This window comes from Ovis canadensis, chromosome 1, assembly GCF_042477335.2.
Source record: "Ovis canadensis isolate MfBH-ARS-UI-01 breed Bighorn chromosome 1, ARS-UI_OviCan_v2, whole genome shotgun sequence".
Classification (NCBI taxonomy): domain Eukaryota; kingdom Metazoa; phylum Chordata; class Mammalia; order Artiodactyla; family Bovidae; genus Ovis; species Ovis canadensis.
Genome location: NC_091245.1, coordinates 11405600 through 11466547, shown reverse-complemented (window position 1 = coordinate 11466547; position 60948 = coordinate 11405600). Strand labels below are relative to the sequence as shown.

The following is a 60948-nucleotide window of genomic DNA, read 5'->3' as shown; positions in this document are numbered from 1 at the left end:
TTTCAGTTGGTTCTGAACTGTTGTAGGGGAAGGGGAATGATTTATTAACCGCCTAAAACCTCAACATCTACTCCATCTGACTGGTGAAATCTACTTGTATGTAAAAACTCAGCTCAAGGCTTCCTGTGTTCGTGACAACTTCCTGATGTTCCCTCCCACGTGTCCCTGCTTGCACTTCCGGTGGTGCATGTGGTAACACTTAGCTGCTCTCCTTTATTGATATAACCTTCTTCCTCCTCCTCCCTTTAAATGTGTAAAAGTCTCAAAAGCATGAAGAAAAACCATACTTTACTGATCTTTGTAGCCTCAGTGCTTAGCACAATGCCAAGCTGGCAATAGGTATTCAATAAATGGTTGCCTAACCCACAAAATGACATGACTTCAGTCTTGAAAAAGGGTAACTGTTCATTATGTAATAGTTAATGAAATAACATAATGCAGAATCCTGTATGTATATGAGTGCTCATTGAAAGGTGATATATAAAATAAATTGCCGTTGTGTTTGGTATCTTTTTTTACAAAAACTGTTTTTGGCTATGCTGGGACTGCAAGGAGATCAAACCAGTCCATTCAGAAGGAGATCAGCCCTGGGATTTCTTTGGAGGGAATGATGCTAAAGCTGAAATTCCAGTACTTTGGCCACCTCATGCGAAGAGTTGACTCATTGGAAAAGACTCTGATGCTGGGAGGGGTTGGGAGCAGGAGGAGAAGGGGAAGACAGAGGATGAGATGGCTGGATGGCATCACTAACTTGATAGACGTGAGTCTGAGTGAACTCCGGGAGTTGGTGATGGACAGGGAGGCCTGGTATGCTGCGATTCATGGGGTCGCAAAGAGTCGGACACGACTGAGCGACTGAACTGAACCGAACTGATGCTGGGTCTTCATTGCGGTGTGTGGGATTTCTCTAGCTGTGGCAAGTGGAGGCTACTCTTCTTTGCGGTGAGCTGGCTTCTGTTCTTGAAGAGCACAGGCTCTGGGCATTTAGGCTCAGTAATTGTGGTGCATGGGCTCAGTTGCTCTGTGACATACAGAATCTTCCTAGACCAGGGATGGAAACTGTCCCTTGCATTGGCAGGTGGACTCTCTACCACTGGACCACCTGGGAAGTCCCTGTGTTTGGTATCCTTTTAACAATAATTTTTTCAACTTTTCACTACTGCTAAAGTCTGAATTGCCTACCCTCCAACACCTCTCCCCCCATGCATATGGGTTGTGGGAGAGTAGTTAATGTCACATGGGACACTGAGACTCTAAGGGCAGCCAAGTGAAGGAAGCTGGAAAAAACAGGATTAAAACCAAGACAAACCAAGTCCAAATGCCAATCAAGTTCAGGGGCCAGGAGCAGGGGCAAGGAAAGAGATCACAGAGATTGGAGTGCAGAATTAGAAGAGAGGATCACTAGTGAGCAAAGGTTAGAATGGAGGGGAGTTCAAGCATGACTTTCTTAAATATTTGCGGGAGGCTATGGATTTCATTTGTTTCATGAATGAATTTACAATTTTTGCTATTTTATTATTTTCCCTCAAGTTGTTCCTACTGTTACAGTCTCTTCTTGTTGAATGAATATGGTATCTTCTTTTATCTTTCTGAGAATATAAAATACAATTTGGATTGGGGGGAGCTTTCTTGTGCTCCCTTTGCATGCTCTATTTTCTTTGAGTTGCCTTTACTTTTTGTCTTCTGACTTTTGTGTTGAGGAATTTCCTCAAATAATAATTAGCTAACATTTGTTGAGCATTTACTATATGCCAGACACTGCATGCTGGTTTCGCAAAGGTGAATAAGACAAAGCTCTAAGCAGGATAAGTACAAAGATGCCTAGGCCTATTAAAGTCAATGTGTAGAAAATCAAAAATAAAGAAAAGATACTAACAGTGTTACCAAAAGGCTTGGGGTCTGGCTGCTTGCCACTCAAAATCCAATAAACAGGCCAGATTGGTGAAAAGGAAAGCGTTAGTTGCTCAGTCATGTCTAACTCTTTGTGACCCCATGGACTGTAGCCCATCAGGCTCCTCTGTCCATGGAATTCTCCAACCAAGAATACTGGAGTGGACTATCATTCCCTTCTCCAGGGGATCTTCCTGACCCAGGGATTGAACCCTCATCTCCTGCATTGGCAAGAAGATTATTTACCATCTGAGCCACACAGGTTTTAGGGGGGAAAAGGAAAGTTTCCTTTATTTTGGATGCTGGCAACTGGGGCAGGGAGGGATGTTGGCCATCTATCCAGAGGCTGTCTCCCACCACCGCTCGCACTGGCAAACAATGGGGCAAGAGTTTTTATAGACAGAAAGAGGGGCCTACATGCAGAGACAGCACAGTAAGCTCTGACAGTCATCTTCAGATTGGACATCAGTGGTCTGACCAGTGTCATCTTGATTGTTTGAGGTACAGTTAATCTTCAGTTCCAGGGTTGGCGTGTTTCCATTTCTTTGAGGACAATTCTGGGAATTGTGGCAGCTCATGTCGTGGGTACAGTCTGGCCATCATGCAGTTAACTTCTCCACCTGGTGAGGGTTTCGGTATCTTTAAGACAGCTCACAGGGTATGGCTCAGAATATTATCTATAGCCACTAAAGGCTTTTGGCTACGCTTAATGAGTACATTGTTATTATTTGGTCTCCTCTGACTGTTTTCCTTTGTTTCTGTATGTTCTCATTTCTCTGATTAAACTTATTCTTTGACTAAAGTTTTCCACAGGCAAAAGGCAGGCAGGGGACATAGGTGGCGCAAGAGGAGGGGTGGTGCAAGGAACATAGGATCCTGCAGGTTCAAGAGCAGCCTATCCGAATCAGTGTTCCCTAGAGAAACAGAACCAGTAGAGTACGGATGTGCATAGAGATAGATAAGGCATTCCAGGTGGTTCAGTAGTAAAGGATTCTCTTGCCGAAGGAGACGCAGGAGACTCAGGTTCAATCCCTGGGTCAGAAAGATTCCCTGCAGGAAGAAATAGCAACCCACTCTGGTATTTTTGCCGAAATAATTCCATGGACACAGGAGCCTGGTGGGCTATAGTCCATAGGGTTGCAGAGTCAAAGATGACTGAGCAACTGAGCATGCACGCACACACACATAGATATATAGATAGATATACTCATGTCTGTCTCCTTCTCACAAATTTACTTCTGTGCTTACTCTCTCAGTGGCCCTATTATCTACCCAGCTACCCAAGCCAGAAAACTGGGAGCCTTTCTGACGAGTCTACTTCCTCCTCCATACTCTCCAAATCCGCTTTCCCAAAGTTCTGCTGCTTCTACTTCCTTTCTTTTCTGGCCGTCCTGGGTCTTAGTTGCAGCAAAGGGACTTCTCCTCTAGTTGAGGCTCCCAGGCTTAATTGCTCCAGGGCATGACGGACCTTAGTTCCCCAGCCAGGGACTGAACCTGCAACCCCTGCACTGGAAGTCAGATTCTTAACCACTGGACCACCAGGGAAGCCCCCTGCTTCTTGTACCTTCTGAATAACTCTTGTGTTCAGTCCTTCTCTCCAACTGCACCATCACTGTTCAAGTTCATGCCTTATCATCTTTAGCTGAGTTACCACAATAAAACTCTAACTTCCCTTCAACAGAACTTCAGCTTCAAACTACCCACTACACTACCGACAGCATAAGTAACGCAAATCAGACTGTTCTATTCCCTTGTACCTGTGGACAAACTCTAAACTCCTTAGAATGCCATTCAAGTCCTGTCCTGCCAGGAACTGGTGCCTCTGTGATCCAGTTCTAACACATCACTTCTCCCTACACACCCCTTACAATCTAAGAGTATTGAAATTACTTGTAATTCATCCAAACAAGTAATGATCTTTGTTTTCGCCTCTGTGTCTTTGCCCATGACAAGAATTCCTACTTCCACCTTGTAAAACTCATTTATTCTTCATAAGACTCAGTGGTAAAGAATCCAGCTGCAACACAGGAGACCCAAGAGACGCAGGTTCGATCCCTCAGTCAGGAAGATCCCCCAGAGGAGGAAATGGCAGCTCACTTCAGTATTCAAGCCTGGAAAATCCCACAGACAGGGGAGTTTGGCAAGCTACAGTCCACAAGGTTGCAAAGAATCAGATATGACTGAGCATGCACGCATTATTTGTAAGACAGCTCAGTCATGTCATCTAAGAAGCCTTCCTTAATCTCGCCAAACTGGGTTAGCGACTGAAGGGGTCCCATGGTTCCACGTAAATATTTCTCATAGTACTTAACCCTCAAAGCTACCTCGTGACATATACGGCTCCCAAGTGAACTTTTCAATGACCAGAACTTTGTCTTTCATCCTTGTATTCCCCGGCACAAAATAGGAGCTTTAGAAATGTTTGTTAAACTAAAATAATTTCTCTCCTTCTCCAGTCAACTTGTAATATAGTTGCTGGTTTCCCCACCTGATTTTTTTCTTCTCCTTAAAGACATGCCAATAGCTTCTGGAGAATAAAGACAACGGCTTTGAGCCAAGAGACCGAAGAGGCACATGCCTTGTAACGATGTTGTGACTCCCCTGCTTGCTGGCCACACCGCACCCCCGCCCCCAACAGTGGGCACACGATCCATTGTAGCTATTGTAACACATCCCGCATGGATGTACGTGACTGTAACACAAATGGTAGGGGATGAAGCAGGAGGAAGGCCATTTGGACTCACTTGAAACACACAAAATAATGGGGTTCCCATAGGAAAGAGGGATTCTATTACCTAAAGAAGTAATAAGTGAAAGAATTGGGGTAGATAAAAATTATAGCTACTATAACCTACTGTAAGGAACTTGAATGTCTAGAATCCCCTGGTTCCCTTCTTATTCACCTGGCAAAGTCTCATGCTTCATGAACTAACCCAAAATTCATGACTCTGTAGAGTCTTTCCTGACGTCCCATGACAAAAAGTTGTTGCCCTTTTCAAGTTCCTATAGCTTCATGCTCAGTAGCAGGTATAATGAAGTTAGAGAGGCCTGGATTCAGATTCTAGCTTTGACTCCTCATCTTTAAAATGAGGCTACCACTATCGACCTCAAAGGATTGTTTTGGGGATGTCAATATAAAGTGACTGCATACACTGGGCACTCAGATAATGTTAATCTTGCTGCCTCCTCCTCCCCACATTATGCTGTATTAAAATGAATTCTTTGAAGAATTAAGTTTTTACTTTTCTGTGTTGCAACCTAGGCAGAGCTTGGCATATTCTGGGCTCATGATAAATGATTGATAACAAATATGGAGAAGAGGATACTGTACTGATGGGAAAAAATAACTACCTGTAGTAAAGTTGGCTATTAGCAGGACTTGGTCCTTTGGTAAACTATAAATTACCTGAGTATAAGTGCCACATTGTATAAATCTCTGCATTATCCTTGCCATAACTTAACAAAAGAGCTTTGCTGTTAAAAATTAAAAGACAGGAGATTGGATGGCCCCAGGATGGGTGAATTCGGGCAGCTCCTCCTCTCAAGAAGTCAGTCTTATAAAGTATGTGGCCATACTGCCCTCTGGAGCCTGCAGATTTTTCTCAGAAAATCACTGAAATAGATCTTCCTGTTAAGAGCTATACCCAGAACCCGGATGAAGCTTGTCCGTTTTCACACGTGAAATGTTCCGAGAAACTCTTCTAAATTTCCCAAATGCCAATTTCTAAAAATAGGGAGACCCAGGAGTCACAAACATGAAGTTTCCCATTGTTCTTCCTTCTCAAACTTCTTTTTAAAAAGTAACCATGTGTATTGCCATGATAGTATAATCTATATTTTTTAGGCAGTTGACAAAAACAAAACAAAACAATATTTGGCAAAACAATGCCAATTTATTCATTTTTGGACACATGAACACAAAATATCCCTGCAGGCCAAAAAAAAAATTTGCAAATTTAAACAACCATCATCTTATCTCAACATGGGGATATCACCCCTCCCTTAATAGTTTAAAAAGTACCTCGTATTGCTAGAGACATACATCCAGTCCAAATTTAATAAAAATACATTTTAAAACATTACAAGTCTAACAATATCGAAACAAAAATGACACCATTAGTCAAATGAACAAATGCAAACATTTTTTTCAGTCACTAGACATAGAAAGAGCATGAATATGTCAATAGCAAGGGATAAGAGAATGGTTAATCAATAACAAGATCTTCCCTTTAATTTTGCAAGGAAAAAGTCCTTGGAGTTGAAGCAGTATTGATACAATGCCCTCAGCCTCCACTTTCTTAAAATGAAAGCAGAGCTACCACCTTGCTATTGAGCAAGAAAATCTTACAGCACATCCACAAAGGGTCGCTAGGGCAGGGTGGAGAGGGTGGGCCCGGTTAAACAGTGGATTACCTTTTCATACAGGTAGCTGAACCAGTTAGGTAAGCTCTGATATAGACTGGGCACCCGATCCTAAAACACAGACTGTATAGAATATGTCTGCTTGTAAATCGTCACCTTTGGAAGCAGCAAATAGAAATTATAGTACGCGTGAATATGTTCTGCCTGCCAGAGTGCTGGCTGTGTTCAGCCAGTGAGTTCACTTGGCAGCTAACCACCACAACAAAACATCATGGGTTCAACATTTGGATCTTCACCACTCTTTGAAGGTCCCTGTGCCTTCTCCCCAAATTGTTACTCTTTAGCATTGCTACATTTAAATCTTTCACACCACATGACAGTGCCTAAACAGGCGGCATTAAAAAAAAAAACAACCCAACAGTCTAAACCTACTCCTAGAGAATGCACACTTCCCATTGATTGACACATGCATAATGATTCAGTCAGTCCCGGGGTGCACTGTGTTCCAACTGTCACGCCAAATTAAAACTATGTTTTCAGACCTGCATGCAAGAGTATTGCTGCGGCTCTGATTCTGCAGTGATTACCTCTTAAAGACTCACCCCTCAGCAAGTTTTTCTCCCCAACAGTCTCAATTCTCTGTCCTTCCTTTTGTCTAAAACCATAGCATTGCACCCTTCAAGGTACTGTTTTCCTATAAAAATAGGCCTCCCGGCTTTTCCTCCACCACTACACTGATTTGCCCCAGTGTACTAGGACTGACTGAGGTCTTACGAACTATAGTTCAAGGTCGAGCATATAGCCCAACAGCAGGCAGGCGAGTCAGGGTTTCCTGGCACTCTGCCTCGCTCCCTGCTTCATACATGCCAGGAGGTGGTGAGAAGGGACGCTTCTTCTGTGCGTTATTAACAAGCAAGTCCGAGGCACTCAAGTCCAAATGTGGTGCCCATCAGCCAGCCAGCTACCAAGAGTTTTTCACATCCTGGACACCAGCAAGTCCTCCATCTCCTAAGAAAACTTTTGTTTTTCCTCCTCTTGGGTCAAGGGTAGCCAAGCTGAAGGATATTTTCTGTGCTCTCCCTGAACAAGTGTGAATAAAAAGCAGCAGCCAGCGAGCGCCTCACCAACGTGTGCTGATTTGTAGTGCCCAAGTGAGGTATTTGCAAAAAAGGAAAATCTTAAGAAACTAACATCTGCCATCTTCTTCACTCCTGCCCATGTTGTGCCTCAATTACAGAGCTTGCTTTCATCCCCCTCTATGCAGAGAACAAGGATGTCTGCACTCGTATCTTAATGAGCTTTTAGGATTCGATATACATTATAAAACTCTCGGAGACCAGTCTCAGCAAACACTGGTGGCATTGCTGATCAACAGCACATGGAAATGTAAACTTTAATGTATTTACAAGCTTGTTTAAAAGACTGAAGGAAAACAGTGCTTTATATTGCTGGGGTTTTGAGAAGGCTAGTTTAAGAGATTTGGATCAGCTAATGAGTTCAAGCAACATCCTTCACTGTTAGATCCAGTGTTTCCCCCACCAGCAGTTTCTAGACAGAGGTGGCAAAATTGTTTTACCACATTGTATGTGTCTCCTCCCCCGGCACCTTCCTCAACCATATGGAGGGGCTCTGGGCCTTTTATCCCTCCTTCCAGCTCTCACTCCCAAGGTTCCAGGACAGAGAATTACAAGTCAGTAAAAGGTGGGCTGGGAAACACTGCCTGGAACTATCAAGACTCTATGTAACTGTTGTCCATTCACAAAGTATTATCTACACTAAATACAAAATACATTTTCCCCCACATTGTAACTGATGCTTGCTTTAGATCAACTCCCTTTGTTTGAACAAGAAAGGAATCCTGTCTCCCTGTGAACAGAATCCAGAATCTATTAAGAAAAATCGACCTTTACTATGCAGCTTTAGTTTAATAAAAGGAAGGAAACCCCACCAAGTGTATTTCAGGTTGAAAGAGAAGCAAAACATTTGCGCTACAAGTAATTGTGAGTGACCTTGATTCCCAGGGAAAAAAAGTTTTAAATGCTGGTACATTTTTGCAAGATGCAGCATCGCTCAAGGTACCCTAAGGACTGGCAAAGCCTATCCAATAAGGAAGCATCCTGGTTCTAGCTTATTTTAAAACAAAGTGATAGGACACCAACTGTGACTATAAAACAGATTAAAAATAATTCTTTAAAAAGGCATGGAAATATATGTCTTTTCTGATCAGCTTCAGAAATTGCCAGATTATGATCTATAAGAAACAGCTGATAAAAATCATACCGAAATCTCATCTAAAAAAGTACATTGTCAGGGGGAGGAAGAGGAGGGACCTTAAAAAAATGCTTATTGCCAAAGATAACTTTCTATGAGAAAAGTTTAAAAATCATTTAGATCTAACAAATCACACAGCAGCATAAAATGGGCACTTTTGAGAACTCTGAAAAATACTAAAAGCTAATATTTTTTTTTTCCAAAGAGGGGGAAACATGAGTATTTTTGCCATGGCAGTGTTATCTGTCATCACGGCATGCATCACGTTTGTCTGTGTTACACATTCACAAAAGTCAACCAAATAAGAGAACTGCCTGTCTGAATCTGCAGCCGAATATAGTGCAATTGCCTGGCAGCCTGTACTTGCACCAGCACCAGTCTGTAGAGATCAACAGAGAAAAGTAGTAAAAACTCATAAAATTCTGTAAAACTTACAAAAAAATTAATGCTCGTTCAAGGCATTTACAGTGGCGAAGTCAGAAATCTCCATTAAAAAGCCTATGGACCCACACAATTAAATAGTTACACTGAACTAAAGTAGATTGTTTGGTTTTTCTCTCCCATTTATGCACACGCCCCACTCAATGAATACAGAAAAAAGGAAAAAAATCGTCTCTGGGAAGACTAGAGGGATGCGGTGAACACCACAGCTAGCAAAATAGTCCATAGAAACCTTTCTCATAAAGTCCTTTAGAAAGTTCAGGCTGATCAGCCTTTGCATGATGAGGTAAAAATTCAGTCCAGTGCATCAGAAAAGATAATCTATGAGTATCTATTACTTTTTAAAAATGGCTCAATTTTGTTGATGCATCAGACAGTGCTGTGAAGTATAGATTCAGTGCAACTATTCCGAGTTGCTGGTAGAAGACCACCTGAAGTCAACTTGGCTCTCTCTAGAAGCAGTAGGCATTTGAAACATTTTGAGGCTGCGTGGGATAACACACTGGTTGAGTTCTTTTTCTGAGACTCTCAGGCAAAATACATGGTGTGCTGGGTATCATGGTGGATTTGCACAGCTTTAGCCAAGGCCTGAGGATCTCGGCCATTGCTCTGTCCTGACACATGACTGCCTTCCGCACTGTAAAGAAAAGAAAGCAAAAAAAAAAAAAAAAAGGAAAGAAAAAAACAGTGTAACAAAAGACCACTTCAAACTTCAGGTTTCAAATAGCATGAATAGTACTGGATTTGAGATCCTGAGCTCAAACAGTGACTCCTTAGATAATCTGTAATGTCTCTCTAAACATCAGTTTGCTCAATTGAAAAATACAACTTATTTAGACTGTTGCAATAATTAAATAGAATAGTGTCTGCAAAGACCCAGATCTTTATCAGTGCCTAAGCAAGGACTTCCCTGTCTTTTATGTCTGGTTAATGCCCACGTGTTCCTTAGTTTTCAGTTAAATGTCATTTCCCCCAAAGAAATCTTCCCTGATTCTGAAGTTCAGGTCAGAGCCACATGAACTATACTTTCATGAAATCCTCTACTTTTATTTCACTTGAAAGATCATTATTTGGATAATTATTTATTCCTCCACCAGGATAGAATCTCCAAGAAACTAGTAAATTTGTCTGTCTTACCACTAAATCCTTAGTGCCTGGTATATAACAGTGTCTCAGTAACCATTTGATGAATCAGTGAATGTGCTGAGCACAGTGCTGGAACATAATAGATACTCAGCAATTGTTACTATGCCACCAGCCTCTCTTGTCTTCCCCTTACTAGCTATAGGACCCTGGACAAGTAACAACCCCTCTGAACTTGATCTTTTAGAATAACAATAACTTCTGAACATACCTCTTAAGGGCACCATGTGATACAAAGGGCTTAGTAAATGGGAAATTATCATCTCTCCTGAGTTCTCTACTTAAATTATTATTACCCCCTATCATCTAGGCTCAAAATCTTGGTCATCTTTTACTTCATCCTCTTCTCTGTCATGCACATCCAACTGACTGTTGAATAATATCTATTTTATCCTTTATGATTATACAGTGGAAGTGAGAAATAGATTTAAGGGCCTAGATCTGATAGATAGAGTGCCTGATGAACTATGGAATGAGGTTCGTGACATTGTACAGAAGACAGGGATCAAGACCACCCCCATGGAAAAGAAATGCAAAAAAGCAAAATGGCTGTCTGGGGAGGCCTTACAAATACCTATGAAAAGAAGAGAGGCGAAAAGCAAAGGAGAAAAGGAAGGATATAAGCATCTGAATGCAGAGTTCCAAAGAATAGCAAGAAGAGATAAGAAAGACTTCTTCAGCGATCAGTGCAAAGAAATAGAGGAAAACAACAGAATGGGAAAGACTAGAGATCTCTTCAAGAAAATTAGAGATATCAAGGGAACATTTCATGCAAAGATGGGCTCGATAAAGGTCAGAATGGTATGGACCTAACAGAAGCAGAAGATATTAAGGAGACGTGGCAAGAATACACGGAAGAACTGTACAAAAAAGATCTTCACGACCCAGATAATCATGATGATGTGATCACTAATCTAGAGCCAGACATCTTGGAATGTGAAGTCGAGTGGGCCTTAGAAAGCATCACTACGAAGAAAGCTAGTGGAGGTGATGGAATTCCAGTGGAGCTGTTTCAAATTCTGAAAGATGATGCTGTGAAAGTGCTGCACTCAATATGCCAGCAAAAACCCAGCAGTGGCCACTGGACTGGAAAAGGTCAGTTTTCATTCCAATTCCAAAGAAAGGCAATGCAAAAGAATGCTCAAACTACCGCACAACTGCACTCATCTCACATGCTAGTAAAGTAATGCTCAAAATTCTCCAACACAGGCTTCAGCAATACGTGAACCGTGAACTCCCTGATGTTCAAGCTGGTTTTAGAAAAGGCAGAGGAACCAGAGATCAAATTGCCAACATCCGCTGGATCATGGAAAAAGCAAGAGAGTTCCAGAAAAACATCTACTTCTGCTTTATGGACTATGCCAAAGCCTTTGACTGTGTGGATCACAATCAACTGTGGAAAATTCTGAAAGAGATGGGAATACCAGACCACCTAACCTGCCTCTTGAGAAATCTGTATGCAGGTCAGGAAGCAGCAGTTAGAACTGGACATGGAACAACAGATTGGTTCCAAATAGGAAAAGGAGTATGTCAAGGCTGTATATTGTCACCCTACTTATTTAACTTCTATGCAGAGGACATCATGAGAAATGCTGGGCTGGAAGAAACACTAGCTGGAATCAAGATTGCCGGGAGAAATATCAATAACCTCAGATATGCAGATGACACCACTCTTATGGCAGAAAGTGAAGAGGAGCTAAAAAGCCTCTTGATGAAAGTGAAAGAGGAGAGTGAAAAAGTTGGCTTAAAGCTCAACATTCAGAAAACGAAGATCATGGCATCTGGTCCCATCACTTCACGGGAAATAGATGGGGTAACAGTGGAAACAGTGTCAGACTTTATTTTTTGGGGCTCCAGAATCACTGTAGATGGTGACTGCAACCATGAAATTAAAAGACGCTTACTCCTTGGAAGAAAAGTTATGACCAACCTAGATAGTATATTCAAAAGCAGAGACATTACTTTGCCGACTAAGGTCCGTCTAGTCAAGGCTATGATTTTTCCTGTGGTCATGTATGGATGTGAGAGTTGGACTGTGAAGAAGGCTGAGCGCCGAAGAATTGATGCTTTTGAACTGTGGTGTTGGAGAAGACTCTCGAGGGTCCCTTGGACTGCAAGGAGATCCAACCAGTCCATTCTGAAGGAGATCAACCTTGGGATTTCTTTGGAAGGAATGATGCTAAAGCTGAAGCTCCAGTACTTTGGCCACCTCATGCGAAGAGTTGACTCATTGGAAAAGACTCTGATGCTGGGAGGGATTGAGGGCAGGAGAAGAAGGGGACGACCGAGGATGAGATGGCTGGACAGCATCACGGACTCGATGGACGTGAGTCTGAGTGGACTCTGGGAGATGGTGATGGACAGGGAGGCCTGGCGTGCTGTGATTCATGGGGTCGCAAAGAGTCGGACATGACTGAGCGACTGAACTGAACTGAACTATCCCATGAGTAGCCTTTTACTTTTAACAAAGATAATCTTGCTCTAACATACTTTTCCAGCTTCATGCCTGCTATTCTCTATTCAAATGCTCCAGTCAAAGAAAACTTGCTACTGTCCAAACACGTCACTTGTCTTCTTTGTGTCCGTTATTCCCTCTGCCTGGAAAATTCTTTTCTCTTCTTTATAGAGCCAAATCTTACCTATCCAGCTATGAAATCTCTAACAGACTTTCCTCTGATGTTCAACTGCACTTTCATCTCTACTGCTTTGAGCTAATCGTCCGTTTTATGTTTGCCTGTATTGTCTACCATACTGAAACATAAAATCCCAGGAGACATGTCTTCCTCAACTTACTGTTTATAGTACCTAGCACAGTCCTGGGTACACAGTGAATACCTAATAAATATGTTGAATGAATACGTATATTACAGAATGAAAGGTACAAAGCCACAGCTGGGCATTTTCCATAATAGTGTACTTTCAACCCGTACAGAAATAGACTCGCAGTGGAATGTCTACTATTTACCAGCTGAATTCAGACTTGGGGAAGAGCCCAGAAACTGCTACACTTCACAGATGGTCATTTGAAAAGAAAAATTAATGGAGAGAACTTGTTTAGCTACTCAATAGAAGCTCAGTAACAGGTCAATATGTCTGATTCTTTGAGATCTTTATTTAGGGGCTGAGAATGGTCTGGTACCCCACCTCTTCTCAACACAAACCCAGGTTCCTTCTGATGCATTCTCCAAGACTGTACTAAAAGTAAAGTGACCTGGTCAGGACCTCCCCCTTGCATGAACCGAATCCACAGGCCTGTAATTGCTCTGACTGGAGCCAGGGCACTGGGCTGGACGTCTTGTGAGGCTGCTTAGTACTTGAGCAGAACTGAAATGCATTTGGCTCTAAGGGAAAACCACAGGCAGTTCCAAATGGGATTCCTTTTTAAGGGGGACAGACATACCATACAAGTGTGAACAAGCCTGGGCACTTTTTTTGGACCAAAAGTCACAATATCAGCTTTTTGGACCAAAAGTCGGAACATGTAACTTTATTTGCTCCATGAAATGTAAACCCTAGAAGGAAGTTTAGTTCTTCCTAAAAGTTTTCAATGGTAGCTCATTTTTAAAAAGAAACATGCTGCCAACACAAACAGAAAGATTTTATTTGCCTGAGAAACTTGCCTGTCATGATCCTTATCCACCAGATGATACCTTGCCCTGAAGGCTACGAGCCGGGCATAATAGGCAGGGGCTGGAATGGAGACTGAGCGTGTGCACCGCACATAGGTGTGGCATAGCTGGTAAGTCAACAACTGGAGCTCATCTGCCGTGAAGCAGTTGTCATCCCACAAGACCTGGTAATGTGAAGGGCGGCTGGTTCCCTGGAGAAAGAATCGTATGATCAAGGTCTGACATGGGTTTACTACCTGAGAGGAGAATGGAAACCTACCTAAATTCAGAAATAGTCCTGCCTAGCACACCTACGAGGAGACACTTAGACCAAAAGATCACAGTTTTAGGACACAAATATTAACAAAGTGATGTACAGTGTTTAATAACAAGTCTACTTAAGCTAGTTTCTGAATTTTCAAACACCTCCCAGCTTCCAAATTACCTGAATTCCCGCATGACTACAGAGGTAAAAGTCAAACTCGGATGGATGTGTGATGGTGCTATCCACAGTAGTGCCTGCTGGTACATTGCCACTTTTCCCTACCTACCAAAAAAAGAGGGTATAATTAGTCATCAAAGAGCTAAACTGGGTTCAGGCCATTAGTAACAAGTAAGTAAACTGCTCTTAAGTGAACTCTCGAAAATCGGTTTAATTCAAGATGTTGAATTTTCTGTAAATTTCCCTTGGCCCAACTATTTCATCCTTAAATATTTTCACACACAAATATACTCCACGGTTTCACTAAGGGAATGCAGACAATGAATTATTCTACCTGTGGCTTTGGGCTGCATTATTGTCATCAGTTTTATAGATGACACGCTGGTATGTTCACAGAGGGGAAAAAAAGACATTTAAGATGGACAAGTTTCCTGAGGGGAAAAAATCAGTTTTATTCTTTATTTGGAGTTTAAAAAAAAAAAACTCAACTTCCAGTAAAAGTTAAGATGAAGGAATCTTCGAACTGGTTCACCAGGTTCAACAAAACTAATACTTGTACAGGATCAATAAAAAAATTCACTGGTGCATGCATTATCAGGAGGAGTGTACTAAAACGAGAATCAGGAAAACCAAAGTTTCAGTTCTAGGCCCTTCCTTGCAACTACATACATTGAACAAAGCATAGTATCTTTGGGCCTCAATCTAACCATCCACAAAATTAGGAGATGATTGCTTACATTTTTAAAATTCTCAAGTTCTTCTATAATCAAACTCTAAAATCAAACTTCCAGAAAAGCAGAAATATAGAACAATCTTGCTATTTGGTCAATTTCCATCCACTTCAGCTGCACAGAAAGATTCCATATAGGAAGTATATTTAGCATAGTGGCACAAATTTGATGGGAATTTATTTGACTCCGTTTTAACTATTGTTAACTTCAGTTGAATATCATATGCTATTCATATAAAAAAATACATGAGTATAGAAAAGTCTCATTCCATCAAATTCATATGTGACCTTGGGTACCTATCTAGACAAGAGAAAATGTAACTGAGTTGTAATCATTCTAGTATCCTTCCCCAAACTGTATGCTTTAGGAATGTTAGTTCTGCAGGATGTGTTTAGGTGTTTTATGGTCAAAGAAATCTGAGGGACATTGGTTTAAACCAAAGTTAAAAGGCCTTTCTATTGCATGACTTCTCAGAATCTTTATCTAGTAATGCATAACCCTTAAGAGGGAGGAGTAAACAGCACTTCCTGAACTTATTTGACCATAGAATCCTCTTTTTAAAAATCTCTTGGAATCAACAGATGAGAACCTAAAGAGGTGCTGCTCTGGGGGAAAAGGGTCCAGTCATGTTCATTTCAATAATTATTGCTTGAGCACCATGTGCAAGGCTCTGCAGCAGGTGCTGGGGATGGAGACAGAGGCACAGAGAGAACTAATAACCCTGCCCTCCTCCTCTTCGTCAAAGTCATATGCAGTGGACAGCAACACAATGTAGTAAGGGCCTTATGGAAGGCAGGGGGAAAAGTTGGTAGGAGGAAACCGTTGAGCCATGCTTTATGGCAGTGGTCCCCAGCCTTTTTGGAGCCCAGGGAGTAGTTTCGAGGAAGACAATTTTTCCACAGACTGGGGGGAGGAGGAAGCTGGTTCATGCAGTTATGTGAGCAATGGGGAGTGATGGGGAGTGGCCGATGGAGCTTCACTTGCTTGCCCACTGCTCATCTGCTATACAGCCCAGTTTCTAACAGGCCTCGGACTGGTACTGGTCTGTGGTCCATGGGTTGGGGACCCCTGCCTTATAGGATACATAGAGATTGAATGGAGGGGGGATGAAATGGAAATGAAGACATTCCAATATCTTTAAAGTCAGGAATCGGTAAACAAACTGTGGTTCATCTGTATCGCAAAATACTACCCACCAACAAAAAAGGAACAAGCTATTAATACACGTAAAAACTTGGTTGAATCTCAAATGCACTATGCTAAGTAAAAGAAGCCAGACCAACGGCTATGACTTCTTTTCATATGACATCCTGACAAAGACAAAACTCTAGGGACAGAATATATATCAGCGGTTGTCAGCAGCTATAGGTGAGGAAAAAGGTTAACTACAAATGGGCACAAGACAAGCGCGTGTGATGGAATCATTTTACATATTAAGGTGTAGATACACAACTATATGGATTTGTCAAAATTTGTACAACAGTACAATAAAAATGGTGAATTTTACCGTGTCTACATTATATCTTATTATAAAAATGAGGGGGGAAACAGGTGGGATGGATGTGGTCATTCCAGGGATAAAAATATACAATGTGCATAGGAAATGGAAATAGTCACATCAGTAATAGAAGGTGTATGAGTACATGTTGAAAAAGCAAACTGAAATATTATGCTTTGGCTACCTCGGGAAGACACTGAACACCATAAGAAAGCACTTTGCACCCTCAAGCATAGGCAATGGGGAAAACGTGAGGACTTTTGAGCAGTGGAGTGGCAGGATAAGATCTGTATTTTAAAAACCTAGCCCTGACAGCAGGTGGAGGATGCATCTGTGAAAGAGGAATGGAGACAAGGAGACCTCTACGAGCCTTCTGCAACCCTAAAGAGTTCTGCCTCGGGCAGATGGAGCACACAAGAGGAAGAGTTGAGACGAGAGATTTCAGGACAGAACACAGGCCAGGCGACAGTTTGACCAACTGAACACAGGAAGGGGGGAGGGAAACAGAGGAGAAGAATTTAAAGACAACGCTTAAGAATTGTCTAGCTTGGCTAACTAACACAGTGATACCAAGCAACAGAAGAACAGAGAATCAGGGGACGAAGAGCTTTCGGATGAGGAGAATCCTATTGTTTTGGATTATCCTAAAACAATCAGGAAAAGGTTTACATGTGTTTTGCTTGAAACGCCTGTGGTAGATTGGATCACTGGGGCCAAATACTCTAGAGACCCTCTGGCGGGGGGAGGGGGGCCGGGGGGTGGGGGTAGATTATACATCCCTACCCAATTAACTCACAAGTGGCCATGTAACTTCCTTTGACTGATAAAATGTGGCCCGAAGTGCGCCACTTCTAGGCAGAAGCTTTAAGAGCCAGCATATGGCTTGTCGTATATCTTTTTTCTCCTCTGCTACAATGACTGGCCAAGTTCCAGACAGATGCTTCTCCATCATCCTAGGTTTCAAAGGGAGCACAGCAAGGTCACAGCTGCAGGAGGGCTGCAGTGAATGTGTAATGTGAGCAAGATATACATCTTTGTAAGCCACTGAGACTTTGGCGTCTTCTGTCACCAAGCACAGCCTAGCCTCTTTTGACTGACACAATGCCTAGAGAGCATCTAAGTAAACTGATAGACAATGAGAAGCACAGATCAGGAGCTGCACAGAAAATCTGGGGCTGAAAATACTGATTTATCAGGGAAGCCAGAAAAGTAGGTGAGACTAAAAGAGAGTTGAAATTCAGAAGAGAGATATGAAATGCCAGGAAGCATTAGAGTTTAATGGAGAGAGGAAGAAGAAGAGTCAAAGAAAGCCTAATTATAGAGGCGGGTAGTGAACCTGAAAAATCATATTTCTAAGTCCAAAGAAGGCAACCATCCCTAAGTGCTGCAGAGAGGTCAGCGTGGGAATTTGACAAGCTGTCATTGGATTCAAAATGAGCAAGTCATTGAGAGAACAACCTGGCTGGAGTCAAAGAAGTCAAAGTCAGGCAACAGAGAACTGAAACGTTATGTGAGAAGGCACAGAAAGAAAGTCAAGTCTTTTTTTCCCTGTAAGTTTGGTCATTAAAGGGAGGAAAGAAAAAAAAAGGCAGATAGACTGAGAGAGAAAGGAAGTTTTAGCGAAGCCCGAGGAAAAGTTAAGAAACTTTAGAGGATGAGGAGAAGGAGGCAATGGAATGGAGAAAACTGAAATTTTGAAAAATAATGGATAATTAATGAAGTGAGGCTCTGGAGAAGGCAGAAAGGATTCAAACCAAAAGCACAGGCTGGAGTGGGGAAGCATAAGTGGGAGAGGTTAGCGTTCAAGATTCGAGGAACAGGGTAAGAAAACACAAGATTTAGCTAAATTTGAAAGCAGAGGAGAGGAAGCTGAGAAAATTCATGTCTTCACAATTTTGTTTTCTGGAGGAAACAGAAGGTTGCTCTATTGCTGGCAATGTAAGTTGTTGGCAATGAAGGTGTCATGGTTAGGGTTGGGGACTTGAGAAGAGTATAAAGGATTGGAACAGATGCTACGGAGAATAGGAAAAATGGAAAAAAAAAAAAATTGCAGCATCAAAGGCCTGGCTGAGACTTGCTATCAAGAACTTGTAAAAAAAAAAAAAAGAAAAGAACTTGTAACATGGTTCATTATTGAATAAATGACTTTTTTCCTCAGCAACTTCAACCAGTCTAAGAGTAGAAGCAAAGGAAACAGGCAAGCGCATTAATTCAGAGCTGGGGACTGGCAAGAGGCATATTTAGAGGACTGAAGATGTTGGTAAGTGTTGTTAGGGGTGCAAAGTAGACCAAGGATTGGGACTGTCAGTCTTCAAAGGCCAGGAGTAACACTGGACGGTCAAAAATAAAGCTATGAGATAGACTGGGATTTTAGAAAAATGATCTAGGTCTTAAGTTACAGAAATAGCAAGTTGACAGAGGGATGGAGAGTGACAATGAAGGAGGGAATAGCAGGATACTTTGTGCCTAGAGCTCAGGCAAGAGTTCAGGGAAGGTGAATTAGCAGAATCTAAGAAGTACTACCAAGTCAGAGTCTGGGCAATTTGGAAGACAATATTTTGAATCTGTGCTGATTGATGAACCTATGGCCCAAGAATAAAACCTTAGTTCTCTAATGATTCAGAAAATGAGAAGAAACGGCTCAGTTTTGGATTAGAGACAAAAAGTAAGCAAGCACTAGAAAACAGTGAGAATCACCCACAAGACCACAAGATTAGGCAATGGAAAGAACTGGCCTCTCTGGGAGTCAGTCAGAGGGGACCTGAAAAAGATAAAGTAATGTCACAGGAAAGACCACAGGAGTAAAGTCACTCAGTACTATGTGCCTATAATTTACCAGTTTGTACATTAATATCAGATTATAAATAGGCTACACAAAATGTTTTTTTTTTATCGAATGTTGGAAATTGTACCCAAAATTAACATTCATTTACTAAATTAACCCTTAATAACCATGGAAGCTAGGTATTATATTTACCACACTTTATAGTTAGAACCATTATAGCTTAGAGAACTTAACTTGCCCATGATTAGTAAGTGTGACATCATAAGTATTCAAAGGGCATACCCTAAAAATCCTCTGCACTGAGGTAAAATTATTTGGAAAAGAAATGCTTCTTTATACCCTAGACCCACGCCTTAGACATTGATAACAAAAAGTAGCAAATGGCAATAAAGTCCAAATAAATAACCCCTCTCTTTGGAGCTTGTCTATATCACCATAGTGTACCTGGCATGCTTTTTATTCCCCTTCTAAAAACTCTAGAAACCAGTATTACTGTCACATAAGAGAAATATTCAGTCTTGAAACTTGTGTCATTCAGAATTGCTCATCTAAGCTCAATCGGATTTAGTATGTTTACTAAATTATTACTAAGCACTTCTGCTTCTAGAAAAAAATTGTATGTATGCCTACTCAAAAACACATTCACTTGCATCAGGTAATAAAGCTTATCCTATGTGTTCTTACCCTTTCTGTTTTATCTGCACAGAAGAGTCGTGTGTGATGTCTTTTCTGCACCACAATATAGGTTATTCCTGGCCGGTAATCTTCTTCCAAGCTAATACATGCCTTTCGAATTGCTATTAGTTCTGGCCAAGCTACCTAGGAGTTAGAAATGGAATGATGTTTAATTGCGAACTTGCCTGTCTCTTAGGTATCTCTCAGATCTGATTTACCCAGAGTGGTAGATTGGAGGAAGTTCCATCAGACACTGAGAAGCCCCAGAGGGAATTTTCCTGGTGGCCCACTGGTTCAGACTCCATGCTTCTAATGCAGGGGGCATAGGTTTCATCCCTGGTCAGGGAACTAAGATCCCAGACGCCACATGGTGTGACCAAAAAAGAAAAAAAATGTAGATGCCCCAGAGGGAAGCTAGAGGATAAAGAGATTACCTGTTTCATCTGTCCCTCGGACACCCCTCCACGGTAATAGATGATCCGGGTAGGTTTGAAGCGTGTGGATTTGTAGAACTGGATCAGCAGCTCTCGAACCATGTTGGTAAGATCCTGGATTACCTCCTGACTATAGAGGAGCTCCTGGGAGATCTCCTGGCGAGAGGTCTGCACGCGAACCGTGGCACAGTACCGGCTGGGGTGGCCATCCATACTGCCAACCACAGCCGCGATGGATGGCTTCTTCCCATCGCCTGCTGGGGGGTGCGTGACATCTGCTCCCAGGAAGATGACAGGCTGCTGGAACACTGAGGGCCTGCTCAGATTTAAGGAGACGTTGCCACTCAGACATATGGATGAAAATGCTTTCATTTAGCAAGCTCACCAGATACAATCACAGACACAATCTTACGAGAGAGAATAAAGGTGTGCCCACTGGGAGAGACTTATAAGGCCCACCAAGTGCCTGCCACCCAGTATCATGAATCTGAATTGACTAAAGCAGCCAACATGGTTCTCCTGCAATAATAGCAGGAAGGAAAGAGTCAGGTGAAAGTGAAAGTTGCTCAGTCGTGTTCAACTCTTTGCAACCCCATGGATAGTCCATGGAATTCTCCAGGTCAGAATATTGGAGTGGGTAGCCATTCCCTTCTCCAGGGGATCTTCCCAACCCAGGGATAGAACCCAGGTCTCCTGCATTGCAGGTGGATTCTTTACCAGCTGAGCCACCAGGGAAGCCCAACATGGTTCTTCTGCAATAGCAGGAAGGAAAGAGTCAAGAAAAGAACCTAACCCAAATTTAACAAAATCTCTGTGTGTAAAAGGGAAACTTGGGCTTCCCTCATAGCTCAGCCAGTAAAGAATTTGCCTGCAATGCAGGACATCCAGGTTTGATTCCTGGTTGGGAAGATCCCCCGGAGAAGGAAATGGCAACCCACTCCAGCATTCTTGCCTGGAGAATCCCCTGGGCAGAGGAGCCTGGCAGGCTACAGTCCACGGGGTTGCAAGAGTCAGACACAACTTAGCGACTAAACCACCACCAAAGGAAGAACTTGCGCAGAACAGTCTCTCTTAGGATCCTGGGGTTTCTACAATGGAGACTGAATTGCAGAATGCACATGAAACGAGGACCAAAACCCCAAGATGTGAGACTTAAGGGAGAGAATAAAGCTCGTCTCCTTCCCTATTCTGTTTTTCTCCATAGTATTTATCACTTTGACCACGTAATTTACATTTATTTTACTTGTTGTGTATACATACACACACGTGGTGGGCCAGGCCCGCCAGGCTCCTGTGAGCCATCAATCAGGGAAGTCTAGCGGTACCTTCAGGGGTTATCTACTGAGAGGGGCCACAAGGAAGCCTGGTGAAGAGCCAGACATGTTCTATATTTAACCTGGATGAGGGTTACAGGAGTGCATATGTGTATCAGATCTGTTTTATTGTAAATTATGTAAGTTAGATTTTAAAAAACAAATGGAAAACACAGAGTTCAGGATCTTACCTTTGATGAGGTACAAGCACGTTGTTAATTCCTCCAAGCTTTGCGTTTATCTTCAGGCAAAGGTTGGAAAGGGTTTGAGGTGAGGTCTTCACTACATTTTTTACCTGGACACATTGTGTAGCCATTCCTAGAAGCGTATCTCCAACACGCTTCACCTCCGCTACAAAAATAAGTTTATTAATTCACTGTAAATGTTGATATATTCGCCAAAATACTAGAAGTAAAGGGGGAAAACTCCTACATGTTAACTTTCACAGAGTGCCTACCATATATTGTACATTGTGCTACCAGCTATTCATATGTGGTCCTTTTATCTGCTAAACCCTGAGGGCAATTTTTTTTTTTTTTTTTTGAAAGGTCCTCTCCCTTCCCTTCTCTCCTGCAGGCCTGGAAGCCAGCCCACTTCCTCTGTTCCACCATGCTGCCTGCCACCACTCACTCAAAAGTCTCGAGGTTCCTTTTCTCACAGGACTGGTCTGGGCAAAGAAATTAAGCTCCCCAGCTTCCCTTCCTTAGTACACACACCAGCCCTTTGAATTGTAAGGGATTCTTTTCCTTCCTCCAACTCCCTTCCTGCTCTAAACACGATAGAAAAAGAGAAACTAACAAAAGATACAAATATACAGAGAACTGAAGACATTTTATAAAGTTCAAATCGTTGGTCTATGTAGTCTCCAAAGCCTTTGCTTAGATGATAACCAAAAGAAATTTGTATCATTCCTCTTATAAGAGATACACACTAAGCAGTTCCTGTTCTGGAAGTGGTAGGCTCCCCCTTCCTGATACTCCTAAGTACTTCTCACCAGACATTCTAGTTCTCCCTACTTTGGGGGCTATGGTAGAATTGCACTGCCCTCATTTCCACTGCATCTCCTGCCCCCTATCCCAGGTTGGGTGGGCCATATAGTTGTCTGTGGCCAAGAAATTGCAGAAGCTAAGAACCCTCCAGAGACTTCTCTGTTGGTTGAATGGTTGACTCCACCCTTCCAATGCAGGGAGCGTGGGTCTGAACCCTGGTCGAACACAGACCACAAATGCCTCGGGGTGTGGCCAAAACAACTCCCCCACAAAAAAACACAAAATAAATAAAAACCTCCCCAGGCTTTCTGTGTTAAAAAAAAAAAAAGCAACTCTCCAGAGTTGTTTTCTCTCTGCCTTGGGGCCAGCAACGTTCCAAACAGTGACTGGGTTCCGGAGTGAAAATGATATGATGACATGGCACAGAGGCTGCAATTTACCTTCAATGGGCACATAGCAAGAGCAAAAAAAACACCTTTGTTGTTTTGAGCCACTGAGAGTTCTGGGTTGTTTTTGACTGCAGCATAAGCTAGTTTATCCTGAATGCTACACCAATTACTTGAAATCATCCCTCATTCAACATGAAAGGGGTCCATACCATATACTGGCGTCTTCCCAGGCAAGATAACCACTATAAGCTGCAGGCCCACGTATGTCATTTTCAGGTGTTTAAACATGGGCTCCACGCTGTCAGCACCTTGTGCGTATTTGCAGAAACATGGCTGACCCTGGATGGGCATTCCTGCATCCTTAGAGATTTTACGGAGCTGGTCCGTGAAACTCCTGTTAAAATAGAATCGGTGGCACAGTGCTCTCATTTCAGGGCACATTCTTGGCATTTAGCTCCCTCTAAGATATTTCTTTCAGTTTTGTACATTTTTAGCCAAAATTATTAACAAACAAACAAAAAAAGCCCATCTTTAACTGGTTGCCAAAAACAGCCTAGAAGTTCTATCACTGCAATTATAATGCAGAAGATTCTGTATTACTAAACTATCAGATTATAATTTGGAATTAAAAAAAAAAAGTTATGCCTCAGCTGGGCCTCAGGGCCTAGAATAGCATTCCTGTTCAAAGAATTTCTTTAAACATTCAAGTCAGTGATTCAGGACTGAAGATAAAAGCAAGGTCAAAATTTCAGGTAACGTGTATTTTGGCAAGCCAGGTACAAGAATAGGTGGGTAACACTCTGTCACAAAATCACCATATTTGGGATTATATTCAAACTCGTAACAGATTTGATTCCATAACAATGCCAAAGAAACCATCATTTTAAGAAAAAGCAAAATTCACAGTCAAGGTTTAAATTTTGGATTTGAGAAGTTACTCCAGTCTATGTATAAAGTTTTCAGGATAACTTCTTTGGTGCATTTGCCAATATTTTGTAGGATTCCTTTCTTTCACCCTAGTTCCCTTTTCCTGTGTTAATTTTTCCACCCTGCTCACTAACCTCATTTATATAGATAACCGCATCTGTAAGATGTGAACCGAAGATCTGAATCAGTGACCTTGCAGTCAGACAAGCTCCCTAGTTAATTACAATAATTAAAAATGAACTAGTTTTTATCTTATCTGGAAAGGTACAATTAACCCCAAAGGAAGCATCTCTAAGAACTCAAGAAATTGCCAATCAGCACCACTTCAACCTTGTTAGTCACAGATTTCTGCTCTAAAATGTTGGCATCTGAGTCAGATTCTTAAGCTAATTCCCAGGTTTGCAATTCATTATAAGAACAGGGTCTTTTTCCTATAGCCAGATGGTGTCACTATAGGAGTCAGGGATTCAGTGCCAGTGTACACAGCACATTCACATAAAGATGGTATTTTCATATCTGCAAGGGATATTACTAAGTCGAAAATATGAAGATACTCACTTTAGTAAATCTTCCCTACATTGTTTCTGAGGCGCAAAACAAGCAACTGCCCAAACTTTAATTTCAATGCCAGCATAAAACTGCTTTCCTCGCATGTCCCAGACACCCTGGTTGGGTGTGGCTACCGTTTTATTCTTTAAAACAAACAAACAAAAGAAACAGAGAAAAGACATTACAATCTAAGTCCATTTTAAAGTTGATGAGAGGATACATAAAACTCTATTTGATATTAGTCAAAAGACAAAAAGCAACAATGAGCAAAGCAATGGGTAAATTTAGTGTGGTATTGTTGGAAGAAACTTGTTGAATAAAATAAAAGGCTTACCCGGCCCCCGTACTGCAGCATTGGTGCTGGAAGAACCCTGCCTGTGAGCTCTGTCATTTCATTGTGGACAACAATACCAAATTCTTTAAGGTATGGGTCAGGTCCACCCACCATGCTGTTACTCTTCACCTAAAGAACAGGAAAGCCTGCATATATAAAAACCAAAGAGTAACTGTGTCCCATCCGGCATTTTCTATTGTCTCTTTTTTTAATCTGAAAGCTAGCTTATCTTAAAGACCATGCCTTACTGACCAGTCTACTGATTTCTTCTTGTCGGTCAGGAGCAGATCTTGCTGTGGCCTTGATCATCGTGGAAGTCTGATTGTCTGTGAGCTTCTTTATACATCGCTGTCCTGCCACTATATTACAAACCTATCAAGAGGCAAAGAGGAATTAGTTTGTGTCTTGGGCTTCTGTATCTTAAGATTTGCTGAAGTGCAGCTTACATCTTCCATTTCCAAACAAATGAAAATTCTGCTATAAGGTGAAGTTACCCATCCAAAATATTTCAGAGATTAATATTAAATTCTATCACTAGTTTAGAACATGAATTTAAAACACACAAACACACATTCAAGAGACTGGCAGACTGGAAAAGAAAATTTAGTTTAGCTTACCTCAAGTGGCAAGTATGTATGCTTTTGTTCTTGTCCCACTTGGAGACAGGGAAGATGGGGGTATTTCAGCTGCAGATTGTACTTTTGCTTAAAATATTGAGCTACTGTACATTCCATAGCTTGACCATTTTCTAACTGTAAGGGAAACCTATAAGAGAGAATATCTTTTTAGAAATTTCTTCAAGCTCTTTTTTTTTTTAAGCAAGCAAACAAAAGCCTACTAACATTGTCTACTTTGACCAATCACTTAAAAAACAAAGGTCAATCTTTATTTAGCCATTTTCGCTTAAGCCATCTTAGTCTTTAATCAAGACAGCGACTGTCTTGGAATTTTCCATGTTTGTTTGTTGAAGCTAGGATGAGAAAAAAATTTAATTAAAAGGGAAAAAGAACTTAAATTGAGAAGCTGCAGAACCAGAAAATACACAGATTCACTAAAGATCAGTTAACATTTATCAATATAAATACAATCTCTTGCTGGCTTTTTTTTTTTTTTTTGGCTGCACGGGTCTTAGTTGCAGCATGCAGTTCCCTGACCAGGCATCAAACCTGGGCCCCCTGTATTGGGAGCATGGAGTCTTAACCACTGGACCACCAGCAAGTCCCTCTTGCTGACTTCTTAGAGATGAGTTAATGCAAATACAGTCCTGGACCATCCACTTATGAGTTTTAATTGCTTAAGAGAACTGGTAAAATGAGTGCAGCATAGTTACTGGGGCCACATTTTCAGATCCCCAAACCAGGACAAATATATGTCGATTCGGAGTCCACAAAACCAAATACATGAACTTGAGACCATGTCAAGATACTTGATACAAACTGGAGAATGTGATTTAAAAGACTTTTTATTTGGCTCTTCCACGAGACAAATTATCTCAAACAACTTGGCACAGTTATAACTTAAATCTTGTTTTTTAACTGTTAATGCCCCACAAAGTAATAATGCAGTGAGGATCATCTATGTGATATTTAAATCTATGTGCTTTCAGTTTTTAAGCAAACATTATATAGTTCTATAAGTTTAATTATTCTTAGAGGGTGTGCTGTGCTGTGCTTAGTCACTCAGTTGTGTCTGACTCTTTGCGATCACATGGACTGCAGCCCAGCAGGCTGCTCTGTCCATGAAATTCTCCAGGCAAGAATACTGGAGTGGGTGGAAAACCCTCCTCCAGGGGATCTTCCCAACCCAGGGATCAAACCCAGGTCTCCTGTATTGCAACCAGATTCTTTACCGCTGAGCCACCAGGGAAGCCCATCCTTATAGGGTAACATGCAGTAAATAAATAATGAAAAAAGACAGGATTTTTTAAAAAATGCTATAAATCTTTCACTATAACAAATGCTATAGTGACTTTTATTTTCCCTAGAGAATGCATTCAATGGTATAACACAAAGAATAAATAGAATATCACTTTATAACAAGAAATTCATGTGACATGTACATGAGTTCATACTGAAGAACATGTTCAAATCAGACTGAATTGATATACTACATTTATCCAGAGGCCACTCTAAAATTTCAGTTATCTAGAGCAAAGTCATGTAGGTGATTTTGATTACACTTGTTTGAAAAAGTCTTCTTAGTAAGTATGTAAAATAATGTAAAGTTAACATAGTTAAGTTCATGCTCTTAGAAAAGCCAATATTTATATTTATGCCAGACATGAGTTTAATGATCTTGATTACAAGAATAAAACTTACATATATGGTAATTTAAAAAGCACTTTCATATATATTTTCTCGTTAGGCACAGTTCACAGTGGATTAGAAGTTAGGTGATTAGAAAAATGAAATTGAGGAAGTATAAATGAATCTGCTGCTGGAGGCATGCCATACACACTGACAGCCGGAAGAAATGACAGTTAGCTACAAAAGAGGGGAGAAAAATCCACATAAAACTCAAAGCAATATATATCTTCCCATGACAGCTTTTATGACATATAGCTCTTTAGATCCTTTTGGGCCATGCACTGAGAATTACAACCCTAGAATAAATGATGTTTATAACGATGACCCTGCACCATTATATGAAAGTTGATCTATGTTCAGCATATTTTAAAGGCAAGAAATACATTTTATTAGTATTTCTATCAAAAACATTTAAAAGCTTTTTAAAAGCTTTGGTGTTTAAAATGAAGATCTGGGTGAGTTTTTTTAATTATAATGTGTGCGTGCCTGCTAAGTCACTTCAGCTGTGTCCGACTCTTTGTGACACTTTGGATTGTAGCCCTCCAGGCTCCTCTGTCCATGGAATTCTTCTGGAGTGGGCTGCCATGCCCTCCTTCAGGGGATCTTCCTGGCCCAGGGATTGAACCCATGTCTCTTGTGTCTCCTGCATTGGCAGGTGGGTTCTTTACCACTAGTGCTAAAATGGGACACCAATTTCTCAAATTATTATAGTAGCTTCCTTCGATACAAAAAATGTAATGGTACAATTTTAGATGTGGTTAACATACGTTTGATGACTGGCTGGCCGTCTGGTCACATTACACACTCGATATTTTCGTTTCATCTGTCCACAATGGGTCACCTCAACTTTCAGACCTGAAGTTAAAAAAAAAAAATCAAAACATCAGTATTAATTAAAATCATAGTGACCACACACAAAAAAAGATTTGAAGGTTTTCTTTAGAAAGGCATGACATTGTACAAGACAAAGTTTGCAAACATGGGAACAATTTCATCATGCATGTGCAAAAAAGCCTCAGCCAAGCAGAAAGAATTAGAACCCAGATGAGTGAAGACTAGCAACCTACTTTAGTGTATTACTTCATTCAATAAATATATATCATGCATCAATCATGGTTTAGTGCTGACTTAAGTCTTAGACCTAGAGGTAGCCCTAATGAAGCTTATGGCATAATGAGAAGAGATAGCTAACAAGTAAAGCTAAGAAATTCTGAGAATAAACAAACTTGTATTATTGTATTAATCTGAGAAATCTTAGAAATCTGAGACTCTCTCATCCTGATCCTTCTCTCGGCTTCTCCAGGAAGCCAGGAGGAGGGCCACCCTGAACCCCAGAGGGCAGAGGAAGACACAGGGGAATGCAAGGAGATGAGGGATGGGGGAAGGGGAGCAAGAACAGCATGTGAAGTTAGACACCTAGGGAAACACACACACTCCCACACACACACATACAGGCGAACACCAGGGGTATCCATCTCTGCCCCAGTCAGAGAACACTGGGGGAACATCACAGAAGGAGTGGGCACCCATGAGACATTTCAGTCCTTCCATTTTATTAAAATGGAGGTTTTCAAGTGAATAAAAGTAACAGTTACTAAGTGCCTGATGGGTGCTAGAAGTTTATACACCCAGTTGCATTTAATTCTCACAGCAACCTTACAAGATTCATATCATTATTTTTACCTTAGACATGAATACACTAAGGCTTACAGTGGTTAAGTAACTTGCCCAAAGCCCCAGTGATAGAACTGGAAGGAATGGGATGGAAGCCCTAGGGTGTCTGACTATGAGACAATGCTCCTTGGACCACACTGAGCTGCCTAACCAAGATCACAATGATGCAAATACCTACCTCTGATTTCTTTGGTAAACTTGACACGCTGGGAGTCTGTTAGAGGTTTGGTTTGTTCATTGATGTTCTGAATGTCTAAAACTTCACACATGAACTCAATGATAGGCTGAGCCCGGTAGAAAGCAGTTGCAGATACTAAAACAGAGAAGGATACTTAGCTTCAGGGAAAGGGAAAAGACCAAAAACCAGCCCAAAGAGTAAACGGTAACGGAGTTCCATCCTACCATCAATATTGAGCATCATATTCCACATGGCAGGTCTCACAGACTGATGAAAGCCAAACCAAACCTCCCTGCCCCCTCCCAGAGGGTGGTAGTAACCTTCAGGAGGTGAGAAAAAGGAGCGACCCACCGGAGTGTACCTGAAGAAACAAGAATTTGCATGTTTCACAATAAAAACTTGAAAGGATCTTTCATTTCACTCTTAACTTTGCAAACTAGGTTCAAGTTTGAGCTGTGATTTATGCATGGGCATAAAGTCATGGGCACCGATGCAACCTACCAACAAAAGTCTGACATTTGTGGCAGAGAATTCAGACTGACCTCATGGAGGGAAGGTGTCTTGTGATAACATCAAGTGCTTGAACTGAGTCATCTGGGACTTCATTCAAGTGTCCGGCCAAAGCTTCTAAAAGTAACTGAAGGCTCACAACTGACACCCACTGAACAGACACTTTAAAGGTTTGGTCTTTACCCTCACCTGGAAGGGTCACTTCCATATCAACCTAAGGAAAAATACATACACAGACACATTTACAAAGGCTGAGAGACTCCAGGAATAGTCAATATAGTATACCTATAAGCAGATCTAACACTTCCTGTAATTGCTAAACATTGGAAACAACCTATGCTCCATCAGTAGGGGGATAATTTAATATTGAATATTATGTAATAGTTAAAAATAAAGTAGATGCTATAACATAGATGAACCTTAAAAACATTATGCTATGTGAAATAGCCAGACGTAAAATGACAAACATTGTATGATTCCTCTTACATGAGGTACCTAGAAAAAATTCATAAAGACTGGAAGTAGAACAGTGGTTACCAGAGTGGATAATGGTCATGGTTGCATAACAATATGAATATATTTAATGCCACTGAATTGTACACTTAAAATGGTAAATTTTATGTTATATATTATTTAACCACAATAAAAAAAATTTTTTAAGTATGATAGATAGGTGTAAATGTACAGAGATGGAAAGATCGCCCAGATATATTGTTAAGTGAAAAATGAAAAAATAAATCACAGAACAATACGCAAACAAATAATAATATATATAAACATGCAGAAATGGGCTTCCCTGGTGGCTCGGTGGTAAAGAATCCACCTGCAATGCAGGAAACACAGGTCTGATCCCTGGCCGGGACTATCCCCTGGAGAAGGAAATGGCAACCTACTCCAGTATTCTTGCCTGGGAAATCCCACGGACAGAGGAGCCTGGCGGGCTACAGCCCTTGCGGTAGCAAAAGAGTGAGACACCTCTTAGCGACTAAACAACAACAACAAACATGTATAAATAGCTAACGCACATAAAAATACCCGAAAGGACACATACTGGACTATGACAGTAGTTTCCTTTGAAAATGAAAATGGGATTGAGGATGCGAGCAGGTGGGGAAGCAGGAAACCATAACATTTCCAGATTGTCTGAATAAGTTTATAACGAGTATATAATTATGTATTGCTTTTAAATTTTAAGAGCAAATGTCTTAAAAGTTTATGTGGTATTATAAATATTTTCATAAGTGAGTGTTACACAATATTTTACAAGTAATAAAAATTCTACTGTTCAGATTCAGGTGGCACTTTCACACTGTGAGAAAGTTGGAACATGTGTAAAGATGAAATTAGTTCAGTTCAGTCACTCAGTCGTGTCTGACTCTTTGCGACCCCACGGACTGCAGCACACCAGGCTTTCCTGTCCATTAGCAGTTCCAGGAGCTTATTCAAACTCATGTCCATCAAGTCGGTGATGCCATCCAACCATCTCCTTCTGTCGTCCCCTTCTCCTCCCACCTTCAATCTTTCCCAGCATCAGGGTCTTTTCAAATGAGTCGGTTCTTCGCATCAGGTGGCCAAAGTATTGGAGTTTCACCTTCAACATCAGTCTTTCCAATGAATACCCAGGACTGATTTCCTTTAGGATGGACTGGTTGGATCTCCTTGCAGTCCAAGGGACTCTCAAGAGTCTTCTCCAAGACCACAGTTCAAAACCATCAATTCTTCGGCACTCAGATTTCTTTATAGTCCAACTCTCACATCCATACATGACTACTGGAAAATCCATAGCTTTGACTAGATGGACCTTTGTCGGCAAAGTTATGTCTCTGCTTTTTAATACGCTGTCTAGGTTGGTCATAATGTTTCTTCCAAGGAGTAAGCATCTTTTAATTTCATGGCTGCAGTCACCATCTGCAGTGATTTTGGAGCCCCCCCTACCCGCCCCCCCTCAACGCCGCCCAAAAAAACACAAAGTCTGTCATTGTTTCCATTGTTTCCCCATCTATTTGCCATAGAGTGATGGGACCGGATGCCATGATCTTCATTTTCTGAATGTTGAACTTTAAGCCAACTTTTTCACTCTCCTCTTTCACTTTCATCAAGAGGCTCTTTAGTTCTTCTTCGCTTTCTGCCATAAGGGTGGTGTCATCTGCAAATCTGAGGTTATTGATATTTCTCCCAGCAATCTTGATTCCAGCTTGTGCTTCTTCCAGCCCAGCGTTTCTCATGATGTACTCTGCATATAAGTTAAATAAGTAGGGTGACAATATACAGCCTTGACATACTCCTTTCCCGATTTGGAACCAGTCTGTTATTCTATGTCTAGGTTCTAACTGTTGCTTCTTGACCTGTATACAGATTTTTCAGGAGGCAGGTCAGGTGGTCTGGTATTCCCATCTCTTGAAGAATTTTCCACAGTTTATGGAAATAATCAACCTAAATTCTAACAGTCAATTATTGATTAATTTAAAAACAAGAGAATATGTACAGAATAACAAATCTATCATCACCATGAGAAATAGCTTTAAGAATTGAATTATCATTAGAAAGGGAAACATCTTTGCCCTATGTAATTACTACTAAATGACCTAAGTTTAATAAATGTTTCTTGCTGTTAACACTTACCCTATCCCGTCCAATTGGCAGTGGATGTGCTGTGTACATGTTTCTTTTGCCATCATAGCCAGGCTGCCGATCACCAAATATTTGCATCTTGAAGTGCCGCACCATTGTATCTACTACCTCCCTTAACAGTAATGGAGACAGTGGAGGTTAGCTCTGAGAAATGGTGGTGAACAGGAAACTGTCACTATAACTTAATTATCTAAATTCAGGTCAAAACTTCTTGGAGGACCTCCCTGGTAGTCCAACAGTTAAGACTTCCTGGAGAAGTCTTGAGACTTGGGTTCCTGGAGAACCCAACCCAGAGGGTATGGGTTCGATTCCTAGTTGGGGAGCTAAGATGCCAGCAATACTGTAACAAAGTCAATAAAGAGTTTAAAAATGGCTCAGAGCAAAAAAAGAAAAAGATGACCCAGGCCAGTTCTGCCTGGAATATGAGGATCAAAATTCTTTGGAAAAAGCAAGAGTTAAAGTTACAGATTCAAGTAATTCAAAGAAAACAAAACAAAACAGCAAGTGAACAAAAGCAATCACAGGATGACAACAAAAAAGGAGGGAATAAAAGGAAAGAGAAGAAAATTTGCAGCACCTTCTCAAATTCTTGCTTTCGAAAATCCTCTCTTATGATAAGTAGAACTTTATAAGAGTAGCCTATCTTAGGTATCTAAATTTGGCATGTTCATAACTGAACGATTATAAGTTTGTTATCAAATATGCATCCTTATGCAAGTACACTGGTTTTGGAAAAGAGAGTGGGCAGACATCTGAGGATCAATAAATCTAAGATGCATCATAGTCAACAGACTAAGGCAACTCCTTTGACTAATGCTAGTAATTTATTATTCTGCCCCGTTGTTCAGTCACTCAGTCATGTCCGACTCTTTGCGAACCCATGACTGCAGCACACTAGGCTTCCCTGTCCTTTTCTATCTCCTGCAGCTTGCTCAAACTCATGTCCATTGAGTCGGTGATGCCATCCAACCATCTCATCCTCTGTCGTCCCCTTCTCCTCCTGCCCTCAATCATTCCCAGCATCAGGGTCTTTTCCAATGAGCTGGCTCTTTGCATCAGGTGGCCAAAGTAGTGGAGCTTCAGCTTGAGTCCTTCTAATGTCATATTATATGCCAAACTGCTTCCAAGTAGTATAAAGAAGGAGCATCATAAAATCTCCTCCTCGCATAAAATATCCCCATTCCATTACTAGTGTAGTTCCTTTCTTTTTAGAATGAAAGCCTTTCTCTCAACCAAACATGAACAGTGTTTTGTCATATACACCAGATCACACTGTCTGCAGGATCTAAGATGAATGCAGATGTGGGGAAACTAGAATCTACTGTTTAAGATGGATAGAATTGAATCTGTGAGACTCTGGAATGCTAAAGTCAATGAAAAATCAGGTGCTATGTCTCACCAACATTAGTGAGCCCATGTGTGTGAACTGTATCTTAAAAGTCAAAATAAATCACAATAGCTAAGGCACTGGGGCTTCCCTAGTGGCTTAGCAGTAAAGAACCCACCTGCCAATGCAAGAGACACAGGTTAGATCACTGGGATGGAGAAGATGCCCTGCAGAAGGAAATGGCAACCCTCTCCAGTATTCTCGCCTGGGACATCCCACGGACAGAGGAGCCTGGTAGGCTACAGTCTGTGTGGTCACTAAGAATCTGACACAACTTAGCAACTAAACAACAACACACAAAAAGCTAAGGCATTAACACTATCACAAATGAAATCCGTGGGAAAGTCACATGTTTTCAAACTAAGTCATGCAATTGCAAAAAACTGATGGAGAAATAGAGTTTCATACATTCCCAGTTATAAAAAGTTGACTTAAGAATAGTATATTTTCAGACTAAGAAGGCAATTTCTTATCTTACATTCTTAAAATATAACCATAAAATTTTACAGTAAGAAAACATACTTTCACCTCTATTCTCACTTAATCTTCACAACAACCTGTGAGACAAGCAGCGCAATAATTTTTCTCAAAGAGAAAAAAATAAAAATTCATAATGGCAAGTAAGTTGCCCCTGGTCACACAAGGATTAAATGGCAGAGTTGTGCGACCTTGGACAAGTTACTTACTCTCTCATATCTATTTCTTCATTTGTAGGGTTTTACAATCATAAAACCCACCACAAAAACCATCATATTAAGTGAATAAGTACACACAGACTATTTAGAACAGTGCTTGTCATGCAATAAGCCTACTCCTTGCAGGACATTTGGTCCTGTCCAAAACATCCATGAAACATTTGGTCCACACCAAGAGGGCCTTGATATTTAGCTCTGTCCGAAACAAAAATCTGGCATGGGCTGAATATGTTCACAGACGTTTTGAACAGGACCAAATTTCAGGGACCTTTTGACATGGACCAAATATCTGATGGATGTTTTGGACGAGACTATATGGCTGCGGGACTTCCCTGGTGGTCCAGTGGCTAAGACTTAGCGTTCCCAAAGCAGGGGGCCTGGGTTCAATCCGTGGTCAGGGAACTAGATTCCACGTTCACAATTAAGAGTTTGCACAACTAAGAGTGAGCCTGCTGCAATGAAGATCTCACATGCCACAATTACGACCCGGTGCAGCCAAATAAATAAATAAAAATAAGTGTTTTTTTAAAGGGGGGCTTCCCTGGTGGCTCAGTTGGTAAAGAATCTGCCTGCAATGTGGGAGACCTGGGTTTGATCCCTGGGCCAGGGAAGATCCCCTGGAGAAGGAAATGGCAACCCTCTCCAGTACCCTTGCCTGGAGAATTCTATGGACAGAGGAGCCTGACAGGCTACAGTCCATGGGGTCACAAAAGAGTTGGACACAACAAGTTGGTGATGGACAGGCGTGCTGCAATTCATGGGGTCGCAAAGAGTCGGACACGACTGAGCGCCTGAACTGAGCAACTAACACAAACATTTTTTTTTAAAAAGGATTTTCTTTAAAAAAAAAAAAGACTAAATGGCTGCTAACCAGCCTATTTACTCTGGTATGCTCAAGGATATAACTCCAGGAATCTTCATTTCTCTTGAATCATCAAAATTTTCCACTCTACTGAATTATTCTCTTAAGCATAAAAATACCTATAATTTCTCTCATCTTAAAAACACTGAAATTTGACCCTTCCTCCTCATCTGAGCAGTCCATTTCTCTGCTTACCACTGCGTCAATCTCTTAACAAAGTTGTCTCTAACTGCTCCTCTCCATTCTCTCTTCAATCTTCTCTCATGAGGCTTTTTCTCCTTCAAAAGTACTCTTATCAAGGTCCCCAGTGAGCCCCACATTGCAAAATTCAATGCTCCTTGAACATTAGATGATCAATTCTTTCAGCTTAAAATAGGTTCTTCCCTTGCCTCCTCACTCTGCCCTGGTGTTCTTTCATCCCAGTGGCCTCTCTCCATGCCACCAGTCTCCTTGCTGATTCTTCCTCATCTCCCCAGTTTGCAGGCACTGTTACCTCAAGACTCAATCTGGGAGTCTCACTTTCTTTAACCACACTCACTTCCTACATGATCTCACCCAGTCTCATGGTTTTACAATCAATATACTGATGACTCTCAAATGTCTGTCTCCAGCCTATAACCTGGCCCCTGAGCCCAACCTCATGTATTCAACTTCCTGCCTGAGGTCTCCACTGGGATGTCTAGCAGACATCTCAATCATAGCATTTCAAAAACTACAGCTCTCCTGACCTGCCACCCCTGTTGCCTCTCCCACAGTTTTCTCCATTTCGATACATGGTAACTCCATCTTTCCCTCTGCTCAGGACAAAAACCCTGGAATCAGCCATGATTCATTTCTTTCATACCTCACCTTTAATCCATCAACAGATCTTGCTGACACCACCTTTAAAATATTTGTAGACTCTGACCGCTTCTTATCAGTAGCTCTTTTACAACCCAGGTTCAAGTCACCATCCCTTTTCACTTGAATCATTACAAGAGCTTCCTAATTGATTTCTCGGCTTTTCAGCCTTAACTGCCAGGCTTCATCTTCAACACAGCAGCCAGAACGATCCATTCAAAATCTAAGTTAGTCATATCAAATGTCTACTCAAAACCCATCTAATCCGAGTAAGCACTAAAGTCCTAGGACGACCTACAAGACTGCTTGATAAGGCCCTTAGGAGTTTCTCCATCACTCTCCCCCTCACTTACTCCAACAATACAGGCTTTATCTGCTATTCCTTGAATACACCATGCAAGCTGCTACCTCTGCCTGGGGTTCTCTTCAAGGAGCTATCCTTCACCTCTTCCAGGTTTCTCCTCAAATGTCACTTTCCAGTGAGACTTTCCTTAACTACACTATTATAACACACACACACACATACACGTATTATGTGTATATTACATGTATATATAATATGCACACACATATATACACACATGCACGCATGCACACATCTTACATAATATATGTGCAACACATATACATGCTTACTCGCTCAGTCATGTCCAACTCTTTGAGACCCCATGGACTGTACCCTGCCAGGCTACTCTGTCCATGGGGATTCTCCAGGCAAGAATACTGGAGTAGGTTGCCATGCCTGCCTCCAGGGGATCTTCCTCACCCAGGTATTGAACCCAGGTCTCCCGCATTGCAGGTAGATTCTTTACCGTCTTAAGAGATACATATTTACAATATACATATATACCATATGCATGTATCTATACATACACACACACACATAAAATCAATGGTCCATCCTCAATCTGTATCTTCCATCCTTGTTTTATTTTTCTTCATAGAAGTTATCATCAACTAGCAAATAATATGTTTTGTTTATTCATTTATTTTTGGACTCTTCCCCCATTATAGCATAAGTTCCTCAAGGGTAGGAACTTTTGCCTGTTTTTTCATGTTATATTCCCAGAACACAGAACAATGCCTGACACACAATGAGCACTATATGTTGAATGCATCAATATTAGCCATTACCATCACTTCTATTACCATGGGTTTCATTATACAACAGTCAAACAATTAAAGGCTTACATGAGACTGAACTATACCAGAAAGCCAAAAAATTGATCTACAATGAGAAAAAAATCGAGCCACAAAAAAAATTTCACTTGACAGTAAAAGTATTCTTGAAAAGGCAAGAACTATAATATTAATGACTGAATATCAGTGAAGAAACAGAGACAAGGAAAGTGAGTGATCTCAGCACACTAGAAGAAGATCTGTTATAGGGCTATATCTTCACCCTTGGTAAATTCCAGTCGTGCCCGACTCTTAGCGACCCCATGGACTGCAGCCTACCAGGCTCCTCCATCCATGGGATTTTCCAGGCAAGAATACTGGAGTGGGGTGCCATTGCCTTCTCCGTTATACAGACCACAATACTTAAATCATCCTATGTAGACCCCTCTTGGATAATGCTAGAATTAAACAGAGCTTCTCTCTGAGTTTAATTTCTTCAATACCCCAAGATGATTCTTCTGTCTTTACACTGACATTTTTCTCATGTCCGATACCAACAATTAATAATAAAATTTGAATTTCCAGATAGTTCTATTTTCCATAGATTTCAAGGGTTTCATCTATTTCTTTTAAATTTCTGCTACCTTTGGACAGTGAAAGAGGGACCATTCTTCATTCATTATTTACTGACTGAAGGATGATGTAGCCAGTACTCTGCTAGCATCTCTGAAGGAGAACCAAGTATGAGATAGCATATCTGCTATCAAGAAACTCACCATCTTAGAGAAAAACAAAGCCTACAATGTTAAAAGAGTTTAGAGAACAAGATGATTCATAATAAATAAACCATGTGTATTTAAATACATATAGAAGTCTATTCCTTTCCTTACCTGTTGACTCTACGAGGCCGTTTTTCTGGTTTAATATCCACATCATAGTGATATACATCTATTTTGGGAATCTGAACCTGAAAATGGTTGGCTAACAGTCGAATTGGTTTTCCGACAGTTCCAAGGCCAGGACGACGAGGGGGCTGAAACAGGCTGGCTGGAGGTCCTGGAGAGATTGAAAGATTATTTGATGTGCTATTGTTTGTGAAGGATAATATTCCCTTCATGATGATAATGATGATAGCTACAGTTGGGAATTCCCTGGCAGTCCAGTGGTTAGGACTCTGCACTGTCAATGCCAAAGGACCCAGGTTCAGTCCCTGGTCAGGGAACTAAATTCCCACAAGCTGTGCAGCCTAGCCAAAACAAAACAAATACAGCTACAGTTATTGCGATCTTATCATTCGCTGAACATACTCCGATATAAAAAGTTATGTCAAAAGCTTTTTGGCCTAATATTCTCTAGATTTCTAATATTTTTTCCATGCTGCTGTTATTTTGAATATGGGGAATGTTAACAGCAGATACAATATCATGAACTCTCAGATGCACTCTACTGTCTAAAACCTTTTATCAGTATCCGTAGATCTACAGCCAGGCTTACAAAATTGTATGCATTTTAAAATAAAATCATCTCTAAACTCTGGAGGCCATCATCAGTTCAGGCTGGAGATGATCCATTAATCCTCCACAAATTAGCTTGATTATTACAGTTTTGTACAGCTGTCAAAGATTAAATAGCAGCTATCTTTATCAATTTAATTGCTAATTTAGAAAGTGAAACAATACCAATGAGGCTAGACTTTCTTCCTTAGAACCTGATATTTTAAAAATCTGGACAATCTGATATTTCCTGACCATAAGATTTAGTTTATTTCTTCAATAAACATTTATTCACTTATCCCATGTCTAAGCTGTACTTTAGATTCAAGAAAAAGATAGAACCCCTGCCTTCAAGGAACTGACAGTCTAGACCAGCAGTTCTCAACCTGGGGGAGCTTTTGTCCCCCAGTAAACATTTGCCAAATTATATGGAGACCTTCTTGGTTGTCACAAATTGGGGGGTGATATTGACAGTGCACACAACAGCCCCCCACAATATATAAGTATTCAGTCCAAAGTATCGAATAGTACTGAGGCTGAGAAACCCTGGTCTAGATAGAGCAGTGATTCCAAATTATCCTATTGATGGTTTACAAGATATTCTATAAAACAGAAAGGTTTCCATAAGCTAAAAAAAACCCTGCATATTCTCTTCCCTTCTTAAAACTCCAATATATATATTATCACATTAAATTTTCTAACAAGTCATGTAATAAATAAGCTTGTTTAACTCATCATTTACCTGACTTATTTTTCCTCAGAACACACACACATGCACACACACACTAACTTTTTCTCTGTTTTTGAAATCAAACATCTATCAATAGTGAGTAAATTAGGGTTTAAGGAAACAGTCTGGGAAATATCTGTCTACAGAAAACCACCTTATTCCTTTCTGATGATATTGTCAAATAGACACTGGTCCAAAAAATAAACATTTTTTCTACTATGAATAGGTGTTGAGTAAAGTGAGCTGTATTTACAAAGGAAAGTCACAACAGGTTCTCTTGTTGCAATGGTATTTCACCAAGAACAAAGACAATTCACCAAGGAGAGAACACTTTGAAGTAAGAAGCTGTTCTGGTCCAATATCACTTAGGAAAATCAGAGCAAACACTTCAATGAAATTTGTGTTGACAGATCACCACACACTAATTCCTAAAATATTGAAAATCTTTTCGCGTATTAAATTCATTGTTCATTCTTCCCCTGAATTATACTTGTCCTTCAAAACTCTGATCAAGTGCAACCTCCTTGAAAAGCTTTTCCAGACTCTCCTAGGCTAGAGTATGCATCTTCTGTGTCCCCAAGATCTTTTGCATAGGGAACACGTAGGACAAGTATCTAGAAACAACTTGTTAAATTACTGTTTCCTTCACTAGACTGTAAACTCTTAGAAGAAATAGACTTCCAGTTCAAAGTTATCTTAAAACCTAATTCAATGATGAGCACATTGTAGGAATTCAATAAATGCTGAACTGAACAGTACTAATAATCTCTGTAGCAGTTTCAGATAGAAACTAAACAGAAATCTAGTCATTTCTAAAATTAAAGAATTGATCATTTTTCATTAAAACAAAAGCACATAATTTATACTAAAAAATATTTCTTGGAGTTGAGTTCCATTTCTGGTGAACAAGGGGATCTATTCTGGGTGTGATAAGGCATTTATAAACAATGTAAGAAGTAGATAATAAATAACATCACAGGTGACAGGTATACTGAATTCACCCAACTAAATCATACAGATAAGTCAGCCTTGCATATTCCAAGATACACTTGAGCAATCACTGTATCACAAATCCAGCTTTATGATAGACATTTGCAAACAAAAATCTGGATCAAATGAGTTGCCCAAGGACATATGACTTCGATTTTAAATCACGACTAGAATCTAGGTCTCCTAACTCTCAGTTCAGGGCTTTTTCTGCTTCAGTATATTTCACAATCCCATGGCATCTATACCTATCAGAAGTACTTGATGCTCTTTAAAGAGACAAAGGCAGAGTAAACGAAGGAAAGGGATTAAGAAGCTGAGAAAAGCAAATAGTGGGTTTCTTTTCCATGGCAAGAGAGAAAAGTTAGAAAGTGAGTGATCATTCCTTTCAATAAGTTTAGAAGATTTATTTAGAAAAATATATTCTAAACTTTTCCATCCCCAAAGCTGGTTTCTTTGAATTTATCAAGCAACTTCAGAAGAAATAAAAGTCTGGAACTAAACTGCCTGGGTTTCAACCCTGGTTTTACCACTCCCTAACTGCATGACCCAGGGCCAGTTTCTTAGCCAATTAGTTTCCTTATCTATAAAATGGAAGAGTTTTGATAATAATAGCACCTATCTCTTACGGCTATTGTGAGGCTCTCATGAGGTGATATATATGAAAGGCTTGATGTGCCATGCTGCATGGACTGTCGCCTGCCAGGTTCCTCTGTCCATGGGATTCTCCAGGCAAGAATACTGGAGGGGGCTGCCACGCCCTCCTCTGGGGATCTTCAACCCAGCATCGAAGAACCCACATCTCTTTAGGCTCCTGCATTGGCAGATGGGTTCTTTACCCCGAGCACCACATGGGAAGCCCAAAAGGCTTAACGCGGTGCCTTATAATGGTAAGCACTCGATACGTGTTAGCTATTATGATCACACTTGTATATAAACATTACAGTTATTTCGCAAAGGTCCTCCTGTTGGGAGCATCTCGGGAACTCAGTGACAAAGTCTGAGAATTACATCTTCCAAAAAGGTAACAACTATGACTCAATGCAGACTGGATGAAGTCAGCTTAACAGAAGAGGAGGGCATTAGACTAGGAGTCAGGTGATTCAGACTCATCCTCATCATTTAGCCCTGAGCCCTCGATATAGTCACTTATGCTCTCTGAACCTCATCTGTAAAATGGGGATAATACCTTCCTTACCTACCTCACAGAGGATCAAATGAACTAACAGCTAAGAAAGCACTTTCCAAACTGTAGAGCACTGTAAAAAATAAATGTTAGCACATTGGTAAAGAATCCACCTGCCAATGCAGGAGACGTGAGAAATGTGGTTCAACTGCACACTGGGTTCAATCCCTGGGTGGGGAAGATCCCCCGAAGTAGGAAATGGCAACCCATTTCGGTATCTTTGTCGCAAGAATTCCATGGACAGTCCATGGTGTTGCAGAGTCGGATCAAGTGAGCACGCATGCACTATTAATATGACAATGTTAGTTACTCATCATGTCCGACTCTTTTGTGACCCCATGGACTGTAGCCCGCCAGGCTCCTCTGTCCACGGGATTCTCCAGGAAAGAATACTGGAGTGGGTTGCCATTTCATCCTCCAGGGGATCTTCCCAACCCAGGGATCAAACATGGGTCTCCTGCATTGCAGGCAGATTCTTTACCACCGAGGCACCAGGGAAGCCCTACTATTAATATAAACAAAATAAATGGTAATCTAATCTAAAACTTCCTAGTTGTTGTTAGAAATTGAAACTGAGTGAGACAGAGCAGAGCAAGACTAAACATGCCTCAGTGATTGTTCAAGTGAGGAGGGAACAGCGCAATAGATCTATGCGCTTCAACAAAGAAGCAAGAAAGCTTCTCCAGGTTCTTGGCCTGAATGAAATATCCCACAAGACTAGCAACTCCCTTTGCTCTGATTCTATGCTCAACAAGCAGCTTCTTGTTATTTATTGGGTTTCCAAGGTACTGTGACACCAAAAATGGAGTTTGCTAGACAGCAGGCAAGAAAACATTCCAACCAACAGAAAAGATCTGTGTTGGCTCTGTCAGTAGTATCATGTAAATGTGGTTAGTGAGACTTAATTTTCCATAATTCTGGGTGAATTGATAAGCCCTCAAACCCGCAAAAGCTAAAAAAAAAAAAAAAAAAAAAGTCCCTGGGATGTTCCTAACACCACCAGATTGATCTTTTCTGTGAAATTTAGTTTGTATACAGTTACAAAGCCTCTTTCAATATCAGCTCATAAAGCCAACAGTTGATTCAATTATGACCTACTAACAGGGAGGGAAGAAACATTTGTTGAGTATTTTCAATGCATTACTATCTACAACAAGACTTCTCACATACTTTACCTTATTTCACTCTCACAGCAATCTTGCAGGACATAATTATTACTACCCTCATTTTATAGATGAGGAAATGAAAGTTTAAAGGAATTAAATAATTTGCCCAAGGTTATACAACTATTAAATTACTAGATTGGATTTGAACAGAAGTCTGTTACATTCCTAAAGACCAGATCCTGCTTTTAGCTGGGGGATGTAGCTGAAGTAACCCAGTATAATACTCACACTGAGATTTATCAAATAATATTAATGTGACAAAACCAATTTATTTTTAAGAGGCATATGAAATTTTACTATGAAGTCCTTTAAAAAATACTCTAAGTAGCAAATAAAGGTGGAGTTGGATCATTCAGCCATGTAAACAAGTTTTAGGTAAACACACCTTCAAAGTTTCCAAACCCAAATGGTAGACTGAGTTTTCTATGCACTAAAAAAATGAAATGCTCTACAACTAAGTCAACTATGTAGATAAGGCATAATATTAAAGTTAATTCTAACACAGACCCCCTAAACCCTGACCTACATTAGAAACGGGATTCCAAGTGGGAGCGCCAGATTTCAACCTGCAGGGCATTTGTTACAACCTGGAATGGTTCTAGTTTGGGCAAAGTTGGGGAGATAACCAGAGGCCATTCATAACGATGAGGAATTACAGTTTCCAAAGCACTTTCTCCTTCATTTGATCCTCACAACTACTTCTAACCCAATTAGAAGATACTCAGGGCATTAAAGCTTGAGCTGGAGTCGCCGGTGGGTAACTCGCCTGTCACGGAGGCGCTAGGACAGACCACTGCGGGTCTGCAGCGGAGAATGACAGGTAGACACAGGCATAGGAACATATTCCTCGAGACTTCAGGGCCTTTGAGAAAGGGTGGGCACTTTGCCCCTTGCCTTCAGGGCAAAGGAGAAGTGTTTAGGGGAAGTTCTTCTTCCTTATCTGACGGCTCTGGACTGTCTGCCAGCGCAAAGAAAAATAGGGGTGCGGCCCCAAGCCAAAATATCCCTGGTGGTGGAGTCCTTCCCGGTCCGGTCCGGGCCAGGCCCCCGCTGCGTACCTGGCACAGTCGTTCTTCTGTGACCCAGTCTAGCCTCGCCTCCACCCTGGAGCACAAACCACCTCCCTGAGGTTGGGTCAGCTCTCCCCTCTACCTAGGGACGTGGGTCACCTTCCCGGGCCTCCCCCTCCTTAGACCTAGAGAACTGGCTCATCTTTCCAGGCTGGGGCGCGGAACCCGTCCCCCCGCCGCCCGCCTCCCGAGGCCGGGGTCAGCTCCCTCCGCCTCGTGCAGTGAGGCACGGCCCCGTTCCCCCAGGCCTGACGGCCCAACCCAGGTACGCACGAGCCGATCCAGGCCACCGGGAGCCGCCAGCCCTCCCGCCCACCCGGGCTTCCCGGGGTCCGGTCCGGGTCCCGGCTCGAGCGCGCTCCTCACCCGGTCCCAGCGCTTCCATGGCGGCGGCGGGGGCCGCCTCGCCCCGGTCCCCGGCGCCTCCCGCTCCGGGCCCCGCCGCCGCCGCCGCCGCCGCGTAACGCTTGATCTCCGGAATATTGGCGCTCGGGGTGCGCCGCGAAGACGCGGGCACTGGGCAAGGGGCGGCGGCGGCGCCCGGGCCGGGGACAGGGACCCGGCTCCCGAGGCTCTTCCGGCCTCAGCGACAACAAAAACAATCCCCGCCGCAGCCGCGGCTGCCAGCGGGAGCGGGAGCGGGAGCCAGCGCGCGCGCCCGCCGGGCGGGGAGGGGGCACGGGGCGCGGGGCGCGCGCCGCCCGGGGTCCCGGCTCGCGGAGGGGGCGTGCGCGGCCCGGGAAGCCGGGTCCACCCAGCCCGGCGTGGGGCAGGGGCGGGGTGGGGAGGGCGCGGGCGCGCGCCCGAGGAGGGCAGAGCCCCGAGGACTTGTCGGGGGCGCGCGCGCCCGCCCGCACAGCCTTGTGGCCCCGGGCGGCCTTCTCCCGCGGGGTTCCGGGGGTGCCTACGCACTATCCACCCAGACTCTCCCAACACCCGGTGGCCGGAGAAAGGTCGCCATTCCAGACTCCGCTGATCAGGACACAGCTCTGCACTTCCGTCGGTGGAAAGTGCCTTGAGATTCACGTCGGACACCTCTCCTCCTTCCTCCCACCTCGGACCACTTCTGTCTCCTCTTTCTCCTCTGTCCTGGGACTGAGAACACCGGGGTCACACGGACGCAGCATTTCCCTTCCATATCTTCGTCCAAGAGTGTACTTCTAGGTGCCCTTCCCGACCCTTGTAGCCGAAAGTACCACCGGAATGGACTATGATAATGATGCATTCTCTCGTTGACTATGCCCTCTGCTCAGCAAGTCACCAGTCACTTCAGAGAGAAAACTTTTGCTTGCTTGGATGACTTCACGGTAGCAGCCAAGAGTCAAAGGAGCAATTCCCAGCTCCATGGTCAGCCCAGTAGACCCCGCATCCCTGGAACTTTCAGCTGGACTTTGAGTTGGAGAACATAGGAAAAAAGCAGTTTCTCAGTTCAGTTCAGTTCGGTCGCTCAGTCCTGTCCGACTCTTTGTGAATAAGGCAGCTCTCCCACTACCAGTTAAAAAGGTACAATGTGTATATCTTGTACTCCTTTGCTAGAGCTGCCATTACAAAGTATCAAAGACTGAGTGTTTTAAACAACCAAAAGTAATTTTATTACAGTTATAGAGGCTAAACGTCCAAGATCCATTGGTTTCTTCTGAGAGCTAGCCCTTTTGCATATAGATGATGTCTTCTCCCTGTGCTTTCTCATGGTTTTTGCTCTGTATACAGTCTATGTCCAAATGTCCTCTTCTTGTAAGGACGTCAGTCACACTGGATTAAGGCACACCTTACAGATTTCATTATACTTTAACTACTTCTCTCTCTAAAGACCCTCTCTCCAAATACAGTAAATTCTGAAATAATGGGACTTAGGATTTTAATGGTGTGCGGATTCTTTGGGGGCACAATCCATCCCATAACATGTGTAGTGAGATAGTCATTTGAGCATCTACAATGTGCAGCCATAGAGCCAAGAAATTTTTGTATGATAAAAATGATTTAAACAGATAGTCAGGGCACACCATGGCCAGGCACTGTGTTACGGGGTTTACGTGTCATTTAGTCTTCTCAACCACATGTAAAGTAGGTATTATTAAGGAAAGTATTTGTACAGATGGGGAAACTGTACCTCAGGGAAGCTAAGAAAGTCAGGCTCTACAATACATGATACAGCTGAGAAGCATGGAAAAATTGGAGTTCTAAATCCTGAGTTCTGGTGCTGGCTGATTCCATCCCCGGTTGGCTATAGAACTGAGACTTTAAATCAAGTCACTACGACCCTGTATGCAAGACAGGAAAAAAGACACAGATGTGTATAACGGACTTTTGGACTCAGAGGGAGAGGGAGAGGGTGGGATGATTTGGGAGAATGGCATTCTAACATGTATACTATCATGTAAGAATTGAATCGCAAGTCTATGTCTGACGCAGGATACAGCATGCTTGGGGCTGGTGCATGGGGATGACCCAGAGAGATGTTATGGGGAGGGAGGTGGGAGGGGGGTTCATGTTTGGGAACGCATGTAAGAATTAAGGATTTAAAATTAAAAAGAAAGAAAGAAAGAAAGAAAGAAAATAAATAAATAAATAAAGTCACTAGACGCTAGTCTGTTGATACCATACTCCAAGTTCTTTCCATAGCACCATGCTGCTTCTCTGTTAAGCCAGGTATTAACTGAAAACTATGATAGGGGTCAGAAAGTTTGAAGGGGAATAAGTACTCACTAAATGAACAGAGTAGTAGACAGTTAAGAGGATAAGGAAAACCGACTAAAGGTCAAGTTTTGAGTTAAATCTAATAGCCACCTCCCTTCTCCACTCCAGGCTAAATTCTTCCCTTTCACACAGTGCTGGTAGCTTCCAGCCTGGTTTGAGACTGACTTTCCCCCTCTCACTTCCTAACAAATTTCCCCCCATATTCTATTTCGTATGCTGAGCAGAGAACATAGCTTGTTTCCTGTACTTTAAATAGCCTCAGAAACCTCAGAGTATGACATGTACTTGGGCCATAGTCTGGACCACAGTGCCTGGGTCCCTCAGTCTCTCACTCCTGTCATTCTTGACTGCTGTGAGGATCTACATTCTTCCCAAAGTCACTCCCTTTCAGGCAACTACTGCCCCCTTTCTGAAGACCCTTCTGATGGAACCCCCCAAACCAGAGTTCTATAGTCAATAAACTCCCCTAAACCTCAGTATGTTTGACAAGCTCTCCTTCCACTTCCTGCTGTGGCTGAGAAGCTGTGCCCCAGAATACCACTTCCCCCTCAGCTCTTTCTGATGGTGCCTGCTCATTCTCCCACACCACACACATTTACAGGACAGGGTGGGGGATGAGTATAGAATTGACAATCTATTTGCCACGTCCCCACTTATCCACACCCCCCCTCTCCCTCCCTGCCCCCCCCAACCCCCCGCATGTCACCAAAGCTTGACTTCTCATTCTCGTGTTAAAACCACTTACCATCTTATCAGACTGCTACCACAGGGTTTCCCTTGGTAGTATAATTAGCTCAGCTCTTGGTCTTATGTCTCAATTCAAGACTGGTTCCCATTACATTATAAATCCTTGAGAGCAGGACTTATGCCTTATTTGGCTATTTGGGTTTGTGTTTCTCTTGCCTAACATGTTGTTGTGTTGTTGTTGTGAAAGTTGCTCAGTTGTATCTGACTCTTTGTGACCCCATGGACTGTAGCCTGCTAGGCTCCTCTGTCCATGAAATTCTCCAGGCCAGAATACTAGAGTGGGTAGCTGTTCCATTCTCTAGGGGAGTTTCCCAACCCAGAGATCGAACCCAGGTCTCCTACATTACACGCAGATTCTTTACTGTCTGAGCCATCACCTAACATGTTGCTGCTGCTGCTAAGTCGCTTCAGTCATGTCCAACCCTGTGCGACTGTATAGACGGCAGCCCACCAGGCTCCACCATCCCTGGGATTCTCCAGGCAAGAACACTGGAGTGGGCTGCCATTTCCTTCTCCAAGGCATGAAAGTGAAAATGAAGTCACTCAGTCATGTCTGACTCTTTGCCACCCCATGGACTACAGCCTACCAGGCCCCTCTGTCCATGGGATTTTCCAGGCAAGAGTACTGGAGTGGGGTGCCATTGCCTTCTCCACCTAACATGTTACTTGGCACCAAATGCCTATTTGGGGAAATGTATAAAATAAATAAATGAATGAATAAGTAGTGTGTAAACTGTGGGAGCTAGAAATGGTCCAGCAGAGGGGCTTAGGTGGAAAGCTCTGGGTGAATTCCCAGCTTCTCCAGAAAGCAGACTTTCCAATCTGGGTTCACATTCTAGTTCCACAGCATACTAGCTCTAAGAACCTGGGACAAGCCCCTTCACCTACTGCTGAAGGATGTTGTGAGGAAGAAGTTAAACCATAGATGTGCATGTTCCTGGGTGTCTGGAACAGAATGAGTGCCCAATAGTAACCAATTCTCCTCCTTGCCCTCCTTTCCCACAGCTAAAACCTGCTCCCCGGCTGCTATCTTGCTGTCCCCTGAGAGACAGTGAGCTTATGATCTCAGCTCCATCCTAGAGAGGGGAGCAGAGCCATCAGCGACTGAGCGTGTTTACACATCCTATGTCTGAGCCGTCTGAGGACGGGCACTTGGCAAACCTGTCTGAGAGTGAGAGCCAGAACTTGCTCAGTCAAGGTTTATGAATGGCAGTGGACTTCTCGAATGTATCAGTGCTCCCCCCCCGAGACCAGATGCTGCTAGAGGGAGCCTTGCTGGTGGACGCTGTGCCAGGTGGCAGGGCTCCAGCCACCCGTGCTGCTCGTGACGCTCCAGGCCTGGTCTGGGCTGCTGGTCTCCGGTGGGGTTTTGGCTTCCCAGCCTCTCCTCATTCAATCTTTCCACAAGTCTAGGGCTTAGAAGTTGAGGAGGAACTTCTTCACAGTAGATTAATTGGGCTAAGGGCTTTCACTCTTCTTGAGTTGGGGACCGCTTGTTCAAACAAAATTCTTCAGAGGGAGCTGAAGTATAACCACTCTATCTGAGGATGGAGACCTGCATTGCATGTTACTGAACTAGGCTAGCTGGCCAAGAGACACTGCCTGGTATCTCCACAGAATTTCTGCCCACCTGCTCCTACTCCATCAGCAGACTTGGTCTTCTGCATTAAAAAAATTGAGGTATAGTTCATATAGTATAAAATTCACCATTTTGAAGTGTAAAATCCAGTGGTTTTTAGTGTATTCTCAAAGTTGTGCCATCATCCCTACCATCTAATTTCAGAACACGTTCATCACCCCAACAAAATGCTCTAGCAGTTCCTCCCCTCAGTCCCTGGAAACCATTCATTTATTTCTGCCCTTATGGATTTGCTTATTCTGACTATTTCATATAAATGGAATCATACAACATGTGGTCTTTTATAGCTAGTTTCTTTCACTTAGCATAGTGTTTCCAAAGTTCATCCCTTATCAAATATATGACTTGTAAAACTTTTCTTCCATATTGTAGGATGTCATTTCACTTTTTTTTTTTTTTCCCCCATGTGATCCAACTTGAGGGATTTTAGTTACCCTACCAGGGATTGAATTCAGGCCCTGGGTAGTGAAAGCATGGAGGCCTAACCACTGGACCGCCAGGGAATTCCCCATTTCACTTTCTTTATGGTGTCCTTTGAAACTCGAAAGGTTTTAATTTAAAAGTCCAATTTTCCTTTCATTGCTTGTGCTTCTTTGTCATCGTATCTAAGAAACCTAATTCAAGGTTATGGAGTCTTATTTCTAACTTGTTAAGAGTTTTATAATTTTAGCTCTTAGAGTTCTTTGATCTATTTTGAGTTAACTTATGTATAGGATGCGAGGTGGAGATTCAGATTCATTCCTTTGCATGTGGATACCAAGTTGTCCAGCACCATTTGTTGAAGATTATTCTTTCTCCCAATGAGTCGTCTAGCATCGTTGTCAAAATTAATTGATTGCCTGTAAGGGTTTATTTCTGAACTGTTAATTCCATTCCATAAATCTTATGTCTATTGTTATACTATTGTAACACTGTCTTGATTGTAGCTTTGTAATAAGTTTTGAAATCAGAAAGTAAAAGTCTTCCTATTTTTTTCTAAGATAAACATTTTTTTTGCTCATGAGACTATGAATTGACTTACGGGCTCTGCAGATCTGGGCTGGGCTTGATGGAGCTCACTTACAGGTCTGGTCAACTATAGTCCAGCAGGGTGGCTTTGCTAATGTTGGTGATCTCTCTCACTGTCTGGGGCCTGGTGGGGAGAAGTCAGCTGACTTGTCTCTGCTCTGTGTGGCCTCTCATTATACAGCAACCTAGCCTGGCCATGTTTTCAGGGAGCCTTTTCCAAACAGATTTCCAAGAGAGCAAGTGGAAGTCCCTGAGTCTTCTTGAAACCACTACTTAAGACTCGCACCCCATCTAAGTCCTTCAACTTTGTTCTTCTTTTTCAAGATTGTTTCAGCTATTCTGAGCCTCTTGCATTTCCATATGGATTTTAGGATCAACTTGTCCATTTGCAGACGTGCACACAAAAAAAGGCAGTTGACTTTTCATAGGGATTGCATTTAATCTGTAAATCAATCTGAGGAGTAGTGCCGTCTTAACAGTATTGAATATTTCAATCCATGAACACAGGCTATCTTCCCATTTATTTAGGTCTTTAATTTCTTTCAACAATGTTTTGTAATTTTCAGGGTACAAACCTTACATTTCTTTGGTTAAATTTGTTGCTAAGTATTTTTTTTGGGGGGTGCTATTGTAAATGGAATTGTTTTCTTAATTTCATTTTTCAGTTTTTCATTGCTCATGTATAGAAATACAATAGACTTTGTATATTAATCTTGTGTCCACAACTTTACTGAATTTGCTCATTACTTCTAATAGTCTTGTGTATGGTTTTTTTTTTTTTTTACTGTTTTCTATATATAAGATCATGCTATCTGCACATAAAGATTGGTTTTACTTCTTTTCCAATATGCAGGCTTTAAAGAGCTCCAGAGCATGTGGTTTTAGTAGTCGTGGCACTCAAGACTTAGTTGCCTCCGTGGCACGTGAGACTTATTTCCCCGACCAGGGATGGAACCCATGCCCCCTGCATTGGAAGGTGGATTCTTAACCACTGGACCACCAGGGAAGTCCCTATGCTTTTTCTTTTATGTTCTTGCCTAATTGCCCTGAGTAGAACCTCCAGTACAATATTGAATAGAAATGACCCTTTTGTTCTGTTTTACAGACAGCTTTCTACTTGTTCATGGTTTAAGGGCAAGAAATAGAGAGACTTGGCGACTATATTTGATTTCCCCATCTCTGTCAATGAGATGCCTTGGTTAGCAAGGAAGGCAATGCATGAGGCTTTCACAAACAAATCAATTTTTCTGTCCGCCTTTATTTCTACTACACTTTTTAACAAGGACGATTGATATTTATTTCTCTTTAAGACAAAGTTAAGAGGATGAATTAGGGCATTCCCTAATTCAAAAACCTGGACTTAAAGTCCAGTTCTATATTGTAATTCTCAAAATTCAGTTCTGTAGACCATGTGACATTGGTAAGTCACCTCATCTCTCTGCACTTCGGCTTTCCTCATCTGTAAAGTGGATGCTTTATGGGTTATTGAGAGAATCAAAGAAGATAATGAGTGGAAAGCACTTCGCATAGTGCTGACACTTAGGTTGGGCTCAAAAAATGCCCATTCCCTTTGATTTCTGAACAAGCCTCATTCATCTATAGGTTGGGGAAAAGAACTAATTTTTAACAATTTTTTTCTAATACCCAGAGTGGTTCAAAGAAGGTAGCTGCTGCTGCTGCTGCTGCTAAGTTGCTTCAGTCGTGTCCAACCCTGTGCAACCCCATAGATGGCAGCCCACCAGGCTCCCCCATCCCTGGGATTCTCTAGGCAAGAATACTGGAGTGGGTTGCCATTTCCTTCTCCAATGCATGAAAGTGAGAAGTCAAAGTGAAGTTACTCAGTTGTGTCCGACTCTTAGCGGCCCCATGGACTGCAGCCTACCAGGCTCCTCCGTCCATGGGATTTTCCAGACAAGAGTACTGGAGTGGGGTGCCATTGCCTTCTCCAAAAGAAGGAAGGGTTCGCATGAAATAGTGAGCTCCAGGCTTTGGGGGAGTGTGTTTGTTCAAGCGTGTTCATGCTTTGTTCAAGCATGTTTGAGATGATGAAAGGATAAGAGTTTATTCAGTTTTGTGAAAATATTTATCGACATATGTTATTTTGTTTTCTCAGCAACTCTTTATTGAAAACTTGCCATGTGTCAGACCCTGTTCTGGGTCATGGGAATACAGGGGTGAGCCAGAGAAGCAGGATTCCTGTCCTTATGGAGTCCACAGTCTGGAAGTGAGACTAACAAGAAAAAGAAAACAAACCACAAACTAATGAAGAGATAATTACAAATTGTGAGGAGAGCTGTAGAATAAGTTCACAAGATTGAGTGCCTAGGAGATGCAATTTTAGAAAAGGTGGGAGGGGATAGCCTCTCTGATAGAGTGACATTTGAGCTGCGTACTAGTGGTGGTTTTAAAACATGGCCGAAGGTTCTTTACCATTTCACTCATTAAGGGGTGGGTCTATGTCTGCTCACTTTGTTTTGGCTGCACTGGCTCTTCCTTGCTGTGAACAGGCTCTTCTCTAGTTGTGGCCTGTGGGCTTAGCTGTCCTGCAAGACGTGGGATTTTTAGTTCTCCAATCAGGGACTAAACCTGCATTCCTTGGATTGTAAGGTGGATTCTTAACCACTGGTCCACCAGGGAAGTCCCTATGGCCCCTCTCTCTGAATATAAGTGGGCTTATGACCACTTTTTTACCAGCAAAGAACTGCAGAATTGATGCCACGTGACTTCCATGGCTAAGTTATAAAAGGTCATGCAGTTTTTCCTTGCTTGCTGGTGCTTTCTTTCTGGGAGTCCAGAGCTGCCGTGTAACTCTGACTACTCTGAGGCCACCACCTTGGAGAGGCCGTGTGTAGATTCTCTAGCTGCCTGTCCCAGCTAAGACCAGCTTTCTGGCTCTTCGTGCTGGACAAATGAGTACAAAGCCTCCAGATGATTCCAACCACCAGCCATTTGAGTCACCCCCATCTATTTGAGTCTTGTTAGCTAAGACTCCAGGCATTGCAGAGCAGAGACAAACCATTTCCACTATCATTTTCTGAATTCCTGACCAACAGAATCCATGAGCATAATAAAATGGTTGTTGATTTTTTTATTGATATATAATTGACATACATTATATCAGTTTCAAATATATAACGTGATGATTTGGTATTTGTCTATATTGCAAAATGATTACCCCAGTGAGTTTTGTTAACATTTGTCACCATATAATAAACATTGTTTTCCTTGTGATGAGCACTTTTAAGATTTACTCTCTTTAGCAATTTTAAAATATGCAATTATAAAGTATAGTCAACATGTACATTATATCCCCAGGACATATTTATTTTATAATTGGAAGTTTGTACCTTTTTAATATATATTTAATTTGTTATTCATTTTTGCTAGGCAGGATCTTAGTTCCTGGGCCAGACATCAAACTCATTGCCCTGCAGTGGAAGTGCAGATGCCTAACTTCTGGACTGCCAGAGAATTTGTAGTTGTTTAGTTTTTGACCCTCTTCACGCATTTCCCATCCCCAGCTCCTGCCTCTAGCAAACATCAATCTGTTCTCTCTATCTATGACTTTGGTTATTTGTTTGTTTTTGTATTTTACATATAAGTGAGATCATAAGATCTGTCTGACTTACTTCACTTAGCATGATGCCCTCAAGATTCCATCCATGTTGTCACAAATGGCAAGATTTCCTTCTTTCTTGTGAGCTGAATAATCCTGTTGTTTATATGTATGTATATACGTTATATATCTGCACATTTTATATGTATGCTGCTACTTAGTCACTTCAGTCGTGTCTGACTCTGCGCAACCCTATGGACTGCAGCCTGCCAGGCTCCTCTGTACAGGGAATTCTCCAGGCAAGAGTACTGGAGTGGGCTGGTATATATATATCATGTTTTCTTTATCCATGCATTCATTGATGAGGACTTAGTTGGCTTCCATGTCTTGACTATTACAAGTAATGCTGCAATGAATCTGGGGGAGTGAATGTATTTTTTGGAATGCTTTTGTCTCTTTGGATAAATACCCAGAACTGGAATTGCTGGATCATATGGTATTTCTATTTTTAATTTTTTGAGGAACCTCTATATTGTCTTGCATAGTGGTTATACCAATTTATATGCCCAGCAACTATGCACAAGGATTCTCTTTTATCCTTGCCAGAACCTGTTCTAAATGGTTGTTTCTTTATGCCAATAGTTTTGGGGATAATTTGATATCCTGAAATAGATAGCCACAACCATGCTATTATTATTATAACCATGCTATCTTTCTGTAATGTTTTACTTGTGGTGGGAGTTCCCCATAAAGGGATACCCACACTATGACCCCCCATGAAGGAAATCATCCAGAGCAAAATAAGTATGTAAATATTATATACAGATGTATTCTATTAAATTAAATAACTTATATTAAATACAGATGTATCCTGTAAAGTTGAACATATTACTGTAATATGCACAAGCTGTGTTACCCTTGCAAGGAACAGATGTAAAGAGTTACTGGAAAAGTATTTGGGCAGCAACTTAGTCTCCAGGAAACCCACCTCACATCAATTGTTAACACATTGTCCCCTAGTCAGGACATTTCTATGGGACCAAGGGAGGTCAGTTATAGAATCTCTACCATGATGTCTGCTGTCTGCTGAATGAAGCTATTCCAAGTAAACAATTTGTTTAAATAATACATTCATGCTTCTGTTAATTGATGGTCCATGCCCAAAATTATCTCTTAGAAAAAAATGGTGAACCACAAACCTCACTAAAATAAACAAGAAAAGCATGCCCGTTAACACTTCTTCTAGGCAACATCATATTAGAGTACTTTACTATTACTGTGTGTATGTTAATCAGTCAGTCGTGTCTGACTCTTTGCAACCCTGTGGACTGTAGCCCACCAAGCTCCTCTGTCTATGGGATTCTCCAAACAAGAATACTGGAGTGGGTTGCCATTCCCTTCTCCAGGGGATCTTCTACACCCAGGGATCAAACCCAGGTCTACTGTATTGCAGGGAGATTTTTTACCATCTGAGCCACGAGGGAAGCCCCAACTATTTCTGAGAGACTAGAAAAAAGAATGGAAGAAAGGTACAAGTATTATTTGAAAATGAAAGATTTTTCATTTGAATTTTAAAAATCTAGATTTTGAAATCAAGATTTGAAATAGAAAATATAAGTAGACCACCAAAAAAAATTATTAGCATAGATGAGTGTTAATAAAATAATTATATATAAAATTACTGTAGAGAAATCAATAGCTTTCCTATATAGACTAGTGATAACTTACTAGAATATGTCATGGAAAAGAATCAATTCACAGCTGCTGCAAAACCTATGAAGACCCAAGAAATAAACTCAGAAAGAAATGTGAAAGTTCAATATCAATAAAATTATGAAGTTTTATTGTAAGATATAAAAGAAATTCCAAATATATAGTCATATGGGAAATTGCTTATTTTAAAGATATCATTTCTACTCAAAGTCATCTATTTTTAAAATGAAATTTGTCAGGTTGACAAAAAAAAAAAAAAAGGCAGAATAGTCAAAAATGTTGACCAAGTAGGAAGAGGGATTTACTCTCATGCTTGAGCTCATGCTCAGTCATGTCCAACCCTTTGCAACCCTGTGGACTGTAGCCCGCCAGGCTTCTCTGTCCATGGGATTTTCTAGGCAAGAATATTGGAGTAGGTTGCCATTTCCTACTCCAGGAGATCTTCAGGACTTACCCTATTAGATATCAAAATGTGCTATGAAGTTATAATTATTAAAATAAACTTTATTGGCCCAAAAAAAGATTAACATTAAAAAGTAAACAAACAAAAAAACAGAATACAAGGTCCAACACCAGGTATATCCCCCCTCATCTATCTATTTCTCTTGGAATTTAGTACATAAAAAAGAAGGCATTTCAAATTGGAGGGGAAATTAATGTCTACAACAAATGTTGGGACAACTGGGTATCCATTTGGGAATAATAATATGTTCCAACAATGTATCATGCCATACGCAAAACTAAATTTCAGTTTGATTAAAACAGATAAACTATAAAAACAAAGTAATAGTGGATAAGCTAGAATATTTCCAAATTGTGAGAGGGAGTGTAGGAAAGGCATTCTTAATGGTACATCAAATTTAGAAACTACATGGGACTTCCCTGGTGGCCCTGTAGGTAAGATTCTGCACCTCCAATGCAAGGGCCATGGGTTTGATCCCTGGTTAGGGAACTAAGATCCCACATGTTGTGAGGTGTACCCAAATTAAACCAAAAAATTTTTTTAAATAAAGTAACAGGAATTTAAAAAATTTTACTATGACTAATTCACGTTGTGGTTCATGGGGTCGCAAAGAGTTGGACATGACTGAGTGACTGAACTGAACTGAACTGAATTCATGTTGAGGTTTGATAGAAAATAGCAAAATTCTGTAAAGCAGTTATCCTTCAATAAAAAATAAATTTAAAAACATTTTAGAAACCACAAAGAAAAAGACTGATAGATTTAATTACATGAAAAATGAACACTCACAAAACCACCATAAAACTAATTATAAAGAGTTCCCACAAATTCATAAGTAGAAAAATCGGCAATTCACAGAAGAAACACAAATGCTAACAAAGATAAAAAAAACTGTGCAATCCTGAGCAATCAGAAAGGCAAAGAACAAAATGAGCTTTTTTATTATTTTTAAAATACAGTGCTTGAAAAATATTTTTGTATGATTAAATCCAGTTGGTAAGAGTGAGGGAAATTAATACTCTCAAACAGCATTGGTGGGATTGTAAATTAGGATAACTGTTTTGGAAAATAGTCTGTCAGTGTCTATCAAAAATTTAACTCTGCCTCCCCTCAAATCCCTAATTCCATTCTTGGTTTCTGTTCTTGAGAAACTTGAACTTCTATACACACATAACAAGGATGTTTGTTCATTATAGAGTTGATTACAATAGGAAGAAATAGAAACGACCTTAGCATTCATCAAAGGGAATGGTTTAAAAAGTAGATTACACTCATATTGTGAAATAATAAGTAAAATGTATGAGATCCTTCTATATGTACTGACATAGAAGGAGCTCTAAACTACACTGTTAAATTGAAAAAAATCCAGTTGTAGAGTTAAGATGCACAATGATATTGTATATCATAAATATAAAACGTATAGCTCCCTTTAGCTATCTCCCAATTCCCTCAAAGAGGTGACTACTTTTAATATTCTATGTGTATAATCCCTAATCTTTTCTGTGCATTTATAGTTGCACAGATGCAAGTCCGCACCATACGACCTCACCCAGACATGCACAGAGGAAAGACTGTGTAAACTGATACAGCAAAACCACCATGGAAAGCTGGAGGGCTGGAGTGTTGTATCCGTAAGCCAAAGGACACTGAAGATTGTCCACAAACCGCCTGAAGCTAGGAGGAGGCAATGATGGATTTCCACCACAGGTTTCAGAGGGAGCAGAGCCCTGAGAAATGATACATTTCTATTGTTTTAATTATCCAGTTTTTGGCATTTTGTTATAATTGCTCTAGGAAACTAAAATAGGCAGAAAAGGTGGAAATAGGGAGACCAAGAAGTGAGCTGTTCCAATGATCCAGGTGAATGGGGGTGGTGGCTTAAGTCAAGGTGGTAGCTGTGGATTCTGGATATGTTTTGAAGACAGAATTTGCTAATGGACTGGGTATAGGGTTAAAAAGAGAGAGAGAGAGAGAAGCATTATGGATAATTCTTAAGTTTCAGTGCTGTTAGTGTCCCAGGTGTCTACATCTTTGTGCCTGAGTGCAAAAGGAAAACCATTCTAACAATTTCTACCTTAGCCTGGAAGTGCTGGAAATTAATCCCACCTTAGCGGAAGCCCTCAACCAGTGATTCTCAGGAGTTCGTATATAAATATCCCAGCTCCTTCTTCTCAGATGGGATAATTCTGACACATGTGTTTGATGCTATTTCCCACAAGATTAAACTTCAGTCAATCAGTGGCAGCTGGCTTACCAACACATCTTTATTGGCTGCTTTCTCTTCCATGCATCTCTTCCCTCATCTCCTACGAGTGACCATTGCTTCTCTAAAATAGACTATTTGTACTTGACTCTTTATCTCAGAGTCTGCTCTTGGGGAAACTTTTACTAATACACAAGATTTTCAGCTTGAGCAGTTAGAAAGGTATTTATTAATATATATTAACTAATAAATTGGCATTTATGAAGATGGAGAAGACTTTGGCAGGTACAGATTCTTGGAGAGGGAAAGATCAGTAGAACATTTCGAACACAATAATTTTGAGGTGCTTGTTAGGTCACCAAGTGGAGAGGTTGAATAGGCTTAGAGTGGAGTCAGGGGACAGATTGGTCTAAAGATATACATTTGGGAATCAACAATATACAGATAAAGAAAGCCATGAGGCTGGATGAGATCACTAAAGGAGTTACTGAAGATGGAGAAGAAAAGAGGTCCTGGAATTAGTAGGGTCTTGGGCCCTGTTACATTCAAAGCTCAAGAAAATCAGGAATCTCCTGCAAAGGAAATTGAGGAGGGATGGCCAATGAGGTTGGAGGAAAGAAGAATGCATGAAATCTCAGAAACTAAGGGAAGCAAGTGTTGTTGTTCCTTCTCTTTTAGTTGCTTTCATTTATTTTGGAGTTTTTTTCCTCAAATGTCCAGTGGTCATATTTTGTCCATTTACATCAAACAGTCAGGTATTAAAAGGCTGATTTGAATCCTGTATCCATGTATGGGTTTTGTCATTTGGTAGCTTTCACAGCAGAAGCTAAACTCCAGATCATTTCTCTGAGGCTGTTCAGTTTCTCCAGAGAAGAATTCCTTATTTTCAAGCCTCTGGAGGAAATAGCCTAGTCAACCAAATAAGGAGACTGTGGGGGTACGGGTGGGGTGAAAGGGAACAGAGAAGTGTGTGGTTTCTCCATTCAGTATGTAGACTTCCACTGACTCTCTACTCTTCTAGTAAGGCACCTCTCTGTTTCAATCACTCCCCAGTCTAAGCCTCCAGATTCCTGCCAGGGAGAAGTAGTCATCTGACAGGTCCAAGATGGTAGAAGCGATCTGAAGGCTAATGGATCCTTACTGAGACTTAGATCTGATAGATGGAGTGCCTGATGAACTATGGAATGAGGTTTCTGACATTGTACAGGAGACAGGGATCAAGACCATCCCCATGGAAAAGAAATGCAAGAAAGCGAAAAGGCTGTCTGGGGAGGCCTTACAAATACCTGTGAAAAGAAGAGAGGTGAAAAGCAAAGGAGAAAAGGAAAGATACAAGCATCTGAATAGCAAGAAGAGATAAGAAAGCCTTCTTCAGCGATCAATGCAAAGAAATAGAGGAAAACAACAGAATGGGAAAGACTAGAGATCTCTTTAAGAAAATTAGAGATACCAAGGGAACATTTCATGCATAGATGGGCTCGATAAAGGACAGAAATGGTATGGACCTAACAGAAGCAGAAGATATTAAGGAGACGTGGCAAGAATACATGGAAGAACTGTACAAAAAAGATCTTCACGACCCAGATAATCATGATGATGTGATCACTAATCTAGAGCCAGACATCATGGAATGTGAAGTCAAGTGGGCCTTAGAAAGCATCACTATGAACAAAGCTAGTGGAGGTGATGGAATTCCAGTGGAGCTGTTTCAAATCCTGAAAGTGATGCTGTGAAAGTGCTGCACTCAATATGCCAGCAAGTTTGGAAAACTCAGCCGAGGCCACAGGACTGGAAAAGGTCAGTTTTCATTCCAATTCCAAAGAAAGGCAATGCCAAAGAATGCTCAAACTACCGCACAACTGCTCTCATCTCACATGCTAGTAAAGTAATGCTCAAAATTCTCCAAGCCAGTCTTCAGCAATACGTGAACCGTGAACTCCCTGATGTTCAAGCTGGTTTTAGAAAAGGCAGAGGAACCAGAGGTCAAATTGCCAACATCCGCTGGATCATGGAAAAAGCAAGAGAGTTCCAGAAAAACATCTATTTCTGCTTTATGGACTATGCCAAAGCCTTTGACTGTGTGGATCACAATCAACTGTGGAAAATTCTGAAAGAGATGGGAATACCAGACCACCTGACCTGCCTCTTGAGAAATCTGTATGCAGGTCAGGAAGCAACAGTTAGAACTGGACATGGAACAACAGACTGGTTCCAAATAGGAAAAGGAGTACATCAAGGCTGTAAATTGTCACCCTGCTTATTTAACTTATATGCAGAGTACATCATGAGAAACACTGGACTGGAAGAAACACAAGCTGGAATCAAGATTGCCGGGGGAAATATTAATAACCTCAGATATGCAGATGACATCACCCTTATGGCAGAAAGTGAAGAGGAACTAAAAAGCCTCTTGATGAAAGTGAAAGAGGAGAGCGAAAAAGTTGGCTTAAAGCTCAACATTCAGAAAACGAAGATCATGGCATCTGGTCCCATCACTTCATGGAAATAGATGGGGAAACAGTAGAAACAGTGTCAGACTTTATTTTTTGGGGCTCCAAAATCACTGCAGATGGTGACTGCAGCCATAAATTAAAAGACACTTACTCCTTGGAAGAAAAGTTATGACCAACCTAGATAGTATATTCAAAAGCAGAGACATTACTTTGCCAACCAAGGTCCGTCTAGTCAAGGCTATGGTTTTTCCTGTAGTCATGCATGGATGTGAGAGTTGGACTGTGAAGAAGGCTGAGCGCCAAAGATTGATGCTTTTGAACTGTGGTGTTGGAGGAGACTCTTGAGAGTCCCTTGGACTGCAAGGAGATCCAACCAGTCCATTCTGAAGGAGATCAGCCCTGGGATTTCTTTGGAAGGAATGATGCTAAAGCTGAAGCTCCAGTACTTTGGCCACCTCATGCAAAGAGTTGACTCATTGGAAAGGACTCTGATGCTGGGAGGGATTGGGGGCAGGAGGAGAAGGGGACGACCGAGGATGAGATGGCTTGATGGCATCACTGACTAGATGGACGTGAGTCTGAGTGAACTCTGGGAGATGGTGATGGATAGGGAGGCCTGGCGTGCTGTGATTCATGGGGTCGCAAAGAGTCGGACACGACTGAGCGACTGAACTGAACTGAACTGAACTGGTATTTGAGCTCAGCTGGAGTTTTGTGGCAGGAAATGGCTTGCTTCTCATTAGTACCACCTCTGCAGACACTCGGTATGCAGTTTTCTCAGCCTTGCTAATTTTTCCACTTCACTTTTCAGCTTCTCATCCTCTCATGTCTCCTCTCCCACTCTTTTTATCCTT

The 60948-nt window shown here is 41.6% G+C and overlaps 1 protein-coding gene across 2 annotated transcripts; it reads right to left on the bottom strand.

The window, feature by feature from the left end:
* Nucleotides 1-5763: 5763 nt before the first annotated feature.
* AGO4 (argonaute RISC component 4) lies at nt 5764-44267 on the bottom strand. 2 transcript variants are annotated; one of them, XM_069545904.1, is made up of 18 exons: nt 43982-44267; nt 37874-38039; nt 32072-32192; nt 29482-29663; nt 29164-29300; nt 28940-29074; nt 27855-27942; nt 25399-25546; nt 25034-25153; nt 24782-24910; nt 24457-24590; nt 23181-23365; nt 21785-21944; nt 20281-20596; nt 19856-19990; nt 14161-14262; nt 13728-13927; nt 5764-9601 (listed from the first exon to the last, which is right to left on the bottom strand). In XM_069545904.1, exons 1-18 carry the CDS (start codon nt 43998-44000, stop codon nt 9493-9495), a joined length of 2586 nt encoding a protein of 861 aa, XP_069402005.1. In that variant the 5' UTR covers nt 44001-44267; the 3' UTR covers nt 5764-9492. The 2 variants fall into 2 exon arrangements, with proteins under 2 accessions (XP_069402005.1, XP_069402093.1); XM_069545992.1 differs by lacking the exon at nt 43982-44267 and having other exon boundaries at nt 32072-32188; nt 37874-37932.
* Between the last annotated feature and the right edge of the window lie 16681 nt (nt 44268-60948).

What these genes read in the sequence shown, in the direction of transcription:
- AGO4 (XM_069545904.1), bottom strand. An exon ending in GTTTACCAAAGAAATCAGAG is followed by an intron (nt 27,943 to 28,939) that starts GTAGGTATTTGC and finishes TTTTAACTTCAG; the next exon opens with GTCTGAAAGTTGAGGTGACC. An exon ending in TGTAGGGAAGATTTACTAAA is followed by an intron (nt 23,366 to 24,456) that starts GTGAGTATCTTC and finishes CTATTTTAACAG; the next exon opens with GAGTTTCACGGACCAGCTCC.